General features: G+C 47.1%; 5 protein-coding genes and 1 pseudogene across 6 annotated transcripts; 4 read left to right on the top strand and 2 right to left on the bottom strand.

Moving 5' to 3' along the window:
* Positions 1-665: 665 nt before the first annotated feature.
* On the bottom strand, positions 666-7417 carry ZKSCAN4 (zinc finger with KRAB and SCAN domains 4). Its single transcript, XM_037033050.1, has 3 exons — positions 6677-7417; positions 5050-5173; positions 666-4183 (listed from the first exon to the last, which is right to left on the bottom strand). The coding sequence occupies exons 1-3, from the start codon at positions 7055-7057 to the stop codon at positions 3321-3323; spliced, it is 1368 nt and encodes a 455-aa protein (XP_036888945.1). The 5' UTR covers positions 7058-7417; the 3' UTR covers positions 666-3320.
* Positions 7418-10811: 3394 nt separating this feature from the next.
* NKAPL (NFKB activating protein like) lies at positions 10812-12512 on the top strand. Its single transcript, XM_037033054.1, has one exon. The coding sequence runs from the start codon at positions 11087-11089 to the stop codon at positions 12254-12256; it is 1170 nt and encodes a 389-aa protein (XP_036888949.1). The 5' UTR covers positions 10812-11086; the 3' UTR covers positions 12257-12512.
* A 10630-nt stretch (positions 12513-23142) lies between these two features.
* Positions 23143-33344, top strand: ZSCAN26 (zinc finger and SCAN domain containing 26). Of its 2 annotated transcripts, none has more exons than XM_037033048.1 (5): positions 23143-23350; positions 27288-27477; positions 29051-29543; positions 29816-29933; positions 31668-33344. In XM_037033048.1, exons 3-5 carry the CDS (start codon positions 29118-29120, stop codon positions 32552-32554), a joined length of 1431 nt encoding a protein of 476 aa, XP_036888943.1. In that variant the 5' UTR covers positions 23143-23350; positions 27288-27477; positions 29051-29117; the 3' UTR covers positions 32555-33344. The 2 variants fall into 2 exon arrangements, with proteins under 2 accessions (XP_036888943.1, XP_036888944.1); XM_037033049.1 differs by lacking the exon at positions 27288-27477 and having other exon boundaries at positions 23186-23268; positions 23303-23350.
* LOC118977927 (protein BEX2-like) lies at positions 26308-27685 on the bottom strand (annotated as a pseudogene).
* Positions 33345-36783: 3439 nt separating the features above from the next.
* PGBD1 (piggyBac transposable element derived 1) lies at positions 36784-47024 on the top strand. Its single transcript, XM_037033096.1, has 7 exons — positions 36784-36935; positions 37093-37541; positions 38463-38631; positions 41276-41364; positions 42913-43039; positions 43667-43763; positions 44897-47024. The coding sequence occupies exons 2-7, from the start codon at positions 37143-37145 to the stop codon at positions 46458-46460; spliced, it is 2445 nt and encodes an 814-aa protein (XP_036888991.1). The 5' UTR covers positions 36784-36935; positions 37093-37142; the 3' UTR covers positions 46461-47024.
* Positions 47025-48603: 1579 nt separating this feature from the next.
* LOC118977926 (zinc finger protein with KRAB and SCAN domains 4-like) lies at positions 48604-50917 on the top strand. The gene is made up of 3 exons (XM_037033104.1): positions 48604-48878; positions 48938-49029; positions 49895-50917. Exons 1-3 carry the CDS (start codon positions 48604-48606, stop codon positions 50755-50757), a joined length of 1230 nt encoding a protein of 409 aa, XP_036888999.1. The 3' UTR covers positions 50758-50917.
* The last annotated feature ends 18031 nt before the right edge of the window (positions 50918-68948 follow it).

Raw genomic sequence — 68948 nt, 5'->3', positions numbered from 1 at the left:
CATGTGACCCCCTGCACTGTGAACCTTTCCAGACACCTGATAGAACGGCATCGGCGGAAATGGTTCCACTCCTAAGCCTTGGAGAGTGCAGGGTCCATGGGACAACAGACAGACCCACAACTGGTTGTGGGGAACCTTTCCCGCCCACCCACCTGGAGCAAGAAATCAGAGGCATAAAAAAATGCATGTTGTATACAGAAATTAGAAAAACACAAGAAACTAACACAAGTGATTATCTGTGGAGGAGGCCAATTGAAGGGGGATCAAACAAGAAACAAGACATTCATCTATGTCTTCATAAAGTGTTTTGACTTTTTAATTAAAAACATGGACAAATTTTTAAATAAAAACTTTGGTTTCTGGACACTGATCAAAAATGAAAGTATATTTCTACAATTGTCAACCAAAAAAGTTCCTAGGAAAATAGTCATTATAAAACATTTCTGTAGTAGCAACTCCACTTAAAATGTATGAAATAGCTACTATATGTACAAAGCTGACTGAGAAATTTTCCTTCAGAGACGAATTCAGCTGTCATGAGTGAAAACAAAAGACTAAAAGGAGTGTAGAGACAAGTAGATAAGTTGAGTTTACATAGTGGGTATAGTTCTCATTATGAACAATCAAGAGGGAACCACACACGATTTGGGATTTCATCACACTGTCAACACTGTCAGATACAGGACACTTGGTAAACGTGGTCTTTATTATTAAACAGTTGTCACCCCAACATGTCGGAATTTTGACTAACAGTCATCTCTGTTCCTCAACAGTGTCGACATTTTCAGGTTACTTACATGGCACATACATGTCTAAGCAGATCCTCAAACCCCGTGAGCTACACTGTCATGCCTTCTATTTTTTTCCACTAAAATTCCTAAAAATCTTAAAATGCATGAAAAGTGGGATTTTATTCCACTTGATATACTGCTTATATCTCAACTGAGCAGCTTGTTTTACTGGATCTAATTTCATCTGAAAAAAAATAATATATATATATATATTTGCCCTCCTTTTAAATAGACTGGCGTTAAACTCATTTTAGAATTCACTTATTAATAAACATAACTTTGTTTTACCCACAAGGGGCATGTCTAGCAGCAAATTAATTATTTTATTTGAAATTACACAATACTGACAGTTTTTTAGATAACATTTTCATCGTAAAATGTCAGGGTGCTTACCGAATAAAATTTAAACTCCTTGCTCTGGCACTGAAGGGTTCTACAATGTACCTACCTCTTCAGATTTGCCTTATTGACTAAATTTGAGAAATTCCTTCAGTCTTTTCAGCTAACATGTCACCTGTCCATGGAATAAACACAGATCAGAGCCAGAAGTGACCTTTCCTCCTCTGAACTTCCACAGCTCTCCTGCCATTGTTTACCACTCACATTTGTCCCGACACTGCCTCACTTATGTGCCTGTCTTAGCACCGCGATCGTACAGAAAGCCTAAGCTCCAGAGTGAGTGTGCATGTGTGTGCCCTTTACCCCTTTCATTGTCAGGAAAGCTGGCACTCAAAGTTTTTCTACAACACTTCCCTTCTGTACAGAGAAGTGGTTTGTGCGCAGAAGGGGCAGAAAGAGTAAAGTGAGACACAGTGGTCCTTTATTAACCTCAGTAAGTTATACTTGTATATTCCTTTCTGGTTTGTAAAAGGCTTTCACATATATCTTCACCTGATAGAAGAAACAAACACCAAAGAAAAATGAACAGTGTTTAAGATCAAGGCCACTAGCAAATATTTAGGAAAAATAAGGAGTTAAAAGGAAATGACTACTTTCTGGAGGTAACAAAAAAAGGTTAATTTAAAAGACTGGGAATGAATAAATGGAGAAAATCTATCGGGCTGTGAGAGGTAAAGCTTCAAGTTGGACCGCAGGAGGGGACTGAAGGCAAAGGTGGCGGGACTGACAAAGAGAGAGCCCTGTGGTTTGCAAAGTCCCTGGTCAGCCTGTGTTCTGGCAGAGCAGGAATCCAGGAAGGCAACCAAACAAGACATGGTCAGGGTTTCGTCAGGAGCTGAATCTGTACTTGGCAGAGCCTGTTGTAGCTGGAAGCAAGTGATAGGCACTCAGGCACCTAGGAGAAGATATCAGTCTTTGAAGAACTCACAGAAGGTGATTTGGGTGAAAACAGGGATATCACAAAATTCTTACTATGAGTCATAGTCTTGACTTCACACATTGGCACCTGGATCTTGTGGAATTGATTTGAGCAGCCACGGTTCCTGGTGTGCTTCTCTGCTGCCCACAGTCAGGTCCTGCCATTGTCTGTCTCCTGATCCACCTTCCTGTCTTCAACCACAGGACAGTTTTGAAAACATGAATGATACTGCTTGTAAATAATTTGGTGTGAATCCTCTGACCTGGAGGAAGCTTAAGTTCAGCTGGCACAAGCTGTCGCATACCGATGGCTCCTATTTGGGAGGGAAGGATACAGATGGTGTCCTGACACTTGGTTATGCCCAAGAAAAGCAAAGGCTGAGGAACACACTGTTGAACATCATAGTTTGTGTCTAATTCATAGTCATTTTGCCCTGACTTGATAGATAGATCATTATTTACCTGATTGTGAACAGTTGCCCCCTAAAGAGCAACAAAATTAATGTGAACTAAGGTGACTGACATTGACTATAGAATGGAGTTCTGTGGATGAACCGTCTCACAATGTCTTAATGATAAAGAAGCTCTCTAAGACATTCTTAACTCTAAGTGAAGAATATGCTGGTGAAGGAACATGGATTCCTCCTACCCAACTCTGATGGTCCTAAGCACTTGGAAATAAATACACTAGATTGACCTCCAAATCTAGAACCTCAGAGAAGTTGACATAAACACAGATGGCCGTAGTCAGCAATTCTAGACATCACACTTCCAGAGAAGTGAAGGTCTTTTCACATGTAGCACCTACAGGCAAGGCACCCTGGGGGGACAGGACGTCACTGACCCAACCCAGTGCTGAAGGAGTCAACATGGGCAGAATGAGTAGTCAGAGCCCCTCAATCAGAACCACTGACCCAGGGAAGGTGGTGGCCGAGGGGATGAGCCAGTCTGGAAGCCCCAGAGTCCAACGGGTGGGAACGAATGTGTGTCAGGTCCCATGTCTCCCAAACAACAATCCAGAGCCTCCTTTCAAATGAGGTTATTGAAAAAAAACCAAAAAACCTGTCACCCTCTAGAAAGTGGAAGGGTCTGACACCTGCCTGAGGGTGTGTGGTAAACAATGCCCCGGCCCACAGTTTCTGTGGTCAGAAGGGGCTCCAGGGAGGTTTCATTCAACAAGGAAGGAGCAGACTTGAGCACCCAAGACACGGGTCACCGGGACACAAGCTTTTTCGCAATGTGACTTCTCTGATGTTGAACAAGGTATGAAGTTCGGGTGAAGCCTTTTCCACATGCATCACACTCGTGGGGTTTCTCACCAGTGTGGATTTTCTGGTGCTCAATAAGGCTTCTGTTCCTAGTGAAACTTCTCTCGCACTCACAACATTTATAAGACACAGGAGTCTGGACATCCCCCTCCTGGTTCACCATCTTCCTATGACTCTCCCAAATCTCTCTCTGCTCAGGAGCCTGGACATTGCCATCGCCATGGACCCTCTGATGTCTCAGGAGATGGGAATTCCGCCTAAAGGCTTTGCCACATATGCCGCACTGGTATGGCTTCTCCCCGGTGTGGATTCTGTGATGCTCAAGGAGGCTGCAGCTCTGGCTGAAGGTCTTCCTGCAGTCCTGACACTCATAGGGCTTCTCCCCAGTGTGTGTTCTCTGGTGCTTGATAAGGTTTGAGCTGTGACTGAACACCTTGCCACATTCTTCACATGCATAGGGTTTCTCCCCAGTGTGGACTCTCTGGTGAATGACGAGGGCCGAGCTGCCAACGAAGGACTTGCCACAGTCTTCACACGCATATGGTTTCTCCCCAGTGTGGATTCTCCTGTGCTTAGTCAGGCCTGAACTCTGGGCAAAGCTCTTTCCACACTCATGGCAAACGTGCCGCCTCCTCCCACTGGTGTTTTGATGCTTTCTCAGTGACTTGTCCTCCTGTTCACCGGCCTCTGCGTGTGGGGGTGTCTGGGCAATGGCTTCACCCAGGTGGCACCGCATCTTCCCTGGCCCCCGTTCCACCTGCTCCTCGGCTACAGGCAAGTCTCTGGTCTTTGTCTGTATGTCACCACCTGCAATAACAAAGGGCCAGCAACTGTCAGTCATGCCCTGCCACAGAGGAAAGCTCCCTGCTAGTCCCAGGGAGGCAAGAACGCCAGCGGTCTGGCTCTGATGTGGACGAGGGTTTAGGTACAAGAATCGGGGTGGAGGCGCAGAGGGAGAACAGGAGTGCTGGGGGGAGGAGACCTGAGCACAGGAACAGGTCCATTGGAGAAGGGTACAAACTGGGAGTGGAGGAAGGGGTGAGGCCTGTGCTGGTCCCTAAGTTCTGGGGATGGTCAGGCAGGGCCTGGCACCCCAGACAGGAGAAGAAATGGTTGGGCAGGTTCATATGCAAGACAAGTGAAGGGACTTCAGAGCATTCGGTACAGATCAGAGTGAGGAGCTCAGGAAAGCACAGTCCCGTCTGCTCATCCCAGGTAGAGTTGGCCTCCCCACACACCACCGGCCTCTGCACTGGGGAGTGCGGGTTGGAGCCCCATGGGAACTCAGACAGGCCCAGCCTCCTGTGAGCCCCTGCGCCCTCATTTCCGAGTCAGGCTCCTGGCCGTGGCTAAGTGGCTTCCACCTGTCTGCTCTGGTGCCCATGGCCTGTTTCCTGAAGAGACCCCTCAGGTCTCCCTTCTCTGGGCTAAGCCACTGGAAAGGAGTCAGCTTGGACTGAGTGTTGGCTCCAAGCCAGACCTGTGCCTCCTCTTCACCCTACTTCACCCAACTAGGACAGAAGATGATTAAGGGCTGGTGGGTGACAAGGGTTAGACACCATGATTCTGAACTCAAACACAATGGGTCCCAGTGGTTTCTAACAGCCTGGTTGGTTCTAAGACACCAAGGGAGCCAGGAAATCTCGTGAGCCACCAGTGCCCATCCGTCTTACCCAAGGAGGTCAGAGCGCCACAGGCCTCCTGCCTGTCATCTCTGCGCACGTTCGCCTGTGGTGACTCCAGCTCTGCCCATGCCGGGGAGACCATCAGAGCCACATCTTCCATTTTCAGCAGCCCCTGAAACAACAGGTAACCCTTTCCTAGCTCCTCTGCCCAGGACCATCCCAGACTTTGGCACATGCAGGAATGCACATTCCTCTTTTACCAACTTAATCCTCACTCTCATTGCCTGTTTATCAAGGAAACAACCACTAAAGGAGGAAATATCTCGCATTAAGGGAAGTGCTTTCCTTTATTCCTAAACAGTTCAGGATGTGAAGAGGTCCAAAAAGGGCCAGCGCGGTGAAAGCAGCGAAGCTTTATCCAGACCTTTACAGCTACAGGGTTTGGGGACCAAAAATACACAGTATGTGAAATCACCTCACACAGGCCCCTGCATGTGGCATATCCCTATGGAAGTCGGGCTTCCGTCCAGACATTTATATTAAGTTAGTTTCCAAGTTACCTTCTCAGGCGCATCTCAGGTTTACCCACATCCACCACTGCCCTCCCCCGCTCATCTGCAGAGCAACTGCTCGTTGGTGCTCACCTGGGGGAAAGTGCAGTTCAAAAATGGGAGAGCCCAGGAGCTGTTCCTAGTTCAGTGTCACTTTTTTGGCCAGAGGGGAGCAAGGAGCCGCCCAGTGACCGCAATGCACTGCGGGCTCGTGGGCTGGCTGGACGTTTTGTCGTGCTTCAATGAAGGTGCCGTTTTAAATTTTGTTGTATGTCTTTTTTTTTTAATATGAACTTAAGCTGTGTAATTTACACCTGGAATGTTAGGATCTGCGCAGCCAGCGTCCGGCCAGCCTGCCTGGTGGGGCTGACCCGTTGTCTTTTCAACTAGTTTTTTAAAATATTTTATCTATCTATCTATCTATCTATCTATCTATCTATTTTTAGAGGGAGAAGGGAAACATCAATGTGTGGTTGCTTCTGGAGCGCCCCCTACTGGGGACCTTGCCCCGCAATGTGCCCTGATCGAGTAATTTTTATATTTAAAAAAAAGAAAGGAAAAAAAAACTCATTAAAAAGAAAAAGAATGAAGAGCCTGAAGATGAGCGACTTGAAATTATTTCACTGTTAGAGCGCTGGGGAGCACTCCCTCTCAAATATTCTAACAGTTAAATGGGGGGCGGGGGAGTATTTATATATTTTTTACTAGCCTCTAAGAGAGATTTAGCATTTCCTTCCTTTATAAATGGAGGTAACAAAGCCTAGTGGCATAAGCGCACCGGGTATTTGCGAGAGAAATTGCCGGTGTTTTCGCCGTCACTCAGGCTTGTAACCCTTTGAAATGACCAGTGACTAGGCCCGTCCCTGGATCTTTCTATTCAGTGAATTCATTTAGAGAAGCGCATACATAGCTTTGTCACACATTTATATGTGCTCTGCAACTGCATTTCCACGTAATTGAGCTCTTCTGTGATCCTTAATATGTTTAAAGATTTTATTGTGGGAAGGGGCCCGGGGCTTCACCTGACTGCCAAGGAAGCTCCGCGCATAGACTGCGGCTCCAGCGGGAACTCCCCCGCTCCGCGCGCCAGTGTCCAGCTCTCAGTCCCCACGCCCGCCCTCTACCTGGGGCTCGGACTCCGCCAGCGGTTCCTGCAGGTCCTCCAGCAGCGCCACGGCCTCCTCGCTGCTCTGCGGGCGCCGCTCACGCACCCGGGCGCGCAGCCTCGCGGGCAGGATGCGCAGGAACTGCTCGAGGACCAGCAGCTCCAGCATCTGCTCTTTGCTGTGAGCCTCGGGCCTCAGCCACAGCCGGCAGAGCTCGCGAAGCCGGCGCAGCGCGCGGCGGGGACCCCCGGCCTCGGGGTAGCGGAAGCCTCGGAAGCGCTGGCGCGAGCGCTCGGAGCCCGGGGCCTCCTCGTCCTCCGCCTTCACGGCCAGGATCCCCGCCGTGTCCTCGGCCGCCTGGGCGTCCAGGGCAGCGTTCTCCCCCGACTCTCTGGCCATCCTGGGCCCGGGCCGCACTCGGGCCTCCCCGCACCGCAGCTGTTACAGCAGATTCCCAGCAGTGCGAGGTAGTCTTCCGCCTGTCACACGGCAGGGACACCCCTGGGCGCAGCTTCACCGGTTCTCCCGCAGCCGCGCCTTTGCAGCGCCGTCCTCTGCGCCACACCCCGAATCCCGAGGATGCGTGCTGCAGATGGAGCAACATGCGGGGAGATCGCCTTCCCGGGCTCTCTAGGAAAAGCCTCTCTGTGGCTGTTCCTCGATTAACCCCTTTGCTTCGAGGCCTCATCTCCACTCTGGGAGGAAGTAGTGGGAGATAAAGAGTGACAAGTTCTGTATCACGAGAAATCCTCTGTAAGGATCCTGCTGGGTCCCCGGTGCTCAGACCTAGCGTGAGTAAAGAGCTGGCACAAACTCGGGACAAATTCAGAAGAAAGCGGCGCTTCCTTGGAGCTCCTGGCGTTCTGGGCCGGAGGACCTTCCTTCTCCCGGGAAAGCGCACTGGGCAGTTGCTGTGAGGGAGTAGTCGCAGGCCCTGGGCCTTGCCCCTCCAGCTGCCTTTTTCTCTCCTCCCCTTGGATGCCAAACTGCTTGAAAGAAAGCGCACTCACCTGACTGTAGTCCTCACCTTGCACGTACCCTTAACACGCTGTAGGCCACAAACTGCCCACAAAGCCATTGCCACTACTCCCTCAGAAGTAACTGTAGCTCCCTCCACCCCCCACCCCCAGGCCGCGACCAGCTACCACCTTCTATTTCCCGTGCTTCCTCACAGCCTTCCCATTTTTCGAAGCTCTACTTACTCCCTGGCTTCAAGGACCGATTTTCCTGCCCCCTTTCTTCTGGTTTTTCCCAGACCTCATTCACAGTCTAGCATTGCGGTTAGATCCAAAGACTCTCAAGCCAAGTTACCTCGGTACATAAACCTAGTTTTACCACGTTCTAGCTGGGCGACCTTAGTAAATTACTTAACTTCTTTCTGCCTGATTTTCTCAACCTATAGTAAAAGGGAGTAGATAAAGATGTGAGCAGCAGGTCGTTTTTTTTTTTTTTAAATGTAAAGTGATTAGAACAATGGCTGGCCTATAAATGAGGCCTACCCTAAAATGGAAGGAAGCCGAGATTCCTTTGAACCAGATGGGACGAGATTTTAAGCCACAAGTGACTCCAGTTATTTTGCTGGATGAGATATCAGTAAGTCACCTTTCCACCCTATGAAATGCAGGTTTGATAGAAGTTTTAAGTGGAAGAATAGAATACCATGCTGACAAGTTCCTGAGTTTTTAAATTTTATTTTTCAATTATAGTTGCCATTCAATATTGTATCAGTTTCAGGTGTACAGCAGAGTGGTTAGACAATCATATATAATAATTTTCAAACTGTTCCCCCCAATATTTTTAGTGCCCACTTGGCACCATAGTTATTACAATATTATTGACAATATTCCCTATGCTGTATTTTACATCTCCGTGACTGATTCGTAATTACCAATCTGTACTGCTTAATCTTTTCACCCTTTTTCTACCAGTCCCCCAACACCCCTCCCCTCCGGCAAACACCAGTCTGTTCTCTGGGTCTATGAGTCTGTTTCTGTTTGGTTGGTTCATTTGTTTTGTTCTTTAGATTCCACATATAAGTAATATCATATGATACAAAATTTGTCTTTCTGACTCTGCTGAGCATTATACCCTCTAGGTTGGATACACACTCCACGTTGTAGGAAATGGTAAGATTTTGGTTTTTTATTGCTAAATAATATTCCATTGTATATACATACCACAGCCTCTTTATACAATCATCTATTGATGGGCACTTGGGTTGCTTCCATCCTTTGGTTGTTACAATGCTGCAATGATTCCTGAGTTTTTATTCCTCAGTCTATCCCTTTGCAGTTCAAAGAATAACAAGGGATAGAACTTAAGAAAATGAAAGGTCACAAAGGCTATCACAGATGAAAACTATTAGAAAATATTTTTCTCTTGATGAGCTGCCACAGGAGGTAGCAGGACACTGCCCTGATGTATTGTTGGCATAATAAGAGAACATAAATCTAGTTCAGTTTCTAGATGCTAATGCCTGTGTATTGGTGACATACAGAAGCAAATTAGCAGTTTATAATTCTTGCAGCACATAAGAATCATTGGGGAGGTTTTTAAAACATCCTGAGCCCTGGCTGGTTTGTTTCATTGAGCTGGACATTATCCTACAAACCAGAAGGTTACTGGTTCAATTACCGGTCAGCCCATGTCTGGGTTGTGGCCCAGGCCTTCAGTTGCAAGAGGCAACTGATCAACTCTTCTCTTCCTCTATATCTTCCTCTCCACTCCTATCTCTAAAAATAAGTAATTTTAAAAAAGCCATCCTGCTATGTTGGCTACAACCAAGATCAATTAAATCAGAATGTCAGAAGGTAGGTGGGACTCACATGTGAATAACTTTAAAATTCCCTGGGTGATTTCAATATGCAGGTGAATTTGAGGATTAATGATTTAAATGATACTCAAAAGAAGTAATCGACCAAATCCAAAATGTGAGGTATTTTATAGGACAGAAGAGCCAGGTTCCTCATCAAATAAATGACATCTTTTTAAAAGGCAGCAGAGAAAGGTGAACTATAATAAATTAAAAGAGACTGAATAGCTACATCAAACAAATGCAACAGTAAACCTTGCTTGTACCTGATCAGAACAAAGCAACTATAAAAAAGATGTATTTGAAATGACTGGAAAAATAGAACACAATGACATTAAATAATTACTGTGAATGTGGTTACCCTATGATAATATGGTTAAGACAAAAGTCTTTATTTGTTAGAAATTCATAATGAAGTTTTTGAGGGTGAAATGACATAATTTCTGGATTTGCTTTGAAGTACTCTAAAAGAACTAGAGACACAAAAGAAATGGTACTAAAATAATTGTTTAAGTTGGATGAGAGGCATGGTGAGTTCATTGTAATATTCACTTTACGCCTGTTTATGTTTGAAATTTTCCATACTAATTGTTTAATTAAATTAAAAAATCGCCTTCCATTCTGAATGGAAGGCTTCAGTCCCAAAGCCTTCAGATAGAGCTAGAGGAAATGGGAGAGGAGGCAGCAGCCCAGCCCAGAGTGAGTTTGGAGCCCAAGTGGAATGAGAGTGTGTTCACAGGTACAGGAGGGATGCTGCTGCGGCAGGAAAACCCACACTGAGACATCAGCATCACGTACTCCACAGACCCCACTGAAGTGTCGCCAGCCTTTCATTTGAGATGTAAGCCCACCTGAGCCCAGCCTTTTACCTGAGGTCTGAGCAAGAAGACATACAAGAAGGATCCATGAAATAGGTAAATATACTTAACATATTAGGAACCACAGTAGTGAACACAGTGTGTAGAGAAAGTTTTCCAAAAGTGCAATGTTTCTGAAAAAATTAGCTAGACATGGAGCCATCTACGAGACTGAGTTGGATGCTTCCCTGTTTCTGGGTAGAAAGTCTGCGAATTTAAGAATAAAATCATAACTCTGGCCCTCACTTAGCTAAGAGGTTGAGTTCAAACTCTGATTCCAAAGGAAGTCCGGGCTCTTCTCCCAAGAGGAACGAGCGGGGTCCAAAGTCGTTAATGGACCTATTTCCACCGCCAAGCTGGTGCGTAGGCTCCTCTCTGTGCACGCCTGAGGCGAAGGGCCCAAGTGGGGAGGCGAGGATCGAAGGGTAGGTTACGAGAGGAGAGAGGACGACGATCTAAGAGGAATGTTTCCACACGGAGGGGTTCATCGGTGCGAATTCGTCCTCTTGTGTTCCCCTGCGGCTCGGGTTGGGCGACGTAAACCCCAAACCCAGGCGCAGCCGTGCCCGTGACCCACCCGGGGGGAAAAAGCCTCCGATCGCCTCAGCCCACATGCGGTCCGGGCTTCGCCTGGAAAGCGGCCGGAAGCGGAAGCGGAACTGCGGCTGGCGCGCCTGCGCGAGCGGGAGTCGTCGCCCGCCACGTTCCTTCTGGTAACGGTCCGCGTTGACCGGCTGGTCACCTGTTAAAGCGCGGCCCATGGCGCCAGTATCCCGGTCCCGCTCTCCCGAGGACACCCCGGGCTCCCGGAGACGGCTGCGCAGCTCGCCGGGGAGCAGCCGTTCCCGCTCTCAGACCCGCGGCCGTGAGGGCCTTGAGCCTCTGTGGGGTCGGTCCGCCGGCGCTCCTTACCTCCGCGGTGGCCCCGGGTCTGGAGAGTTCACTGGGGCCCACAACTACGCCTTCTCGTCCCCTTCCCCCACGTACTGCGGAGGACACCGGTACCATTATCGCAACTACGCGGGCGACCGGCAGTGGGCGGAGCACTACGACGAGAAGGAGAGCTACCGACAAAGGAGGCTGAAAGAGAGGGAAAGGATCGGAGAGCTGGGAGCTCCTGAGGTGTGGGGCCTGTCTCCCAAGTGCCCGGAGCCAGATTCTGACGAACACAGCCCAGTTGAAGGTGAAGAGGTGAAAGCTCAGATCAGCAGCAGTTCAGATTCCAGCTCTGAAGAAAAAAGGAAAAAGAAGACCAGTCATTCAAAAAATAAGAAAAGAAAGAAAAAGTCCAAAAGAAAATATAAGAAATATGGTAATAGTGACAGTAATTCAGACCCTGACACTCACTGTGGCTCTGCTGAGGGGAAAAAGAGAGCCAAAAAAGCCAAGAACAAAGAGAAGAAAAAGAAACACAGCGGCAGACATAGCAAGAAAAAGAAGAGTAAAAAGACTAGAAAAGAACCGAATGACGCAAGTTACAAGAATTGTGAAGGGGAGTTGCCAGAAGATAATTGTATTGAGCACTCAGACTTTACAGATACCATGGATCTCATCGGTCCTGAAGCACCTGCAATTCACACCTCTCCAGATGAGAAACCTTTAAACTATGGCCATGCTCTACTCCCAGGTGAAGGTGCAGCCATGGCAGAGTATGTGAAAGCTGGAAAGCGTATCCCACGAAGAGGTGAAATTGGGCTGACAAGTGAAGAAATTGCTTCATTTGAATGCTCAGGCTATGTCATGAGCGGCAGCAGGCATCGCAGAATGGAGGCTGTGCGACTGCGTAAAGAGAACCAGATCTACAGTGCCGATGAGAAGAGAGCCCTGGCATCCTTTAACCAAGAAGAGAGGAGGAAGAGAGAGAATAATATTCTGGCCAGTTTCAGAGAGATGGTGTACAGAAAGACAAAAGGGAAAGACGACAAATAAGGACTTTTGTTCCACAGCAAGACTTCGAACAACAATTTTCTATGACCAAAGTAGTTTTTAAAGGCTTTATGGTGCCACCGTGCCTATGTTAGTAAGTTGTTGAAGACAAACAACTTGCTTTTTGAGATCTCTTTAGCAATTTTTTACTTTCAACTTAAAAAGTAATATGTGACCATGGTTTTAAAGATACTCAAACACTACAGGAGAGTCAGTAAAATGTGAGTCTTTACTGAAGTCCCTGATTCTTCTCCCCAAAGAAGTCAACATCTATCTGTCTATCTATCTATCTATCTATCTATCTCTATTTCTCTATATCTGTCCATGAGTTCTTTGTACATACAAGCATTATGTTGCAGAATAAATGTTGGAGCTGTTGACTCAGAGGGGTTTTATTTCTCTTCTTGCCCTGACTGCTCTCTGTGAAGGCTTCATTTATTTGCCCCAAGGGGAACCAAAAAAACTCCACAAAGTATACAATTTGCTGATTGTATACTTTTAGTTGCATTTAACAGACTGAGTTTTAAAAAATAGAAGTTTACTGACATATAACCAAAGTGCAGCAGGAGGACAGTTTTCCTGTGTGGCTTTAATAGGGTATTGGCTTCTTTACTCCTTGTTCTCTATGAATCATTTCCCTGTTCAGGTTGGTTTCTTTCAAATAAAAAAAGGTCAGCAAAAGCTCTGAGTTAGGTTATATATTTCCTGGTCCACCCCTAAAAAGATAAAACATTTTTTATCTTGGCATTGCAAACAATGCTGAGATTCATCCTAACTGGATTAGGTTAGGTCACATGCCCATCACAAAAAGATGTTGCTGCCAGGGAAATAGAATAGCTTACTCCTGGAGCTGTTGGTTTCATTTGTTTATGGGCTATGTGGGGAAGGAAAGAGTTCCGAAATGAAAATCAGGATAACATTGGGAGTGAGAATAGGCAATCAAGTGCCCACTACAATTTTGAATGATTTCTAAATATATTTTATTGATTATGCTATTATAGTCCCATTTTTTATCTCCTTTGTCACTCTCCACCCTGCATCCCCCCTCCCACCAGCATTTCCTCCCCTTAGTTCATGTCCATGGATCATACATATAAGTTCTTTGGCTTCTCCATTTCCTATACTACTAGTTTTAAAATATATTTTTTATTGATTATGCTATTACAATTGTCCCGATTTTTTTCTACCCTTTATTCTCCTTGGCCTTGCACCCTCTGTCCCACCAGCATCCCCCCCCCATTAGTTCATGTTTATGGGTCATACAAACAAGTTCTTTGGCTTCTCCACTTCCCATGCTATTCTTAACATCCCCTGCTTATTTTGTACCTACCATTTATGCTTCTTATTCTCTTTACCTTTGCCCCATTCTCCCCTTCTGATAACCTTCCATGTGCTCTCCATTTCTGTGATTCTATTGTTTGCTTAGTTACTTTTTGATTTTGTGTTTAGTTTCAGTTGTTGATAGTTGTTAGTTTGTTGTCATTTTACTGTTCATAATTTTGATCATCTCCTTTTTCTTAGATAAGTCCCTTTAACATTTAATATAATAAGGGCTTGGTGATTATGAACTTCTTTAACTTGACCTTATCTGGGAAGCACTTTATCTGCCCTCTCATTCTACATGATGGCTTTTCTGGATAGAGTAATCTTGGATGTAGGTCCTTGCCTTTCATGACTTTGAGTACTTTCCAGCTGTTTCTTGCCTGTAAGGTTTCTTTTGAGAAATCAGCTGGTAGTCTTATGAGAACTCCTTTGTAGGTAACTGTCTCCAACTCTCTTGCTGCTTTTAATTCTCTCCTTGTCTTTAATCTTTGATAACTTAATGATGATGTGCCTTGGTGTGTGCTTCCTTGGGTCCAACTTCTTTGGAACTCTGAGCTTCCTGGACTTCCTGCAAGTCTATTTCCTTTGCCAGATAAGGGAAGTTCTCCTTCACTATTTTTTTAATATTTTATTTATTTATCTTTAGAGGGAAAGGGAAGTAGAGAGGAAGGAAACATCAATGTATGGTTGGTTCTCGTGCATCCTCTGCAGGGAACTGGCTCCTGCCGGAAACTGGCCTGCAACCCAAGCATGTGCCCTGACTGGGAATCGAACCACAATCGTCTGGTTCGCAGGCCCGCACTCAATCCACTGAGCTACACCAGCCAGGGCCTCTCCTTCACTATTTTTTCAAATAAGTTTTCAATTTCTTGTTCTTCCTCTTCTCCTTCAGGCACCCCTCTGATTCGGATATTGGAATATTTAAAGTTGCCCCAGAATTTCCTAAGCCTCTCCTCATTTTTTAAAATTCTTGTTTCTTCGTTCTGTTCTGGTTGCATGTTTATTTCTTCCTTCTCTTCCAAAGTGTTGATTCGAGTTCCAGTTTTCTTCATGTCAACTGTTGGTTCCCTGTGCATTTTCCTTTATTTCATTTTGCATAGCCTTCATTTCGTCCTCCATTTTGAAACCATACTCAACCATTTCTGTGAACATTCTGATTACCAGTGCGTTGAACTGTGCATCTGATAGGTTGTCTATCTCTTCATTGCCTAGTTTTGGAGCTTTGATTTATTCTTTCATTTGGGCGATATTTCTTTGTTTTGGCAAAGAAATTGTCATTGTAAGGGGCATAGCCTTAGGTATTTGCCACGTCAGGGCAACCCACCTTAATGCATTTTGGTGGGGAGGGGTTCCAAAGGGAACAATGCCACTTGCTCAGCTCTCCGCTGGCTTTCAGTCACTTCTCTTCTACCTACAAGCAAATTGGGCCTTTCTGGTGCTGATTTGCAGGTGGGTAGATGGGTTTGTGTATATTCTAGGACCCTGTGGGTCTCTCCAATGAACTTTCCTATGAGGCTGGGAGTTTCTCCTGCTGCTGCAACCACCAGAGATTTTTTCAGTCAGAGGTTTTGAGGCTTTATTCCTCTCACTGGAACCCTGGGTTGCTTGGTCAGTTTCACTTCCCAGTTGTCTCTCCTGGTTTATCCACACACAAATGTGGGGATAAACTCCACCAGTCACCACCTCACCCGGTCTGCCAGGTCCACCCCAGTCCTCCAGCTGCCACCTTGCCACAAGTCCTCTCTATCCTGGCTGCCTCTCTCTGCCTCTCCTACCAATCTGGATGAATGTTTCTTCTTAACTCCTTGGTTTTCAGAATTTCATACAGTTTGATTTTCTGGTAGTTCTGGTTGTTTTTTATTTTTAAATTTGTTGTTGTCCTTCTTTTGGTTGTGTGAGGAGGCAAAGTATATGTACTTATGCCTCAATCTTGGCCAGCAGTTCTGAATGATTTTTTTAAAACATAGAATACAGTACATGTGCTGAATGCCAAAATTTTCTTGCTGATTTGCTATGACTATTAGAAGCCAGATAACATGATTGAAGGGGGCAAAGGGTTTGTCCATAAAAATAGATATGTAAGAGGCCCTGACTGGTGTAGCTCAGTGGATTGAGTGTGGGCCTGTGAACCAAAGGATTGCGATTCAATTCCCAGTCAGGGCACATGCCTGGGTTGCAGGCCAGTTCCCAGCAGGGGACGCATGAGAGGCAATCATACATTGGTGTTTCTCTCCCTCTCTCCTCCCCTTCTCTTCTAAAGATAGCTAAATAAAATATGAAAGAGATAACATGGAGAATTAGAGTGTTTGAGTCTTCCAATGAGTAGATTAGATGCCACCTAAACTAGGAAAAGAAAGAAAAAAGAGAGATGGTATTGCTGTAGCTGGTGTGGCTCAATGGACTGAGCACCAGCCTGCAAACCAAGGTCGATGGTTCAATTCCCAGTTAGGGAACATGCCTAGGTTGCAGGCCAGATCATCAGTTGGGGGCATTCAAGAGGCAACTGTGTGAGAGGCAACCAGCAGTGTATCTTGCACATCAAAGTTTCTCTCCCTCTCTTTCTCCCTCCCTTCCTCTCTCTTTAAAAATAAATAAAATCTCAGAAGGCAGTTGGTAGAGCTCATGAAAAGGGGACCAGATTTTGAGGGACCACATGAATAAGACAGGTTTGAGATGCTGGCTCACACTAGTGCTAGGGAAGAGTTTGGAATGAGCTTCACTTATAATCAATGATAAGGTCTTTGTTGTCACCCAGTGATATTTGCCTTAACACTTGAGATTTGATTTGAATAATCAATTTTGCAAGGCTGGAGATCCTAGCAAACCCCATAGAGCTGAAGGTGATGGGGGTGGTGTTCTAGAATCTGTCAGGGCAGAACTATGTGGAAAGGCACCTTTACCCCAGAATGTGACTTAATTTACCTGTGACCACACTAGCTTCAGATTTCCCCCAAATATCACTGGGGAACACTGGTGAAAGCCACCTTGTTACATACGTATATTTCCATTTTTTAGAAACAAACTATACCACACTAGACACATGAATATGCACTTTGTTTTTTTCACTGAACAATACGTCTTGGCGATGTTTTATATCAATGCATATAAATGTACTTTGTTCTTTGTAGTGACTTTATCATAGTCTATAGTATGGAAGGATCATATTTGGTTTTCTATATTTTGCTATTACACAATAGTGTATTGAAAATCCCTGTTTGTGTATAAGTGTAGTATCTATAGTATATTCATCTAGAAATGGAATTATTGGGTCAGAATGAATTGTTTGAGTATCTAATAATGGCCACCTAAAAGTACAATTATGGAATCAAAAGGAAGATATTTCTATGGGCTAAGAACTAGGGCAGGTATTGAAGAGAAACCAAGGAACAACTTAGACTTGATTCCTGCTGTTATAGGATTTTACATATACCTTAAAAAGTGAGCAGACGAATATAAACTGTAGTATATTATGAAGAAAGTAAGGAGTTAAAGACAGTAATAGGGGACATTTTTTGATAGGGTTATCAGGAAAGTGTAGGAATGTCACAATCCACCTCTGTGTGCTTTTACTTTTTTTTATTTTTATTTTTGACAGAATTGGGACTGAAAGGCAGGTCTCTCTGCCTCCAGTCATTTCTTTTTTAAAATATATTGTATTGATTATGCCATTACAGTTGTCCCATTCCCCTCCTTCACTCCCCTCTACCCTGCACACCCCCCCACCATTCCCCCCTGTTCATGTCCATGTGTCACAAGTTCTTTAGATTCTGTATTTCCCATAGTATTCCTGCCCTCCCCCCTGTCTATTTTCTACCTACCATCTATGCTACTTATTCTCTGTACCTTCTCCCCCCTTCTCCTCCTCCCACTCCTTTGTTGCTAACCCTCCATGTGATCTCCATTTCTATGTTTCCACTCCAGATCTAGCTGTCCTCTTAGTTTGCTTTTGTTTTAGGTGTGGTTGTTAATAACTGAGTTTGCTGTCCTTTCACTGTTCATATTTTTATCTTCTTTTTCTTAGGTAGTTCCCTTTAACATTTCATATAATAAATAAGGGCTTGGTGATGATGAACTCCTTGAATTTGACCTTATCTGAGAAGCACTTTACCTGCCCTTCCATTCTAAATGAAAGCTTTGCTGGATAGAGCAATCTTGGTTGTAGGTCTTTGGATTTCATGACTTGGAATACTTCCTTCCAGCCCCTTCTTGCCTGTAAGGTCTCTTTTGAGAAATCAGCTGACAGTCTGATGGGCACTTCTTTGTAGGTGACAGTCCCCTTATCTCTTGCTGCTTCTAGAATTCTCTCCTTCATTTTAATCTTGGCTAATGTAATTATGATGTGCCTTGGTGTGTTCCTTCTTGGGTCCAACTTCTTTGGGACTCTCTGAGCTTCCTGGATTTCCTGAAAGTCTATTTCCTTTGCCAGATTGGGAAAGTTCTCCTTTATTATTTGTTCAAATAAGTTTTCCACTCGTGGCTGTTCCTCTTCTCCTTCTGGTACCCCTATAATTTGGATGTTGGAACGTTTAAAGATGTCCTAGAGGTTCCTAAGCCTCTCCTCATTTTTTTTGAATTCTTGTTTCTTCCTTCTTTTCTGTTTGGTTGTTCCTTTCTTCCTTCTGGCCCACTCCCTTGATTTGAGTCCCAGTTTCTTTTCCATCACTATTGGTTTCCTGTGCATTTCCCTTCATTTCAATCAGTTTAGCCTTCATATGTTCCTCCAATTTGTGGCTAAAAATCAACCAATTCTGTGAACCAGTATTTTGAACTGTGCATCTGAAAGGTTGGCTATTTCTTGGTCACTTAGAATTATAGGCTCTGGGGCTTTGAGTTCTTCTTGAGCCATCATGTTTTGGTCTGTTTGCGCCTGTTATGTATGAGGGGTGGAGCCCTAGGTGTTCACCAGGGCAGGGCAACTCAGTTGCTGGGTTGTGATGCTGTATGTGGGGGTAGGGTCAGAGAGGGAAAAAAATGGCGTTCCGCTTTCTCTCAGATTTCTGTCTCCTCTGTGGCTTCCCACAGGCAAATTGGGCCCCTCTGGTGCTGGTTCCTGGGTGTGTGGGCCCGTGTACTCTCTAGGACCCTGTGGGTCTCTCCAATGAACTCTCTGTGAGCCTGGGAGACTCTCTTGGCCCCTCAACCCCGAGAAAGTCTTTCCAGTTGGTGCTTTCAGGCTCTAACTCCTGTCGCTGGGGCCCTAGCCCGAGCAGTCTGTCTCACTGTTTGCCCCTTTGCTTGGTTTATCTGCGCACAAATGTGTGATCGCAGTCAACCAGCTGCCCTGTACCCTCACTGGGTCCACCTGTCCCCACCCTACGCCTGGGATCCACCAACCACCTCCACCTCTGCTCCTGGGTCAGTCAGACTGAACGATCTTTCCAGCCGGACCGCTCCGCCACTGACTCCACCACTCTTACCAGTCTGGCTGAGTGGTTTGTTGTTGTTGTCGGACTTCCCGTACAGTTCAATTTTCACTGTTTTGGCTGCGTTTTTGTTTCTAAAACTTTGCTGTCTTTAAATTTAGTTGTGGGAGGGGGCACAGTGTTTCCACCTATGCTTCCATCTTGGCCAGAAGTCTGCTTTTACATTTTAATAGATCTATTAAAGTCAGCTTGTCACATTGCCTTCCAAATAAGATGCTTCCAGTTTATTTGCCTACAAAAATTGTTCTTCTAAAACCTTTTGATATCTGCCAATCTGATAGGTGAAAATGGCATTTCATTTTTAATTTAATTTCTTTAATTAGGAGTAAAGTTGATATATGAACATTTTGTAATTCTTTTTTGTGTATATGTAAACTACCCTCATTATAACCTTTGTCCATTTTCTTACTGGGTGGTTGATCTCTTCTTACTGGTCCTAAGAACTTTACACATAATAAGTACATTAGCCCTTTATCACAGATCATGCATATATTCCCTCTCCTGTTTGACTTTTGAATTGCTTTTTCTGGAAGACACTTGATCATACTGCTCTTTAAGGCCTAAAAATATTCCCTAACACTAGCCATACAGTTAAATATATTTGTCTTTCTCACTTGGGAAAAAGCTGTAGCTAAGTCAGCCAAGTTAAGTTTGGCAGGTTTCTTTTTCAAAAAGACAGAAGTTCTCATGGCAACATTCTGTGCTGTCATGATGCTTATTTTGCTGTTCAATGTTGCTATTAGGACACTGGCCAGTAAATCTGCCTTAAGAGAGATGTGAAAGTTGGAATTTGTGGATCACTTCGTCTCAAGAGAGCTAATAAGAGTTAGAACTACTTTTGTTTTTTTTAAAGTAGTTTTGCCTGGAGTATGTAGCTATATGAGTTGTGGACTATAAAATAGCACGACAAAAATTTTGTGTTATGTTAGGTTTCAGGAAAACCATCAGAATCACTTTTTACTAAATTCTGCTCAAGGAGGAAATTGAAAAGATCAAATAGTTTTTCTTAACCATGAGAGTTACACTGATCTTTAGTAAGTGCTGAGAAACAGCCCAAGAAAGCAAACTATTGAGGCTACTGCTAATTAATTTAAAATTGAAAAATTTTATAAAACACTATTAAATACTTATTTCATGACTTTATGGAGTCATCTTTAATAGTATTTCACAAAGTATAAAACTCCCCCACTGGTGTAAGGGATCCAATGGGCATTTTCATGAACTTTTTTAAAAGTTCTGTAACACAAGGAAGGTATTTCTTATAACTCTTAGGGAGTGAGCAGCTTAAGGAGTGAGAAATATATTTGGCAATATTGCTGTCATTTTTTTAAACAAATTCAGCTGGATTTTTATAAGAATACTTGTAAGAATTTCACCATCAAGTGTGAGGGAGGCTCTTGGTTTCAGATGTATTTATTTCTTTTCTGCCATATAAAGGGAGTATCCATCTATTTCTATTTTATTAGGAGTTTCCCCCTTATTAATCAGAAATGCATGTTGAATTTTATCAAATGACTTTTAGCATTTGTGGAAATAATATGATTTTTATTAGCCTACTAATATGATGATTTAAGGTACAGATTTCTTAATATTAAACTATGGTTTAAGTTTATTAGATTCATTTGTGGCTTTTGATTATTTAGAATAATCACTGGTCACATCATTTTTTATTTCAAAAATCGGAATAATGTATAAGGTCTTCCTGTATGAACAGAATTGGAGAGAATGGCAGAAAGCACCATTACAAAAAGATAACTAACTCTACATAACCACAGGGTAGTGTGAATTGCATTGCAGTAATGCCTCTACTTAAATAGAGAAAAGAAAGCCTATGTTTTGAGTATCACCATTTTGTTTATTAAAAATGAGAATACTCCTAAAATATGAAAACCTCCAGTTTGAAAATTGATTTGTATTAGTAGTAACATTATTGTCCTGGCAAAAATGGTAATTTGATCTTTTCTCATTTTATCTAACCCTATCCCTTCCAAAAGACACAGACAATTTAAATTAAATTTGCACATTTTGAATTGTTTTTTAAAAACTCTTTGTTAAGCTGTATTAAGTGTTTTTATTTTCATGGGATACCCAACGCAATACAAATAAATCAAAGCCTTCATAATATGAATGACATTTAAGACATCAGCCATGGCACAGACTTTGAAAGGGGAAATAAATAAATTAGGATATATTTACTTCCTTTTTAAATTAAATTTTATGTTTATCTCATGTATTTGGGGAGGGGAGAATGTTCTTCTTTAGAAAGAAAATCAGACATTTTCCCCTTCAAGACAGAATATTAACTTCTAAAATATTTGTGTTGACTTGGATTTGTTAGTCTAAGGAAAAGTTTTAAAGTAAATATACTTAACTTTTACTTTTAAAATATATTTTCAAGCTTTAGTCAAAATAAAAAAGATAACTCTCCTTATGATGACAAAATATTAATTATGTTATTGGGGGGGCGCACCCCACCCCCTGCCCCCAGCTCCCAGCTGCCATGGATGAGAATAAGTCTACCAAGACATGACCTGCCTAGGGAGGAAAGGTGGCCCAGTTCTCAAAGGAGAAGGGCCAGAAGCCTGTTCTTTAATGGGCTTTTATTGGGTTCAATTTGCACAGGAATACAGGTAAAGCTCATCAATCATTGTCAGGCAGTAAGGAGCAAACAATAGATAACATGCAAAGAACTATGAGAGCTTATTCTGAGTCAGGGTCAGTTAGCTAAAGGGCCATAAAACTTTGGGAAACAAACTCATTTCATGTTTGGATCCTTATCAGAAAATTGAGGGCATTCTTAGCAAAGCAGGTTTCGCAGGATTTTATGCATTCTTTCTTAGGCCTGATCTCTGAGAAACTGCCTGTTCCTGCTCAAGGCTGCACTACCCTCCGCCCTCCATCATTGTTTCAGGCTTAAGTCAGTGGGGGGTGGGGGGGGGAAGGAATGCAGCCAAGAGATTAGGAGACTTCTTGTAGACACAAAGAGGACTTAGGCTATGTAGAAGCTGAGGGGTGAGGGTCCATCACCCCCTTTTTCTATAGCCCCCCCAAGTCCTTCCCTGAGGGCCCTTTCTCAACCATATCTGTCTTAGGTTGTCCCTCCCTTGAGGAATCTTACTTGTCACTGGCTAAGCAGTCAGCTGTCCTGGGCCAAGCAGAGTGAAGTAAAAGGGGGCAGAGGTGGTGCCCCAGCCAGGAAGATAAGCTTTGTCTCCTTAGTGGCTTATGGTCCCAAGGTTCTTCACTCAGCCTTAGCCATGGGGGAACATTGGCTAAGGCTGAGTAAATGATCCTGAGCCTTAGTAATGGTTCTGAGGCTGAGTAAATGGTTCTTACAGCTTCTGAAACTAGGCAGGGCGATTCCAACATATTATCATTTCAATGTTTGAAATACTGAGTAAATTACATCATAAAATGGTTACTATGATATTTAATGAGGTTTCAAAACTCAAAGTTTGTTCATATTTTTAAAGGATTTATTCTGTTCAAAGACTATAAAAAATAGTTTGTCATAAGGTAGGCAAAAGAAGAAATATTTGTTTTCTTCTTTAAAATTTATTTTGGCAAAGTGATTATTTGATGCTTATCCTCCCTCCTTCAAGCTACACTCATTGCAAAGTATTGATTATTCTCTCCCACAGTAATGTTATTACCTTAAATTTTTCAGTACAAATGTATGCTCATTATTCAATATAATCTTCAAAATACTTTGACAGTTATTTTTGCCATTGGGTTTGATGGCTTTTTAAACTGGTGAGAAATGGTAAGCCATATGTCTGTTTTTTAATAATATGAGTAAACAAAGTGGAAATGCCAGGCTGTTTGTGGTAACAGTAAAGTAGTTGGCTTGATTTTGCATAAATAAAGTAAATTTCGGCTTGAAAATGAAAACTCACCTAAGGCCGCGTCTACACGCGCGTTCCAACCTCACCGCCTTCCCGCCTGGTCCGCCTCCACCCCCCCACCCTCGCCCCTACCCCCAGCACCCCCAGTGCCCCCAGCTCCTGCAGCTCCTGCGGCGCTGGCCGAAGCAGGACGCCACTGAGCCACGGTCCTCCCGCATTCCTAGAGCGGCGTTCCTGGGAGCCGCGGTCCTTCGGCAGTTCCGAGAACTCTGACGTCAGTGGAGCGCAGAGGTCTGGTTGAGTGTTCGACTCCTCCACGGGTCGCTGCCGGGTAGCAGGCGGGGAGGTTCCTCCAGGCTGGGGAGGAACCGCGGCCAGCGCGTGTGAGCACCCCGTTCCCTACGGGCACCGAGAAGCCTTCGTGGTGGAGCTGTGGCTGTTGTTCAGTGGACACCGTGGTCGGCGGCAGCTTTCCGGAAGCTGAGTGCGATTTCACACGTGTTAAGGTTAGTCATAGAAGGTAATATTGGAGCAGAAACCTGTGGGGGCTGAGAAGACCTACGTGGCTCTTGGGGGTCGCAGCTTTCTAGGCAGAGGGAACGACCAGTGCTAAGGCTCCACAGCGGCAGCCTGGTTGACACATTCGAGGAAGAGCAGGGAGACCGGAGTGAGCAGGGCGAGGTTTGCGGAGGATGGATACAGAGATCGGGAGTGCGGGGAGGCATGGTATTGGTCATTTCTTGGTGTGAAAAGGGAAAATTCTGAGCAGAGGAGAAACGCCTGATTTATGTTTTAAAGCCTCTATCGCTGGACAAGAGTGGAATCAGGGGAACTGGAAAGTTAGGAGACTACTGCAAGTAATGGAGGTGGGAGAAAAAGGTGTCCTGGACTAGTATTGTGCTAGAAGCGGTTAGAAGTGCTCAGAGGAGTGATCTACTTTGAAGGTAGAGCCAACAGGGTTTGCTTTTGGATCAGATGTGGGTCGTGTGGTTAGGACAGAAGACAGAGGTAATTTCAGGTTTTCAGCCTGTGGCTGCAAGTGCTCCTGGAGGAAAGATATGAGGTTCAGCTTTGAGACCTCGAATATGTCATTTAACTCTCTTTAACTCTTCTTAACTCTCAATGTCTGGGTTTCCTTCTCTCTACAGTGAAGGTAGTAATAGTGTCTTCGTGACAGGGTTGCATTAACGCATGTAAAGCACATTTACAGTTGTGCTGGCTTATTGTTTTACTATGCTGAGACATGAAGAGTGAAGGGGCACTAATGAGAAAAAAAATTGGAGGGTTGGAGATGTTCAAGGCAGAGGAGTGAGAGTGGAAAGGACCCAAGAACAGGAAAGGGTATTGCAAGTTTGAAAGTTCATTACATCATGAGGAAATTTTAATCCTATTGGATGTTTTGAACTTGATCCTGAGAGTAATGATGAGCCATTAAATGTAATATGCATGGCAAAGACCTAATGATATTTTCTCCTTGGGAAGATCACTGACTGCAGTGAGAAAGCCATTTGCAGTAGTCAGGTAAGAAAAGATGGTGGCAGAGGATGAAGAGGAGTGGGTGGTTTGGGAGATATTTAGGTAGACTCAGTAGAACTTGATTGACCCGATATATGAGATGAAAGGGGGCTGGAAAGGTCAGTTTTCAAATCGTCTATTATACATTATGTTAGATACATGTAATCACATCATAGAAACAAGCCACCACTAATTCACTATTCTACACTGCATATATCTGTTACCCAAGTTCTCTAGAGAAGCAGAACCAGTAGCGATATATAGATACAGAAATACACATAGAAGAAGATTTATTATACGAGATTGGCTCACACAGTGATAGAGGCTGGCAGGTTCCAAGATCTGCAAAGCGAGTCGGCAAGCTGCAGACTCAGGAGAGCTGATTAAGTTCCTGGCTGAGTCCAAAGGCCTGAGAACCAGGAGATTCAATGATGTAGTTACAGTTCAAAGGCCAGCAGATTCAAGACCCAGGAACAGCTGATGTTTCTAGTCGAGTTCAAGGGCAGAAAGAAAGCTGATGTCCCAGTTTGAAGCTTGTCAGGCAGGAAGAAATCTCTCTTACTTGGGGGAGAGTCTGCTGGGTTTTTTCCTTTTTTTTTTTCATTCAGACCTTCAACTGGTTAGATTGAGGCTACCCACATTAGGGAGGGTATCTACTTCAGTCAGTTGACTAATTTAAATATTAATCTCATTCAGAAACACCCAGAAAAATGCCTGGACCGTGTGGCCCAGTCAATTTGTTAGATAAAAGTAACCATCACAGCCTGGCTGGTGTAGCTCAGTGGATTGAGCGCGGGCCTTCGAACCAGACGATCGCAGTTCGATTCCCAGTCAGAGCACATGCCTGGGTTGCAGGCCAGTTCCTGGCAAGCAACCCACAAGAGGCAACCACACATTGATATTTCTCTCCCTCTCTCCTTCCCTTCTTCTCTAAAGATAAATAAATAAAGTCTTTAAAAAAAAAGTAACCATCACAATATAAAACTTTTATTTCTGGCCAATAACCACCACTCATCACTTTCTTGGACTTTTTCACTTTCATTTAGAATAGTAGTATTTTTGAGGGGGGGGAGAATAGTAGGATTTTGCTTTTTAAATTTTAAGTCCATTTTTGACACAGAAAAGTATATACCAACTAGGAGTGTTCATATGTGCACATCCAGGAGTGTGCAACCGCAAGCTGTATTCGGAGCTTAGCCAGGCACAGCCACTAACCGAGTGAGCCCCCATGCATGCTGGTTCAAAGGCGAGTGTCAGCTGCCAGCACTTGCAACTCCACGGATCCTTCCAGTCACTTTAGGAGAACTCCAGATCAAGAATGCAAAGACCCCATACACCAACGGCCCGCTCCAAAGGACAATGGTGACACGTTGGGTTTGAGAGGCTTCTACAACGTATCCAGGTGCCAGGTGACTAGAAGGAAATTCAGATGTGGCACTCTTGAGTTGTCTGGGTTGGACAGCAAGGAAATCTTTGGATAAAGATAGTAATCATGTTACAAACACGCCTGTCCTCTACGTTCCCCCTTCCTAGCTTCTGCCCTATTTTATCCTTCCATAAAATGTCTTATTTTTTGAAAAAGCAATTTTTGCCCATTGTTTTCATGTTCCCATTTTCCTGTGGCAGACTCACTGCTCAGCCTAACCCACAACCTAAATTGCCCTCGCAGAAGTCAGTGACGTCTGTTTTTGTTGTTGTTTGTGCTTTGTTTTTTAAAACTGCTTTTTTAACTTCATAATATGTAATGAGCATCTTTCCATGCAATAGGTAAAACTCACCTTCTGATAGAAACTTACAAATCGGTCCAGACTCAGTATTTAGTTAGAAGCTGGTAGTGGGAGACTCAGAGGAAACAAGTAACACCAGAGGGTTTACAAGGCACACCGTGAACACGTCAAGTTTAGGGAGCAGGTGTGTCTCCCTGTTAACTTTAGGGAAACATCTGGATTCAAGGCGTAAGGTGGAACTTGTGATGGTCGTGGTGAGGGGGATCAGTGCTGACTGCCCGTGGACTCTGACTGCACTGCTCCCTCGTCTTTCCAGCCCGCACCCTTACCACTCTCTTGTCTCATCCTTGCCTGTGGCTGCCTAACGTGGAACCACCTATGAAGACCTCCAGGCTCACAACATTCACTGGCTACCAAACAGAGGGACAAGGGTTCTCCTTCATTAGCATCTGGCTCCTTTTCATCCATTTTCCCCCCTGGTTGGCATCTTCCATGTTGAGATTTTTTACTGCTTGCTCCTCTTTGGGCGCAATTGCTCCTGGCCCTGTCCTTGCTGTCTGCTCCTCCTGATTCTCACCACGACTGCACTGCCACGATACTTGGACCTGAAGATCCACTCCCTTTTCACCTTCTCCACCTACTGTTGGGCCACCACCCCCTACTCAGGGCCACCAGGAACTGAGAAGGATGTGAGTGACTGTTGGGTCTGACTTGTGTTTTTTAATTGATTGCATGTGTCAGGTCCTAGACTCATCCACCTTCCTGTGACATTTCACACTCCTGAGCACTGCGTTTTCATATAACCCCAGTTACAAATCAGTGAATTTGTGTTCTTTACAATTATTATCTCATTCACCTTAAAACATCTCTGTGAACCAGGTGTTACCTTCATCTTTCAGGTGAGTAAACTAAGTCTCCAGGAGGATAAGGAACTTGCCCCAGGTCACTGCTGACAAGTGACAGGGCTGGATTGGAACATGTACAGAAATGGCTGCTCCCAGCCGTCCGGACGCTGTTCCTTCTCACCTCTCTTCCGTATGGTTGGAGTTTCCTGGGTTCCAGCCACCACTAACTGCTGCGCTGCCCTGAATCTGCCAGGCTTGCTTTCCCCAACAGCTCTGTGCTCAGCCTTGGCTCTGACTGAAAAGCCCTTTCTCTGTTTTCTTGTCTGCTTCGCTTTCACTTGTCTTTTGGAACTCAGAGGGACCTGCGTCCAGGAAGGAGCCTCACCACCATGCCCCGCTGACACTCTGTGTGTCTCTCTGCTGTAGCCCTGCACGTGCTGCACTGCGACCTCTTGAGAAGCAGAGAGCAGTGGAGGCCGGGAGCTGTGTCCCTCTGTGTTCCTGGCAACTGAGGGTCTAGCACATAGTAGACAGTCAGCAAGGGAGGTGGGCTGTGAGGACCATATTCTTGTAGTTAATCCTGATATTGGCTTAAAGAACATGTAGGCAGTTTTGTCTTGTGTCTTTTGTCCCTTAACGTTTGAGACTTTTCAAATCTACAGAACAGTGTGAGAACAGCACAGTTGGTACTGCAGCCCGTCGTGCGGCAGCCATGGTTGACTCCCCGCTGTGTGTGCTCGCTGTCTGTGCGCATGAACATACACTGTCCTCCTGAAACACCTGAAGGTTCGTTTCAGCATCATCTGAGAATAAGGATACATGACCATGAAAGGTTCATCTCACCTGAGCAAATTCTCAGTCCGCATCTATAAACTTTGTCTGTAAAGGGCCCGTCAGTAAATGTTTTCAGCGTTGCAGTTGAGATGATCTCTGTGGAGGCCACTCAGTCCTGCTAGTGTTGCTGGGCCTCAGGCCCAACCAATGACAGGCTTTGGGCTCCATTCAGTTCTTTGAGCTGTAGTTTGCTTATTTAAGTTTCTGAATTCTTCAAACCATAATGTTTGTATTTTTTTAAAACTCCAGCCAATTTTACACATTGTGTTTTGCTATGTTGCTTTAATCTAGACCAGGGGTGTCAAACTGATTTTCACCGAGGGCCACATCAGCTTCACGATTGCCTTCAAAGGGCTGAATGTAACTTTGGGACTGTATACACGTAACTACTCCTTAACCAGGGGCAAGGAGCTCAGCACTGCTGCGGGGTGGAAATAAGGTGGAGGTGTTTTCCATCTGTGATCTAGACCCATACCTTCCCTACACCTTGTTATTTTCGTGAAATTGATTGTTTAGAAGAGCCAGTGCCTATTATAGATGAACTACATTGTGGATTCATCTGAAAGTTTACTCATTATTAGATTCACGTAAACATTTTCAGTGATGATGCTCTGTAGGTGGGAAGGCACAAGTCAGTTGTCTCACGTTGGAGCTGCTAGATTCTATCACTACCTTAAGTGTATGACATTGCCATTTTTCCTTTTGTCATTAATAAGTGGTGAGCGTCACTGAGGGTTATTGAGCCTGAGAATGTCCCCTGCGGCCTCCCCTGCTTTCACCCAGTGGCTCTGCCCATTTGTAGTCCTTGATTGAATCAATGATTTCACAAAAAGCTACAAGAAGAATTTTCAAATGTATTTTTCCTATGTCAGCTGGCAGTCGTGTGTAAAACAGAGTTTTCTCATTTTGTATGTGTTCCTTCTTTAGGAATTAAAATTTTTTTCAAGATTTTAAAATGTATTTTTAGAGAGAGGGGAAGGGAGGGAGAAAGACAGGGAGATAAACATCAATGTGTGGTTACCTCTCAAGTGCCCCCTGCTGGGGACCTGGCCTGCACCCCAGGCATGTGCCCTGGCCGGGAATCAATAGGCCACCCTTTGGTTTGCAGGCCCACACTCAGTCCACTGAGCCACACCAGCCAAGGCTAGGGATTTTTTTCCAGAGGGAACAAAATAGATAGTAATTGTTGAAAATGTACCTGCCCAACACAGGGGTATTGCTATTGATCTTGTTATCGTTGCTACTGCTATTACTATTTCTGTGATTCTTGTTATTAAATTTCCAGGAGTGTTCCCGAGGAGATAGTCCAAAAGAAAGTTCTCCAAGACAGAGAGAGCAGTCTGAAGCCGGAGATGGCATCAGCATTGGTCAGTGCTCCTTCCCCGGCTCCTCTGAATCTGAAGAAGGATTCAGGAAGGCCAGTGAGAGACGGTCACCACACTGCTAGGGATCAGGGATTCAGACATCCAGGAAATGGCACTGGCCTTGAACGGGAGCCGCTGTGCAGACAGTTCAGACAGTTGCGGTATGAGGAGACCGCAGGACCTCGAGAGGCGCTGCGCCGGCTCCACGAGCTCTGCCGGCTGTGGCTGCGGCCCGAGACGCACAGCAAAGAGCAGATGCTGGAGCTGCTGGTGCTGGAGCAGTTCCTGCGCATCCTGCCCGCGGGGCTGCGCGCCCGGGTGCGGGAGCGGCGTCCGCAGAGCGGCGAGGAGGCCGTGGTTGTACTGGAGGATCTGCATCCAGAGCTGCAAGAAACTGGACAGCAGGTGGAAGAGGTAAGAGGTGTGCTCTCTTTCAGGGAGGCGGGGTTGGAGACCCGCTGGAGAGGTGGAAAGGAGCTGAGTGGTGGCAAGAGAATTGCCGAGTTCTCTTTCCGGTTTCCTGTCAATTTGGCTGTTCCTTGCTGTGGGTTTCACCTTTCTCTGCTGGGAGGAAGCATGCTTTTCGTCACCCCTGTGCGGTTTCTCTTTGCTCTCTTTTCTAATGTTAGAGCCTTCTTCTGAACAGCAGCTCTCTCCTGTACCCACGTGTACCCAATTGTTCCTAGGGCCTAGGACAGGCAGAGAAACAGCCCGTGAGTGTGGAAGAGACAGCGGCTCTGAGTGCTGCGCAGGCCCAGCAGGTCACACCTGAGCGAGCAGATCCGAAGCCTGAAACAGAACAAGGTAAGAAACAGACAGTCTTCCCGGGCGTGAGAAGCCTGCACAGCACCCCTGGCATTTTGTTCTTTGTTTTTGTTTGGAGTCAGATTTACTGAGGTGTAGTGTACACACTGCAAACCCACTCTTGGTGAGTGTACAGTTCAGTGAGTTTCACAAACAGAAAGTAATTGCAGTTGTCTAATCACCACCATAATGAAGATGTAAAGATTCCATCACCCCAGACCTTTCACTCCGTTCAGTGAAAGCTGAAGCCTCCGGTGAGAGGGCTGCCCCCTCCCCGAGGCACAGAACTCCAGCTCCTGCTGCAGCGCCTGTGTCTTCTCACTGCCTTCCTGTCGCTGCGAGAGGCTTCTGTCTTTGGTTTCTAAATGTCACCTGGATTGGGTTTTTTGTTGTTGTTTTACTGTGCTGTGTTTTCTTTGATTCTGAAATAGATCTTTCTAATTTCTATCCCTTTCCTTTCCTTTTCTTCTTACCAGTCTGATACAAGCCCTGCTTGTTATCTTGGTGCCTCTGTGGAAGCACCGTCTGCCATTTCAACACATTCATTAATGTTGCTCCCTCCTTAAATCCCTTCAGTTAGTGCATGATGTTATTCTTTTAGTCTTTTTTGTGTGTTTGAAAAATTCTATAATGAAGAGTAAAAAACAAGAAAAAAATACCACTTTCAGTGTCTTCCAGTGGCTGTTAATGAAGGCCTGATACACATATGCCGGCATCTGCTAACCACAGCCAAGTCATGTTAACCAGCGACCAACATGCTCCACTCTGCTGGGCCTCGAGCACTGACTGTTCTGTGTTCTGGGAAAACCCCTGGCCCCAAGCAGATTGGGACAGTGAGTCACCCCCTGTCCCATCCTGCCCAGCTGCATTTGTTTCTCTCTGAGTCTTCCATCCGGAATAGCTGTTCCTCACTCTCCCTAAGCCCTACCCACCATCAGGACCAAGCCAAGATGCCACTTTCCTGGTCATTTCCTAAGTTTTCTGAATCTGGGTGAGGCTCCCCACCGGCTGTTCTCCTACTGCAGAATTGACCCCAGTAGAGTGTACTTGCTGGTTAGCATCTCCTTTTTTTCTGCCAGAAAAATCTGCAGGGACTTTGTTTCATTTCCTGAGCTGGTTGCGGTTCCTGGCTTAGAGCTGGCAGTCAGTGTCTCCTTGTTGAATGATTGGTGTCGATTCTAAAGCCCTTCTTGACCCACTGACCCTCTTTCAGTTTTGGATGTTGCTGCAGAGGCTTCTTCTGGAAAGTTGGAGGCTTAATTTACATTTCTGCATTTACACAGCGAAGTCAACATTAAAATCAGCACCACGCCCAGCACCAGCACCCAGCACCACCATCACCACCACCTTTCCTTCATTTTCTGTTAAAGGGCCATCGCTTTCTTATTGGCCCAGGTCCTCAGTGGACCTTTGTTTTCCATTTTCCATGTGACAAGCCATTTTCAAGAATACAGCCATTCCCTTTGAGACAGTCTGCTAGCGTGTGCGTGTGTGTGTATATGTGTGTGATACAAAGTAGGCCACGTCCCACCACCACCCACTTCCTTCCCCAAAGGCAGCCACTGCTAACAGTTTGTTGTGTATCATTCCACGTGTGATCTATATAAGCACAAATAGCCACAGTATTTCCACTTCGCACACATGGCTGGATTTAAAATTTTTCCTACTAATTACAGATTTCTTTCCCCAAGCACCAAAAAACAAGTCATTGTTGGCGTATATTTGATATTTCAGGTGAAGAGACAATGACTGAGAATAAGACGCCAGCTGTAGAGACAGACCCTTGTGGAGGATCGGAATCGACTGGGAAAGTATCTGAGCCTGGAGAGCCACACTGTGAGGGCTCTCGCTTGGAAAGGCAGCAGGCCAAGCCCAGGGAGAAGACCGACTGTAACCGGTCAGCCAGTGGGGAGGGATTCCTCCAGCACTCAGACCTGGTTGGGCACGAAGGTATGCACAGTGCGGGAAAGCTTTGTGAATCCAGTCCTTCTGGGCGTCAGAAAACCGGCTCTAGAGAGAAAAGCCATCAGTGTCATGAGTGCGGGAAAGCCTTTCAGAGAAGCTCACACCTTGTCAGACATCAGAAAATCCATCTTGGTGAGAAGCCTTATCAGTGCAAGGAGTGTGGGAAGGTGTTTAGCCAGAACGCAGGCCTCTTGGAGCATCTCAGAATCCATACTGGAGAGAAACCTTTTCTGTGTATCCACTGTGGGAAGAACTTCAGGCGCAGCTCTCACCTGAACCGGCACCAGAGGATTCACAGTCAGGAGGAGCCCTGTGAGTGCAGGGAGTGTGGGAAGACCTTTAGCCAGGCCCTGCTTCTCACCCACCATCAGAGAACCCATAGCCACGCCAGGGGCCACCAGTGTCACGCATGCGGGAAGGCCTTCAGCTTAACCTCAGACCTTATTCGACATCACAGGATTCACACTGGAGAAAAACCTTTCACCTGCAACGTATGCCAGAAAGCCTTCCGACTCAACTCCCACCTCGCTCAGCACATGCGGATCCACAATGAAGAAAAGCCCTATGAGTGCAGTGAGTGCGGAGAAGCCTTCAGGCAGAGGTCAGGTCTTTCTCAGCATCGGAGATACCACCACAAAGACAGGCCGGCTCACTGAAGGGCCCTCCCCCCATGGGACGCTGGAGACAGACATGAACAAGCAAGCCAAATTTTAGGAGAATTCCCTCTAGCCAACCCTGGCATCAGAGGATCTTTGGGGTTGAGGGGGTGGACTTGGAGGCTCTCTGCCCCCATTCCTCCTTTGGTTTCCTTGAAGTCAGCTTTGTACTACGGTAACTGACCAAGATGGCACTGGGGCATCAGAGTTGAACAGCATCCTTGACGCAGGAGTTCTCAGAGCCTTTGACTTGGTGCAGACATGGTGATGCGTCTCCAGGTAGCAGAGAACATCGTGACTGAGTGAGGGCTTGGAAGCCGTCAGCAAGTCAGGTATCCACAGATGTACAGGCTGAAGCAGAACCAGAGCAGGTGGATATTTTTTTTTCCATATGCTACAGCAAGAGACTGCTATAAAATAAAACAGGTGTCTTACAGTGCCGGTTAATGGTGACTGTTCCCCCCAGTGGCTTTACTAACCTCCACTCCTCCTACCCCCAACCAGCAGAGGCATTTTGGAAAGCCAAGATCCCCTAATTTTACCATTGCCCACCCCCATCCCTGCCATGAGATCTCTTTGATTCAAGTTAGAAATTAAACTGGAGAAAAGATTCCTAAGGGATCTGAATGAACCATGCTGAATTCATGTAGCTGCCGTCACTCTTCATAACTCCAGTGCGGGGTAGTGACTGCCGCCTAGACAGCTGAGTGAATGTCTGATGCAGTTTTTAAATGCTGCTTGTTCTGGAATTCTTTGAAAGTCAAGTAATAAAAAGTCAGCTTGGAGATTATGGGCTCTATGTTGTGAACACAACAATGTCATCATGATGAAGAGTATTAAGTGTAGGGGACTCCACTTCCAGACACATTACTTGTTGAGTAATAGCAGCTGCCTAGGCTCTGCTGTCTGGAAAAGGCTTCACATTCTGCCACGGAGTGGGAAGGTTGGTTAAGCATCATGGTTTTCTAAGGATTTGGTGCTGCATATGGTTGAAAGACAAAGAGTAGGAGTGAGCCCTGGCTGGTGTGGCTCAGTGGACTGGGTGCTGGCCTGCGAAGTGGGGGTCACTGGTTCGGTCCCTGGTCAGGGCACAGCCTGGGTTGTGGGCTGGGTCCCCAGTGGGGGGCAACACATTGGTGTTTTTCTCTCTCCCTTTCTCCCTCCCTTCCCCTCTAAAAATGAATAAATAAAATCTTTTTTAAAAAGTAGGAGTGACTTAATCAAAGTCTGTTTTTCTCCTAAATAAGAGAGGCCGGCGGCGACGAGCAGTCCAGGACTGGTAAGGCGATTCAGTGATGTTACTGGGGCCGCTGGCCTCTGCTTTCCTGCACCACCACCCTGGTGCATGCTGTGGGTCCCTACGGTCATCGCATAACCCTTGGTGGCTGCTCCAGTCCCAGCCATCACATACAAAACATGGACACAAGGAAGAAGGACAGAAAGAAGCGCCTCCAAAATCTGCCAGCTCCCTGTGAGCAGCCTTCCCACAGATACTGCCTCACTGTGTCATAGGCCAAAACGTGGGACAGGGAGGCTGGGGAAGTGTGTGCACAGCTGAAAAGTGGGCTTCTGTCACGGTTAGGGGGATACATGCTGGAACAAGCACTGAGCGGTCTGACCCCACTCCTGTTCCTTCCCGGGTCGGACTGGTAAGAGCTGCCAGGCAACCACAGTGGCATTGGACCGAATCTGTAGGAGAAGCAGCTGTAACTGAGAAATTGAAGGAATTGCATAGAAAGTCAGCCACATTCCACCTCTTGGAGAATCATAAAGCTGTGTAGTTTTCATCCTGCCTTTATGAGTAAATGAAGTTGATACCAGGCCCCCCCCCCACACTCAAGTGTTTGGAGGCCTGTGCTGTGGTCAGCACCCAAACATGTAGCTGTGCCTCATAGTTTAAACCTGATTCTGTTCAGTTGAAGAAAGAACATGGAATATCTTCCTTCTCAGTAAAAACCAAAGACATGGCTCCTGTCAGTGTGGCTCAGCTGTTGGGCATTGTCCTGGCTGGGTTGTCGGTTCTGTCCCTGGTTGGGGCGCATAAGGAAGGCAATTGAGGGCTCTTTCCCTCTCTCCCTCCTGTGTCCAAAATTTTTTAAAAAAGCAAAGCAATGACAAAAGATTCCAAGTGGGAAGAATTAAAAGGATATATCCCTAAATGTCCAGAAAATTGATCATGGCTTTCTCTCATGATTCTATAATACAGGTATTGTAAGAATTCTAAATTCATTGACACCTCAATACCCTGAGGGCAGACTCATAAGCACTGGGCAAAAATGTTGGATACAGGCATATGGAAAAGAACATGTTTTTCCTATACCCATAAATCATAAAAAAACTGAACGAAGGGCAGATGTCATACAAGATCTGTTAACAGTTTTGCTTGCATGTGAGAAGGCATGGACACCCTAAAAGGTGAGTTACAAGTCTATTAAGGCAGAAACCGGGACAGGATGAACTATTGCAACAATACCTTCTGTGAGCAGGTATTGCAACAATACCCCCCCCCCCCAGAGCAGGGTTCCATGTGGGGTCACAAAATGTGAACGCTGCCTGAGAGTGAGCCACTCCGCTTCACAGTCTGTGCAGCTTGAGTTCCTGCGTATGCATATTCTGTACGTTTCAGTTAAAGAAAACGCACTGTTTGCTGTATTGTAATAGTTCACCCATTTGTTGTCCCACCCCTCAACCACAGCAGCCTGTGAAGACCCTAAAGACAGACTCAGTTTTACTCTCTCCCTTTTTGGTTTCAAATGCAACGGTTTACACAACTGAGGGCCCTGCGGGGTCTGGGCGGGTGAGGGTCCTCCCGACGCACCAGAGAGACGCGCTGCCCCGTCCTAGAGAGGCCCGGCACCGGTGCGCAGGCGGCCCCATCCCGCCCAGCGCCCCCTGCCCTGCGGCCCCATCACCCAGCCCGGCGGGCTCCGCAGCGCTCCCCGAACCTTTCAGAGTCTGGTCCAGGCCGTCTTTGTAGCTCGAGGTCGCCTCGCCTTCCGCCCACTGGCGCGCCAGAGCCCATCGCTGGCCACGGGCCACCGCAGGGAGGGCGCAGTGGCCGGCGCTCCCTGTCCGCTCCAGCTCACCGAGCCCTCCAGGTGCGCCAGGGGNGCGGGGGGGGGGGGGGGGGGGGGGGGGGGGGGGGGGGGTGGTCTGGATCCACCGGGACACCGCCTCCCTTTGTGGCTCAGAGGACAGACGTTTCTGTCTGTCCGCAGAGTTTGGGGCGGCATCGGCTCCGTGCCTTGGACAGTGACTGGGCTGCAGGGGTCCCAGCCTGAGAGACCGGGTGCGGGGAGAGGTTTGAGCGGTGGGACGCGAGCGGCACCAGCTTTCTCGGAGGTCGGGACTGTGGGTTGTGTTCCTTCATGGTTAGTGCGGTACCCCCCAAATACTGCCGTGCCCAGTAAATGCCAGTTGAGTAACAAACGCACCAGTAAAACTCAGCAGAATCGGATCCGGCGGGGTTTGGATGTAGTTCAAGGAGTAGAGATTGAAACCCGGTGTTTGGTGGGGGGGTGCAGGGGAGCGTGTGGAATCTGGGCCGGGTTGTGCTGAAGGGAATAATGTGGGGCGGGGAGAGTAGCGGAGAAATGGTCGTAGCGCTTGCTGGTGTTAAGTGGTGATGACGGAGGGATGGTGCCGGGGACCCGCAGAGGCGCAGGGACAGCGAGCGCGGCTCTCAAGCGGCTCTGAGCAGCTCTGAGCGGCTCTGGCGCCGGCTGGGGCCGCGGGGTGACGGTGCCGGCGGGCGGCCTGGAGGCCTCCAGTGCAGGGTCTGTGTCTGCAACGGGAAAGGCAGGTTCCCGCGTGTTCCTGGGATGGAGACACATTGTAATTTCGAAGAATGAGATCACAGAAGGAAGAGGAAGAGGGACAAAAAGAACTTGAAGCTTGTCTACTGTTTCGGTGATCTATTGCTACATTTAAAAATTGAATGAAAAATCTCAGCTTTAGTGGGAAAACCTCCGCTGATGCTTGCTGTGGTTGTGTGGGCTGACTGTGCGGTCCTGCCAGCCTGGCCCGAGTGACTCTGGCCTGAGTGGCCCGGGTGGCAGCACCAGCCGAGCCTCCCTGGGCTTTGGCGCCTTGTGGTCATCGCCTCACCTGCCGGCTCAGGCCCCGCAGGGCAACGCAGCCCCCGGCTGCCCAGAGCCGCAGAATCCCTCCCTCTTATCGTCCTTCTAACGTGTTCTGCCCTTCAAAGCTAACCCCCTCCCTCTGGGCGCAGGTCACCGGTACCAAGGACAAGCTGCCCCTGCAGTGAGGACAGACATGCAAGTGTGGTCGGTGGCATCCTGCCACGCCTGGCGCTTTCGCGTTACAATCGATGCCTGAAGCGTCCATCACAGCTAAGTGAACCTGTTCCTAGCCTCCTTTGGTATGTCATGTGTATTATATACTACGTTCTTAAATAAAGTAAGCTAGAGAAAAGAAATGTTAACAAAAGCATAAGGAAGAGAAAATAAATTTATGGTATCTACTGAAAAAAATCTGCGTGTAAATTAAAATGCACCTTTCAAACCGTGTTGTTCAGGGGTTCGCTGCCCATGACACCTTCCTGGAAATCCTAGCACTGAAGCTCAACATGGACGAAGCTTTGTGGGGCCCGGATCCTGAAAACAGGGACAGTCCTGTAAAAGTCAAGGTGGAAGATTCCGCGTGGGAGCAGGTGTGCAGCAGACAGCAGCACGGCTCTCACACTCAGGAGATTTGCCGCCTGCGCTTCCGGTGCTTCAGCTACCAGGAGGTGACTGGACCCCAGGAGGCTCTGTCCCGGCTCCACGAGCTCTGCCGGCTGTGGCTGCGGCCCGAGACGCACAGCAAAGAGCAGATGCTGGAGCTGCTGGTGCTGGAGCAGTTCCTGCGCATCCTGCCCGCGGGGCTGCGCGCCCGGGTGCGGGAGCGGTGCCCGCAGAGCAGCGAGGAGGCCGTGGCAGTGCTGCAGGATGCAGAGCCCGCAGCCACAGGAGACACGGCCCAGCAGGTGGGAAGACAACACTTTCATTATTATGTTGAAGTTATTCACAACCTAGATAAGTATTGGGAGAGTAGGACGGAGGACCCCTCCCTCCTCCCCGACACTTCCCTGCCGCCAGCACCTGGGGGCATCTGTGTTTGTGTGGGTGCAGCGTTGAGATCGGTTGTGGATATTATGCCCCTTTACCTCTAACGCTTCAGTCTGTATTTCTGAAGAACAAGGACTTGTCTCGTTTAAACAGAAATGATACTCTCACCCTAAAGCAAGTGTTTGTTCAGGTTTTGCCACATTATCCCAGTCATGTTCTTTATGGCTGTTTCCCCTCAGTTCAGGGAACAGTGCAGCATCCCAGGTTGCGTTTAGTCCCCATGTCCCCTTAGTTCCCTTGAATGTGGGGATGTGGCTCGGCCTTTGCTATGACGTTGACAGCTGGGTTTGTCTTGTGCTTCTCATGATAAGTCCGGGTTGTGCGTTTTGGCCGGAATGCCGCAGCAGTGATGCATGTCCCCAGTGTGCTCCCTCAGGTGGCACAAGGGCTGTCTCCTTACCGGTGATGTCAAGGTGGCCTCTGTCAGACTCCTCGCTAGGGAAGTACTGCTGGCCCCTGCGTAATAAGTAGCCTGTGGGAGACGCTCTCCGAATGCGCCTCCCACATTCCTCATGAAGCTTCCACCCACTGGTTTAGGCATTCCTCGGGGGGTTTGTGTTTTGCTTAGTTTTTCTTTGCAGAAATGTCTTGTCTCTCTCACTTGCCACAGGCATGCATCCACCTGTGCTGAAGGAATGTCTCTGTCTTGTTCCCTGTCTTACCTGCTGCTCTAGCAGATTGAATAGGTCTCGTCTTGTGTCCCCTGGAGGCTATCCCTTGCTGCCGCTTGGTCCAGTTCCCACCAGGATGCCTTCTCATGGCGACTCTTTTGTTTCCAGGCCTCCGTCTGCACTCAGGCACAGGACACGCACCTCCTGGTGACAGACTGTCAAGGGGCTACTTTGGAGTGTCAGAGCCTCCACCCCCTGCCTGGGGCGACCACTGTGAAGTGGGAGCCTCCAGAGCTTCCCAACGAGAACGTCCGAGCCGTGAGCCTGAGTGCCAGGGGTGAGTTCGGGTCACCAGCGGGTGTGTGGTCCTTTTGGTAAAAACTTGTGTATCTGTATCCTTGAGTTTTGTTTTTGTCTAACTCTGTAATTAAGCAAGCTTTTTAAATCACTTGAAATTGTAAAACATTACAATCCTAAAACCTTGTCCAACAGCTTCAGTTAATCATTAGGACGGCCAACGCTTGGGCTTTAAATGACTTGCCCAGGATGGGCGGAGGCAGAGGAGCATCTACAATTGAAGTCACCTGATTTTCGGCAAGAATTCTCTCTTTACCACACGTCTCGTCTCTACACTCATGGCATTTAAATACTTACTCGGTGGCTTTCCACAAATGTGTCTTTCCCCGTGATAACATTTTCTTAAATATCCTCCCAGCCTGATCTGACCTTTCAGTCATTTTAAATGCAGCTTTAGGCTCACACAGTTTGTCTGCTTTTCTACTTGGAGCTTGCCCTACTGTGTGTGGGGCTCTCTCGCTTTCCGAATCCAGGCTCCACCCCTGGGGACCCTGTCCCAGCTCTCCCCTACTGGTCAGCTTTGGGCAGTGCTCTGTCGTGGGACAGGCCATGCCCCCAAATGCCAAGGGATTGAGGAGAATAGGCAGAAGCCCCCAGACAGTTCAAAAAGGAGACCGCAAAGCAGAGGATCACTGGTTCGATTCCTGGTCAGGGCACATGCCTGGGTTGTGTGTTCAGTCCCCAGTTGGGGTGCATAGGAAAGGCAACTGATCAATGTTTTTCTCCCTCCTTCTCTTCTCTCTAACATTAAATAAATAAAACCATTTTTAAAAAAGAGGAGATCTTACAACCGCGTAGTTTATTAACTTTCATGGTGAGGGTGTTACCACTCCCTGGAATTGGTTGAAAATTATTAACTCTCCTCCCTACAGAACCATGTACCAATCACCCCTTAGCTGAGGTTTCAATTATTCCCAGTCAATTGCAGTCCAAAAATATTGAAGGGGGGATTCCAGAAATAATTGATTTTTCTTTTCCAGTTACAGTTTACTTTCAACAATTCATGAGTTTTACAAAGCAAGCTGTTCTGAGTAGTGTGATAAAGTCCTGTGCCTTCCTGCTCCATCCCACACAGGACATGAGTCCTTTCTTTGTCTGGCGTGGCCACTGCTCCCTGCTCAGTCCCTGAGGAGTCAGCTCAGAGGTGACCGTCCTGGTGTCTCAGTGTGACCCTTATTGTACATAATCAGGGCCCCAAAGCGCAAGAGCAGTGATGCTGGCAATTCAGACATGCCAGAGAGAAGCGAATAGGTGAGTGTGTGCAGGAAAAACACAGTGCGCACAGGGTTCAGCACCATCTGTGGTTTCAGGCACCTATGGGGGGGTTTGGAATGTGCCCCCTGCAGTCGGTGGGGGCTGCTACTGTCCAGACACAATTATGCACGGGAGTTCAGAGGGCTCGAGATCTACCCCATCCTTGTTTACCAATCACTACATCAGCAATCTGTGAATATCAGTGTTCTGACAGTACGTGCAGAGCAGATGGTCCTGTGATGAATGGTAAGAGAACGTTAAAGGGAGGCGAAATGTGCAGGACTCAGACTGCAAGTGATGTTTGCCCATTGTGGCACAAATAGGACTTGCTATTTCCCTACTTCTTTGTCTGATGGTTCTATCACATTTCTTCCATTAGGGAAAACCACTACCACATGAAGCCTTAGACGTTTTGTTTTGGTGCAGAAATTTAGAGGAGGGAGGGAGCCCTACGGTCCTGGGGGCTGGGGAAGGTTTCCGGGGTGGGGGAGCCTGTGTGGAGACTGGAAGGGTGAGAGAGTTTGCAGTGGCACAGAGACAGGCGGGGGTGGGGCGGCCAGTGCGGGGAGCTGTCCCATCTACCTGTGAAGTGAGGAGCACATCTGCTTGCCCTGATTTCGATTCCTTTAGATGGCAGGGTGGGGGGCGGGGGGTGAAGAATGGAGGTGAGTCGATAGAGTGGTGAAAGCTGACAGTAGCTGCAGCCATAAGATTCTTTAACCTCAACGGAGGCTTGAAGAACTGCCTGCGGCATCTCGGAGAGCTGGACCCCAGCACAGCCTGCTGGGCCCTCTAAGCACCACCAGAGACCTGCTGCTGGGGTATGTGGATGGGATGGGGGTGCTCTCTTGTCCTTCTTTTCAAGGGCTGCTTCTGTCCTCTTAGCCCCGCCCTAATATTGTGGCAACTGCCTGCTAGTTACAACCCAGCACCTTCCCTGGGTTTCCTGAGCCAGGTGAACTAGAGATCCTTTTCCAGCCTGTCTGCTTTCACCCCTTGTGCTGGTATTTTCCAGCTCAGGGCTATTATCGCTTCTCTCCACGTCTGTGTGTTTGGCTTTATTTTTGCAGAACAGGTTCAGGTTCACAGCACAGTTGAAAGGAAGGTACAGAGGTTTCCCATAGACCCCCTAACCCCACACATGCACAGCTTTCCCCGTTAGCCACTCCGTTTTTTTATATCTTTACTTCCTCTCTTTTCTGCCTTCTGGTTTCCTCTTTGCCTCGTCTCTCCATTTTCCACTTCTTCCGTTTCTGTGTCTGACAGAATGAAACAGTAGTGCTGCTACGTGCAGCAAATGTAAGAAGATCTGTGGGACTGGGTCCCCCCAAGGGCATTTGTCATACTCACTCTCGCCTCCCCCTTCACAGGGCCTGCTCCCCAGGCACCAGCTCCTCTCCAGGAAAAAGCCCCCAGAGACAAGGCACCAGTACCCGAATTCAAGTCAGCCACACCCCAGGTGAGCCGGGGGGGCCCTCGTGGGAACCTGCATAGCAGTCCCTCTAGGCCTGGGCCCAACCCCCACCCCCTCTTGACCCCAACTTGTCACCCCTGGGCCCTCCCCTCATCCCAGAATGTCAGGCCACAGCCTCCTCCGAGGAGCGGGTTGTGATTGCACGCTAGTGCCCCACTCAGCACCACGTGTAGGAAGCACATCCAGGTGTCAGGCGTGGGAGTGAAGGGGGCGTCAGAAAGTGCCGCCAGGCATCGGCGCCTAGTGGCTGGTGTTTTAGCCTCTGCGGGTCTCTGGTCGCTGTCCAAGCCTGAGAACTGAACTGCTCCTCACGGTGCTCCACAGTCCGGTGTTGCACTCACCCAGTTGATACGTGGTGACGGAACTGGGACTTCTGTGTATGCAAGACACAGCCTCATGTCTTGGGTCTTTTGTTTTTGCTTTTTCTTTAAATTCTCTCAGTGGTTCAGTGAATTTCCTAGCCACGTAGTTAAAAAATAATCTCCCATTGAAGCCCTCTGCTGGTCCATCAGTTTTCTCAGGAGGTGGTCTGCGGGGGGTCTCCTCCTCGCTCAGTCCTTTTCTGTGTTTGTAACTGGTTCTTCATCCTGTCTGACCTGGTGCCCCCAGTTTTTAACAAATACTTTACCCTCTTATAAAGAAATGGCAGAAACTAAAACTTACTTGGGGGTCTTTGTAACCAGGGTAGTTGTCTTCAGTGTAACATCCTAGAGAAACAAAGAAGAAGTCATTTATTTAAGCAGTACCATGTGCTTCAAAATGATGATGGACAAGATTACACCAGAACAGAGTAACTAAATGTTTGCTCTGGTCTATAATCAATGTTTGAATTAGGGAGAAATAAGTTAATAGGAAAGTGAACCCTGGCTGGTGCAGCTCAGTGGATTGAGTGCGGGCCTGCGAACCAAAGGGTCGTGGTTCAATTCCCAGTCAGGGCACATGCGTAGGTTGCAGGCCAGGTCCCAGCAGGGGACTCACGAGAGGCAGCCATACATTGATATTTCTCTCCCTCTCTCCTTCCCTTCCCCTCTGAAGATAAATACATAAAATCTTTAAAAAGAAAAAAAAATGAAACAACAGAGTTGGGTGGACAGATTTGGGTGGACAATAGAATAGAAACAAATGTTGGGTCAAACCGTGAAAGACCAGACAGAAACAGAGAAGCAGTCTCACTAGAGGCTGGGCGGAGGTGGTGTGGGCTGGGCTGCCCAGACCAGTGGGCCCTGACCTTGGGAGCCTGTGGGTGGGATCTGGCGTGGGCATAGACTCGGCAGACATCACGAAGTTAGGTTGAGGTCGTGTTGGATTGGAGTGAGCCCCAAATCCAGTGCTTGGTGTCTTCTGAGACAGCCGTGTAACAGCAGCGGCCAGGGTGGGAGTGAAGTGCCTATGAGCCAAGGAAACCTGCGGGAGAGCGAGGCCCCGTGGAGGGGTTGGTGCTGCAGGTGTACAGCGTGGAGTGTGACACCCTTCACAACTGAATCGCTCACACTCAGCACGGTGAAAGCTGAGAGGCTGTTCTTGTCTTTGTAGACATGGGTGAAGACCAAGGACAAAGCAGCCCAGGCCCTTGTCCCCGAGGAGTGGCCACATCTGCATCTGGCTCAGAGGAACCTCTGTGGGGACTCAGCTCCGGAGGTGACAGACCTCAGTCTGAGGAGTAAGGGCAGGCTTCTGGCTGGTCCCCCTCTGTGCTCACTTTTGCCTGTCACTTACCCAAACCTGGGCCTGGTGAGCCCACATTTCCTGAGACCCTGACCCTCCCCGGGGACCTCTGTCATCAGCCTTCTCTCACCCCCATCCTCCTGCGCCATTGGGTCTTATCTTCCTCTGCTGTCGCTGATCACTGGCTCAGTCTGGTTCCTGTCTTCTCCGGTCCTCCCTCCGCCTCCCCTGATTCCCTCCACAACCCCTGTGCCTCCCCTTCTCTTCCTAATCAAGGGTCCCAGGTGCTTTCTCATTTTCAGACGCCCCTTCCTGGGGGGAAGATCCCTGAACTCCTGCTCACTCTTCTTTGCCTCAGGAAGCTCTCATCACTGAGAGCACTGTGGTCCCTGTGTCATTTTCTCCAGCTTTGCTTTGCCTGTGAGACCCTCTCCCTGGCTAAGTGACCTTTCTTAGCATCTTCCTGTATAGGACACATTTTGTGGGTTTTCAGTCCATACTTCTGGGACACCTGTCAACTTCCGGTTTGTTTTAATTTGAGACACTCTGTTCCTTCCCTGAAGGCTGTTTTTTCTAAATTCAAACAACACATGCCATTTAATTTATGACTGTATTGTTTTAGCTGTAGAAGCTGTAACTAAAGATGAATTGTTTAATGCTAAGCAAGAAGCATCTGAAGAGATGGACCACGGTGCCGAGGCCTCAGGAACACTCAAAAGGTGAGTGTCCGTGGCTCTGTATACCAAACCCTACAAATAGAAGAAGAAATTTGAAGGGAACCAGAGAAACCAGTTGTCAAAATCTTGCTTTCCTGAATAATACAGGAAACAATGTTGGCAGGAAGGTCACAGAGTCTGCTGCTGTCACAGGGCTGAGCATTAGGGACCTGAAACTTCCTCTGGACATCACAGGCTCAGGTGAGCTAGGCAGAGGGCGGGATCGAGAATTTGGTTTGGAGAATCGAGTGATAAGCTGATAAGGAGCCGGGCCCAGGAGGTGGTCTTCCTTCCTTCCTCTCACAACAAGCATTCTGTCAGCCCTGGGTAGTTGTAGGTGGACCCCTGCCCCCAGTAAGGGGTACAGCAGGCGGGAAACAGCTGCCACGCCCTGGGCTCTGGGAGAACATGCGGGCGAAGCGCCCAGCTGAAAGTGGGAGGGTTGGAGAAGGTGTCCCAGCAGAGGTGACATTTAAAACGTGACTTGATGAGCAAACAGAAACGTGTTAGATGAAGAGGTGTTGAAAGGGAAGGAGGCAGAAATAGAGATGCAAATGCACAGAGAGGGGAGGAAAGAGCTCCGAGGACAGTGTCTGTGGAAGGGACCGTTTCAAAGAGCCAGTTTCGGCTAGAAAAGTTCTGGTCTCTGGTGTAGAATAAGGGGATGTGTCTGAAGATACGAGGAACTGGGCACAAGACTGGAAAAGACTGGTGAAGATTTGAAATACGTGCTGTGGGGAACTGGGAAGGAAGGACGAGAGGAAGTGGGAAGGCTTTGGGGGCAGTACGGCATATCTGACTGAATTTGGAGACCGTCATTTTTAGTGGGTGTCTGCCTGGCTGTGCGAGGGCCTGGCTGTGCGAGGGCCTGATAGAGCCTGGGGCAACAAGGAGCATGTCCTGTCTGCCCCTGTCTGTCCTGTCTGCACCAGCCACTGCAGAAGAAGATTGCCCAGCTCCTCCCAGATTCAACAGTTGAGGAGTGAGTGGGGTGGGGAGGTCTGGCCAAAGTCGTCCTCACAGAGATGTGAGTAAGAAGTAGGTGAGCCTCACTGAAGAGGACCATGGTGCCCATGTGGCTGTGCACTGGTGAAGGACACCGAGTCTCAGAGCGTGCATTCTTTTTCCTTCCCCAGAGATTGTGTGCCCCAGGTCACGTGTGGCACTCCTGTCACTGATGCGAGGCCAGCTGCACATTTGAACACTGTGAAGCATCGTTACCCGGGCGACCTGTGGGCCCGCACACACATCTCATCCCTGGAATACGCTGCAGGCGACATCACCCGGAAAGGGAGGAAAAAAGACAAAGCTCGAGTGAGTGAACTGCTCCAAGGCCTTGCATTTTCTGGTGACTCAGATGTGGAAGAAAACAATGAGCCAGAGGCCCAGCCGGCTCCCAAAAAGCTGAAGTCTTCAAGTGTGCCAGAGAGGACTTGGGCCCAAAGAGACATTAAACCCAGCTTTCCGAGCTGGTCAGTGCTGGATTCTGGCCTGTTGAATCTCAAGAGTGAAAAGCTGAGCCCAGTAGAGCTCTTTGAATTATTTTTTGATGATGAAACTTTCAACCTGATTGTCAGTGAGACCAATAAGTATGCCTCCCAGAAAGATGTCAGCTTGGAAGCCACAGTTCAGGAAATGAGGAGTGTGTTTGGGGTCCTCCTTTGGAGTGGAATTGTGAGACGACCCAGAAGGGGAATGTACTGGGAGATCTCGGATGCTGGTCAGAGCCAGGTCCAAGAGTCCATCACAAGAGACAGATTTGAACTGATTTTCTCACACCTACATTTTGCAGATAATAGTCGCCTAGATCCAAAGGACAAGTTTACAAAATTGAGGCCTCTCATAAAGCAAATGAATAAAAACTTCCTCCTGTACGCACCACTGCAAGAATACTATTGTTTTGACAAGACAATGTGTGAATGCTTTGACAGTGGCCCGTCCCTGCACGGGAGGCCGGTGAGGATTGGCTATAAAATGTGGTGCGGCACAACCACGCAGGGCTATCTGGTTTGGTTTGAGCCCCATCAGGAAGAGTCCGTGATGACAGCAGATAAGAATCTTGATCTTGGTTTGGGGGGAAACCTAGTGATGCGTTTCGCTGATGCTCTTTTAGAGAGAGGTCAGCACCCGTACCACCTGTGTTTCAATGGCTTCTGCACAAGTGTCAAGTTAGTGTCAGCCTTGAAGAAGAAGGGTGTGAGGGCAACGGGAACAGTCCGTGAGAACGGGATGGAAAAATGTCCCCTTATGAATGCAGCGCATATGAAGACAATGAAGAAGGGTTATTTCGATTTCCGAGTGGAAGAAAACGAGGAGGTAATCTTGTGCCGTTGGCATGGCGACGGCGTTTCCACCCTGTGCTCCAGTGCTGTTGGCATCGAGCCCGTCGGCGAGGTCAGCTGCTTCGTGGATGACGAGATCTCTCAGATAAGCCGCCCATCCATAGTGAGACTGTACGATGAATGCAGGGAAGGTGTAGCTAACATGGATCAAATCATTTCGAAATACAGGGTGAGAATAAAAAGCAAGAAATGGTACTCGGCTTTGGTGAGCTTCATGGTTGATGTAGCCATGAACAACGCCTGGCAGCTACACCGAGCCTGTAACCCAGGCGCCTCTCTGGACCCCTCGGACTTTTGGAGACGAGTTGCGCGTGCCTACCTGGAGCCCAGCGCTAGTCTGTCGGATCAAGGCAGATGAAAGAAACACTGGCTGGACAGCAATAAGACAGAAGAATCGCAAGCACACATCAGTTTGTACTTTCCTAAAGCAAATCTGATGTAGGTAGTGAAATTATGTAACTAATATTTTAAAACTCAGAAATTCGTACAGATTTCCAAAGACTTATAACAAGTAATGTATCTTTTAAAGTGTTGAACTCCAGTGGTACCTTTTTCTGTGTCTAATTTTGGTGTCAGATGTGTGGGAACATATTTACTTGTTGAATTATTTTGCGCGTTGAAGGAATGGAGTACTGCCCTTGTGCAGTAATTTTCTCTGGAGAATGTCATTTTTTCCATGCAGGTAATGCCATAGGAACCATGGAATGGCACTGAATCCATAGCTGAAAATTGAGACGGAACCCATGAGAGAAGGATGGTCTAAACCAAGCAGGGCTGGTGAGCAGCTGAAGACTCGGTGCAGGTGTGTGGCCAGTTCCCACTGTGTGTAGGCCTGAGCTGGTGAAGGAGAAATGGGAGATGTGTCCTATTAGGGTCAGGGTCAGGGTTAGATGTGTCCCGCTGTGATGGTGGAAGTCAGCCGCAGAAGCCAAGACTGAAAAAAACTGAGGAAATAGGGAGCAACTCAGAGTAACAATAGATTCGTCGTGAGAAGAAAGGAGCGGATAGCAGTCGTCTTGACAGGCAGCCCGTGTTGAAATCAACCAAGGTGATAAGTGAGTCCAGGATGAAAGCTGTCAGGATGGAGAACCCGAGGAGCAGCACTTGAGGACAGCGCCTGGTGTGACCTGTGACTCCTCGGTTTTCAAGTCTAGGGTTGGTGAGTCAGTCCAGAGCGTGAAGACGGAACACGCCTCGAGTCCGTGGGTCACAGCCACATGTCCATGTGTTCCTTTCACATCCTAACAGCCCCCATCCCATTGCACGGTGCAGGGTAGACAGCATTCCCAAAGTTCCTTGCGATCCGAACCGAGAGAGTGACTGCTTTTGTTTGTCCTGCTCACCATTGTACAGAACACCACCAGTGCCTCTGTCCACCCACTTCGGTGGTGCCTGCAGGTTAGCTCTCTCTGTTAAGGTCATACCCTTCACTAACCAGTCAGCGTCTAAAGAGTCTCTTTTGTAACCAAAGCAGGACCTGAAATTACTCTATTTGCTGTACCATTCTGGATCCTGAGGACGTACTGCAGCTGGGTGGGGAAAGGTAGCTGTCCTGTAAAGTGTACGTCAGCGCAGTGGAGTATGACAGCAACCTGGGTGGGAAAACAGTACAGAGTGATTAGGGCTGGACTCCCAGGGGCACCAAGCTGAAGTTCAGTATGCGTGGCAGGCAGCACCTGGTGGAGAACACCTCAGCTGCCAGCCTGTCTGTGTCCCAAGGGGCTCAGAGAACCCAGAGAGGAACTGGGCGTGGGCTGGCGGAACTGTGGGGCTCAGAACACGGACCAGGCCTGTTCCCTTCACCCTGGAGCTCACGGCAGGAGGGAGGGCAGAAGCTCGGACACAGTTGCTCTTTCCTAACGCAGACATTTGCAATTTGAGACGTCTTTGGTAAAGATTTGGCTGAATTTGTTGGGCCAGAGCAGCGGACACGGCCCACCGGACCATGGGCCCCAGGCACTCCCAGCAGCTCTCACCTCCAAGCCTGGGCAGGACCAGGTCCAGGGCATCTGTGGCCATGACCTGTGCTAGGAGGCGTGTGCGGGTCTGCACTACCTTCTCCCCTGCCTCCTCCTGGCACAGTAATTCCTCACCTAACACTGTCATACTCAGTCATCCTTTCACGTGACAACAACCAGCTTACTCTGTGTTTGCAGGTGTTAGGCCCCAGGAACACAAAAATGACTTCGCTAAGGACAGCTGTTTTCAGGACACTCGTCCAGCAGGGCAGAGAACCAGTGCACAAGCACGTTTTTAGTTTTCAGTATGAAGTTTGTGGAGCACTGTCAGAGCACCCGTTCTGGAAGCTCTCTTGTTTATTTTGTAAGGAGGATAGGAAGCGTCATTCGGCCTAAGGGGGGTGACAAAGGCTGTCCAGAGGAGGGGATGTTTATCCGGACTGCTGTTTGCCCTGCAGAGTCAGGGAGGCCCAGGGCCCTGAACTTGGGGAGGGAATCCACGTTGCTCCTCCCGGGTAACATCCTTGGGCCCTGAGTGCACTGATGGGCAGCTGGCTGAGTGACCTAGTGACAGGTGGACGGCGACCTCCCACCACCAGGAATTGGTGGAAACAGCTGCGGCGCAGGGAGGCCAGAGAGTCGGGGGAGAACGTGGCCCTGGATGCCCAGGTGGCCGAGGACACTGCAGGGATCCGGGCTGTGAAGGCGGAGGACGAGGAGGCCCCGGGCCTCAAGCATTTGCGCCAGCACTTCCACGACTTCCGCTACCCTGAAGCCGGGGTCCCCGCCGCTGCGCCGCTTCGAGAGCTCTGCCGGCTGTGGCTGCAGCCTGACTCACAGGAAAGAGCAGATGCTGGAGCTGCTGGTGCTGGAGCAGTTCCTGCGCATCCTGCCCGCGGGGCTGCGCGCCCCGGTGCGGGAGCGGCGCCCGAAGAGGAGCGCAGAGGCTGGAAGCTCTGACCTCGCTGGGTAAGACGGACGGGCACTGGTGGCTCAGGAGGTTTCCTGGCTCCCTTGGTGTCTTAGAACCAACCAGGCTGTTAGAAACCACTGGGACCCATTGTGTTTGAGTTCAGAATCATGGTGTCTAACCCTTGTCACCCACCAGCCCTTAATCATCTTCTGTCCTAGTTGGGTGAAGTGGGGTGAAGAGGAGGCACAGGTCTGGCTTGGAGCCGCCACTCAGTCCAAGCTGATTCCTTTCCAGTGGCTTAGCCCAGAGAAGGGAGACCTGAGGGGTCTCTTCAGGAAACAGGCCATGGGCACCAGAGCAGACAGGTGGAAGCCACTTAGCCACGACCAGGAGCCTGACTCGGAAATGAGGGCGCAGGGGCTCACAGGAGGCTGGGCCTGTCTGAGTTCCCATGGGGCTCCAACCCGCACTCCCCAGTGCAGAGGACGGTGGTGTGTGGGGAGGCCAACTCTACCTGGGATGAGCAGACGGGACTGTGCTTTCCTGAGCTCCTCACTCTGATCTGTACCGAATGCTCTGAAGTCCCTTCACTTGCCTTGCATATGATCCTGCCCAGCCGTTTCTTCTCCTGTCTGGAGTGCCAGGCCCTGCCTGACCATCCCCAGAACTTAGGGCCCAGCACAGGCCTCACCCTTCCTCCACTCCCAGTTTGTACCCTTCTCCAATGGACCCGTTCCTGTGCTCAGGTCTCCTCCCCCCAGCACTCCTGTTCTCCCTCTGCGCCTCCACCCCGATTCTTGTACCTAAACCCTCGTCCACATCAGAGCCAGACCGCTGGCGTTCTTGCCTCCCTGGGACTAGCAGGGAGCTTTCCTCTGTGGCAGGGCATGACTGACAGTTGCTGGCCCTTTGTTATTGCAGGTGGTGACATACAGACAAAGACCAGAGACTTGCCTGTAGCCGAGGAGCAGGTGGAACGGGGGCCAGGGAAGATGCGGTGCCACCTGGGTGAAGCCATTGCCCAGACACCCCCACACGCAGAGGCCGGTGAACAGGAGGACAAGTCACTGAGAAAGCATCAAAACACCAGTGGGAGGAGGCGGCACGTTTGCCATGAGTGTGGAAAGAGCTTTGCCCAGAGTTCAGGCCTGACTAAGCACAGGAGAATCCACACTGGGGAGAAACCATATGCGTGTGAAGACTGTGGCAAGTCCTTCGTTGGCAGCTCGGCCCTCGTCATTCACCAGAGAGTCCACACTGGGGAGAAACCCTATGCATGTGAAGAATGTGGCAAGGTGTTCAGTCACAGCTCAAACCTTATCAAGCACCAGAGAACACACACTGGGGAGAAGCCCTATGAGTGTCAGGACTGCGGGAAGACCTTCAGCCAGAGCTGCAGCCTCCTTGAGCATCACAGAATCCACACGGGGGAGAAGCCATACCAGTGCGGCATATGTGGCAAAGCCTTTAGGCGGAATTCCCATCTCCTGAGACATCAGAGGGTCCATGGCGATGGAAATGTCCAGGCTCCTGAGCAGAGAGAGATTTGGGAGAGTCATAGGAAGATGGTGAACCAGGAGGGGGATGTCCAGGCTCCTGTGTCTTATAAATGTTGTGAGTGCGAGAGAAGTTTCACTAGGAACAGAAGCCTTATTGAGCACCAGAAAATCCACACTGGTGAGAAACCCCACGAGTGTGATGCATGTGGAAAAGGCTTCACCCGAACTTCATACCTTGTTCAACATCAGAGAAGTCACATTGCAAAAAAACTTGTGTCCCGGTGACCAGTGTCTTGGGTGCTCAAGTCTGCTCCTTCCTTGTTGAATGAAACCTCCCTGGAGCCCCTTCTGACCACAGAAACTGTGGGCCGGGGCATTGTTTACCACACACCCTCAGGCAGGTGTCAGACCTACTTTCTAGAGGGTGACAGGTTTTTGTTTTTTGTTTTTCAAAAACCTCATTTTAAAGGAGGCTCTGGAGTGTTGTTTGGGAGACGTGGGACCTGACACACATTCATTCCCACCCATTGGACTCTGGGGCTTCCAGACTGGCTCATCCCCTCGGCCACCACCTTCCCTGGGTCAGTGGTTCTGATCCAGGGGCAGCTGCTCTGACTACTTATTCTGCCCACGTTGACTCCTTCAGCACTGGGTTGGGTCAGTGACGTCCTGTCCCCCCAGGGTGCCTTGCCTGTAGGTGCTACATGTGAAATGACCTTCACTTCTTGGGAGTGTGATGTCTAGAATTCTGAGGAATTGCTAACTATGGCCATCTGTGTTTGTGTTGACTTGTCTGAGGTTCTAGATTTCTTGTCCATGTAATCCATTTTTCGTTAAGCCCTTGGTGTTCGAAGAATGAGGGTCAGGACTGCATACTGTGATATAAAGAAACCAAATTTGTTTTTAAATGAGTAGGCTTTCCAGGGTGAATTCTATAAGCATCTTGTTTTATTCTTAGGTAATTGTAAGCATATGCCAACCATGGAATTTCATTCTTTTAAAAATGTTTTCATGACATTCATTTGCTACTCTTTGGGGACATAATATTATAATTCAGGTGGTATAAAAATCAGTCATGAAGTGAGAATAAAATACAGATAAATTAGGTAATGCTCAGCCTGTTGGTTCTCATCTTTTATTTCTTTTGGACAACCAGGTGCTCTTGAAAGCTGCACTGTCCTGCCCCGCCCCCCACCTGCAGCATACCAGGGGTGTCCAGCCTCTAGACCACATGCAGCCCAACACAAAATTGTAAATGTACTTAAAACATTATGATACTTTTTCAGATTTTGTGGTGCAGTGTATTTAATGTGTGGCCCAAGACAACTCAGTGTGGCCCAGAGATGCCAAAACATGGACACCCCCGGTAGATGGTGCACCGAGACTAACGCTCCGGGTCCGTGGATATTTAATTAGGTGCTGCCCGTGGCTTCAAAATCCATTATTAGTGTGTGACCATCTTGGCCTTCTTACGTGTTGATTTTCAAAGCAGCGTTTGGTGCTGTCTCCTCCATTAACCACGATGAGCACCACAGCCGTTCAGGTGGCTCCTCAGACCACCGCTTTCCCGTAAACATCTTTTGTGGACCATTTTTTTCTTCTTCATGTTACTCAGAATTTCAGTCTTGTGAATTCAGGTGAGAAAACTTTCTAGTCAGCAGTATGCAAGAAGTATTATATATATTTCAAATGCAGCTACTCCTACAAAAGCATGTCTGGGTAACTACTTCCTACGCTACCTTTGTCAGTGTATCACTTTTATTTATTATAAAATATGCTTTTGTTGTTTTACCTGCTCACACTCCTCACTTGATTTCTGGTACCAGCAGCCACTTCCCTATTTTCAATATCATTCTGAGACTCTGGAATTACTTAATAGCAAGGCTTTCCAGTCACTTTTCACAATTAATTAATTTGCATTGTGATATATTCTTTCCTGTTTATCCCAAAGCTTTTGCATGTATACCCAAATGCCTGTTTTTCTCTCAGTTTCCAAGCCTTGGTACTTAGAGTAAATTATTTGTTTTACACTAATAAACCATATGCTTATTTAAAGTGTTTGAGTGAATTCTTAACCTGATAAAAACACATTGCATAGTTCCCAAACTTTCTTCACATACATGTATTGGTCATGGCTCTTCAGAGAAACAGGAAGATTTAATACGAGGAGTTGGCTGACATGAGACATCTAAACATCCCCAGACAGTGAGCTGGAGTTGTGGGAGAGCTGGCAGGGCAGCTGCAGCTGCCTGGGATGGGCAGCTGCATCCCTAAAGTGTGTACTTTGACTGTGGTGGTCTATAAAGGTGTCTTTCAGTGATAATATTAGTCCTTTTATTCATGGGCAGATTCCATAGAATTCACAGATTCCACTTTCTGTTTGTTTATAGAGTCAAGTGCGCGCTCTCTCTCTCTCTCTCTCTCTGTCTCTCTGTCTTGCACTCACACACTGGACAACCTCCCTGGGGAAATGCTGGGGATGACGTTGAATTTGGCATGTCTTCTATCAGAATGTATGCTTTCTTGGTTCAGACTGCTTTCTCTACATCACTGAGAAGAGCAAGCTCATTTAAAAACCATTCTGTGGACTGAGTTATGAGTGATTTCTGTGATCTCTCAGAAATAACAGCCTCTTATGCATGGGAAGTGACAACTTAGACTCCCAACTTAGAAAGGTCAAGCTGGCCGCAGTGTGGAGGTTGGATTGTTTGAGCTGGGGACAGGAAACAGAGGGGGCAGTGAGAAGACTTGTGAGAGGTGGTGCTGGCCTGAGCTGAGGGGTCTGTGGGTTTGTGGAGCAGGGGTGTGGGAACCAGAGAGACACTGGTCAGTCCTGCCCTGAGGAGGAAGCCAGACCAGTGCAGGAGTGAGTGCCTACGGGGAGCCTGGCTCTCTGGAAACCAATCAGAGAGCTCATTCTGCTGAAAGGAGACTATTTGCTAGATTCTTGATGTATCCAAACCACAAAGAAAGGACACAGAAGGGAAGGGGGGGGAGAGTGAGGTTGATCGCACATAGGGCAGAAGCTAAAAGCCCCACCTCACCGAATCCTCCCAGCCACCCTGAGAAGGGCAGTTACCCCATTTGGCATAGGAGACTGAGTTTACATTCATTTGCCTGAAGTTACAAATCCAGTGAGTGGTGGAGCCAGAAGTCAGCTCTGCATTGGTCTGGGACTTAGGCTCTTTCCCCGTCCCCCGCGCCCTCCCCCCCCCGCCCCCCCCAGGAAACTGCCACCCTAGACTCCATTCTGGGCCTCTATAAGCTCATGCCAGGTGAGTCCTCAGTGGACGGGAACACAGGCAGAAGCAGACTGTGCTTTGCCCCCTCCCCTCTCCCCCACTCCTCTCTCTTTTTGTATTCTTGTTTCAGTGCAGAGCGGGCAGAGCACTTAAGCCCTGAAAATGTGGTCTTTAATGCCCTCGTGGGCATTTTGGAAATAATGCTTCAGTGATGTGACTGGGGAAAAAAACTATTCTCTGCTGCCCTCTCGTGTGCATCTTTAGAATAGCACCCGAATGGAAGGAAATCAGGAAACGCTCTCTTCTGCGGCTTGTGTGCACCTTGGCAATACGAGTGGAGTGGAGGCCACCAAGAAAAGCTCTGCTACTTCCTTTGCATCTTGAGAACAACACCCAAGAGCAAAGGTGCCAGAAAACGTTTTTCTCTGCTGCCATATAGTGTTTACCAGGGGATAACAACGGACCGTACGTCCTAACAGGTTGCTCTCTACTGCCATCTAGGGTGCACCTTGGGAGTAACACCTGTGTGTAGTTCACGGAGAAAAGTGCTTCTTGCCCCGCCGCATCCCGCGCAGCTGGAGAGTAACGACCGAGTGTGGGAAAGAACGCCCTCCGCAGCTCCTTTAAACAACACGTGCGCCGCCAATTTGCTCCGAAGGAGCGAGGCCGCCGGCCGGGTCCCGAAGCCCTTCTCGGATCGCAGCCTGTCCGCCGTTTGCCCGCGCGTCCTCTCTCTTCCCTCCCGGCGGCCGCAGGGCCCAGACGCGGCGCCGACGAACCCGCGTGGGCGAAGGTCTCGGGACCGGAGTGGGGGGGGGGGCGGGGGGCGGTAGATCGCCGTCCGGGAACTTCGAGGACTTGGAGGGAAGGGTTGTCAGGATGCTGCCCGGTGCAGGACGGAGGGGCCGAGGAGGGGGCGAAGCGTGGATCCGGGCTTTAAAAAGGGCCCAGGCGGGGGCCGGGAGGAGCGCTGCAGCGCGGAGGTGCAGGCGGGGTGCGATCCCGGAGGGTAGGGGTCGGGGTTCGGGGGCGAAGCCCGGGGAAGAAGGGGAGGGCGGGCAGAGTCGGGGACCCTGGTGCGCCAAGCGGTGGGTACCGGAGAGAGCTGGACCGGATACTCCTGGGAGAGGTTTGAACGGGTTACATTGGGGGCAGGAGGGGGACGGGCGCGCGCAGAATTTGGATGGACCCTGGAGAACTGAAGTTTTGACGGGGACCTGCGGGTGGGCGGAGGTGCCTGGTACCGTGAGAGACTCGAAGAGGGTTTGGGGAAAAGGGCCATGGGGTGGGAGACGGGACACGGGGCCGCGCGCTCACTCAGGTTTGAGGGCTCCCTCTCTCCGGTGGGAAGGAAAGGAGAGCGGAGTGGACCGGCCTCACTGCGAACGATGACGCGCACCTGGCCTCTGGCTCTCACAGGCGTGCGGGGCGCAAGGCGGTCCCGGTGTTCGCGGAACCGGCTGAGGGTTCGCCAAGATGCGCTCGCAAAGGCTGCCCAGCTCACCCTTCTCTTTCCTGGTTATGAAAAGAAGAAAAAACGGGAAAATCGGCGCTCGGGGAGTGTGGTCGAGGAGCGAAGGATTTTTCCCATTTTCCACGGTGCGAGAACAGGGGGAAGGTCTCTCTGCGCTGGACCCCAGGCGCTGTCGCAGAGGCTCCGGACGCCTGAGTCAGGCCCCCCCCGAGCGCGGGCTGCCTCTGGGCAGCAGGCTCATTACACGTGCGCTTTTCTCTCCAGACCTTTTTCCAGCTGTTTAGGTGCCAGTAGGGAGGGGCCAGCATTTATACATCAGAGATTTCCCCGGTGAGACAAGTGTCCCTGTCCGAGTGGATGCCGCCCCAGTGGACGTCTTGTGCTCACTGTGTGCTGGGCCAGGGGAAGGGCTGAGACAGAATTTGGGGACAGTTCTGGTCCCATAACTGACCTGATTGATAGAAAGGGTCTTTTTTGCTGTAGCCACTGTGACCAGTTGCCCCCAAAGACGTAACAATATTGTCACAAAATTAGGCGGGTCGCATATGGACTGGAGGAATCAGATAGAAAGTGTCAGAGGATAATTGCTCACCCCGCCCTCCGCTGCTAAACTTGGGACTTTTATTGCCATGAGTTACTGAGTCTGGAAGTCTACGGAGTTGGTGGTGTTCTGTGACTCGCTGAATAATTGAGACCACAGCGTTGGTGGCTTTCTTCCTTATTTTCCAGGGGTGAGTAACGTGGACACAAGAACGCTCCATTTCTTCTGGGGTCTATAGTTTCCCATCGTTTTGTAACTATTTTAGGAGAAGTTATGGAATATGTGGCCCCATTTCTGCTGGAATTTTCCATATGTAATGGATCTAAGCAGGACGGCTAGAAGGGGACCCCGAGGCTGGCCCTTGAGCTGTGAGGTGCGGGCTGCACCTCCCCTCTGCGGAAAGTGGCGGGGGCGGGGGGGGCAGCGCCGGAGCTGCCTCCGTGTCCCACTTGGGCGTGTGTATGGGGTGGCGGCATCTCACGGACGCCCAGGACAGCTCTGTCCGGTCGGGAAGCATGTCGTGGCTTCGTGTGGCGCCCTTTCCTTTCGCTGAGACGGTTTAAATGGCTTCAACAGCCCCGGGAGGGCGGTGTCTCCGGGGACCAGGAGGAACAGGTGAGGCGGAGCAAGCGTCGGTCAGCAGAGGACCAGCCGAGGTGGGCTCAGTGTGGAAAACTGCGGATTTTTAGGTTTTTGTGTGGTGTAAGGCAGTGAGAGTTTGGGTGAGGATTGGGTTGATGGAACTCAGGGTTATTTGTGTTTTGCTGCAAATTATGGCGAAACTAAGGATTATTTGATATTTTTAGTAAACATGTGGAATATTTAAAAAATTGTGCTGTGAATAAATATATCTCTGGAGGTGATTTAATTTGTTTGTAAATATCAATCTAAAGAATACTGGCATAACAAAATCCACAATATTTTACTCTTAGTTTTCACTAGAAATTAAGGCTTTGTTTTCAAGGTTAAGAATTCTAATTAAGGGTACAGAAAAAAAGCAATAGAGAACAGAACTCTGTATAAGAGAAAAACAAGATATGCGTTGATTGAATAAAAAGGTATGCGGTCCGGGCATGTATTTTTTAGAGAAAGGGAATTCATTTCGTCCTAACAGAGGCTGGCTGTTCTAGAGTGAGGCAGAGGAAAAGCAGGACAAAAGCTGAATGTAAAAAAGGAAATTAGTAGAAGATCTGTGAAGGAGAATGCAGAGACATGAAGTTTTATGTATAGTTCAGCTGAATCAGATGAGAATCAGGGGTGTCAAGCTCATTTTCACTGGGGGCCACATCAGCCTCGAGGTTGCCTTCACAGGACTGAATGTAACTTTGGGACTGTATAAATGTGACTACTCCTTAACTAGGGGCAAGGAGCTCGGCACTACAGCTGGGTAGAAACAAGGTGCTGGTCCAGATAAAACTAGCTGGAGGGCCAATTCGGCCTGCCACGCCTCATGTTTGCGACCTCTTTGCTGTCCAGTAAATGTAAGCAAGTAAATGAGTGTAAATGTGAAAAGTAAGCTGATGTAGAAGCACAGTTTGGTTCTATTTTACTTTGTTAAAGGGACCAAGTTTTTCCGCATTGCACAGCACCAGGTACCATAGTGTGAGACATTTTCTGCCCATACATCAAAGATACACTATTTCCTTAAAACGTGTTTCTGTTTTCTATTGTTTTAATCAGGTCTTTGATTACTCAAGAAGACAATCTTCTCAGTCCTAAGAACCAAAGACATGACAGCCACATCTGGACCCAGAGCTAATGGGGCTGGAGCCTGCTCTCCCAGGCGAGACCCCCTCCCGGCACTCACAGGACTTGGAGCAGCTATGACAGGACTCTCACACAGGACTTGGTGCCAACACACCAGCACCCCAATCTCTCAGGCTTGACTCCTCCACACAGTCCCATGACCCAGAGGTGACATCAAAGAACCCCATACTCCTTCAGGTGGGTCCACATTCCACACTAAATGGACCCAGAAGGGATGGGAAAGTATCCCCAATTCTAACATGAGGGAATTCGTCACCATCATCAGAGGATTCAAAGGTGACATGACAGACCCCCCTGCTCAGGTGGGTCCCCTCCCGTAATAACAGGGCCTAGATCTGATGATTCAAGAGAACCCAGAGGTGACAGGACCCTCTGTGCTGGCCGAGTGGACCCTGCCCGCTCTCAGATGCCCACTGCCCAGAAATGCTCTTCTCTTCTGTCATCTGGTGCGCATCCTGGGAATGACACCTGTGGACTCAGCAGCTGCTCTCACCGTTTTGCAAGGACACTTTGAAGCCCCAGGACCCTCACATCATTGCTGCCTCATTCATGCACCTCTACATGTGGGGTTTCTGACTCTCTCCTGTGAGTGAGATCTTCCTGCCTGTGTATGTCTGACATTTGGCTATTTCATTTGCTAATCTGTGTCATACCTGTTGGATTATTAGAGCAGCCCAAAGATTCTTGAGGTTCCAGGAAAGGTTGTTTCCCCACCGCATAAGCAAGCAGTCAGGTGTTAAATATAAGGTGAATTTGGGGAGTATATTTGTGTCAACATTTACTTAAGGAAGATTTAACAATTTAAGTAAAGTAACTGATTCTCAAAACTGAATGATCATGTCAGTGAAATGTGGAACAATGTACTCATGTAGCTTGTGGATATAAAACTTCTATGTAAAGTATCATGAGAGGGCCAGCATTTTGCAGTTGGCATGTTGATGTTAAACTGGCTGTTCAGAAAGGGAAGACTGAGAAATTCCTTACGATTGTCATCTCATTTCTTCCTAAGAGGTTTAGTTGCCACAATTTGGTTTAGGAAGAGAGCCTCAGCACAATCACCTCAGCTTCAGACGGTAAGACTCCTCGCAGGAGGTTGTGGACCCTCTTACCTTACTCCTGTACCTTGAAGTTGTGGGAGTTGCCCAACAGTTACCCAACAGAAAGGTATGCTGCTTTTTTTTTCTAGATTATGTGCATGTCCCCATTTCACCTGTAAAGTCTAAGACTCTGTTCTCCATGTCCCAAAATGTCCTAAATTCCCAATATCACCTCATTGTTTTTGGTATTCATTTTGACATGAATTCCCCTTGCCCTTGTATTAGATGTTGAATACCTCCTGTTAATCAGATGATGTTAATTGGGTTGTTATCCCAGCTATTAGAATTTAGAAGGTATGAAAAATAATTTTTATTTCTCCACAGTGTTGGTGAGCCAGCCACGTGACATTCATGGCCGGGACACCAACTTCTGGAAAGTGCAGCCTCTGAGAGATTATGGACTTCTCCCCACGAGAGTAAGCATTATTATTATTATTTTTTGTTCTGTCAGCCTTTTTGATCTATTTCTGCAGGGCTTGGTATAATTTAGTAGTGCCGGGAGTTATTTTCTTCTCTTGTACACTTACATTGGCATGAAAAACTATTTCTGAGCCAGCTGCTTGGACTTTGAGAGTCAGGAATGTTCTTTATCAAGCCCTAGGTCTGTTTACACTGTGAGGACTCGGTTCCCCTCCTGCAGGTGGCAACTGGGCTCCATTGTCCAGCTGCAGCTGTGGAGTCTGGCTGTGGGGTCCTGGTTCCAGATCTGGGTTCTGTCTCCTGGGTCTGTGGCCTGGGGTTGAATCTGTGTCTGTGTGTCTGGGATCTGGTGTCTCTTCAGGTGTGGCTTTGTATCCTGGGTGGGTGTGGGGGGTCCATGTGCAGCTCTGGCCCTAGGGTTTGATGTACGGAATCTGGTGTCCAGCGTTTGCCATCAGTCTCTGGGGTCTGGCACTCAGGGTCCATTGTCTTGCTTGGGTCATGGGGACAGTTTTGGAGTTGGAGCCAGGATCTGGGACTCAGTTTTTGGTTGTGGGTCTGCTCCAGGGTCCAGGTTCTGGACTGCAGTGTCTGTGTCTGTCTTTGGCATCTGGTGATGTGATGGTCATTGGCTCCAATTTAATGTCAACAGGAGTTCCAGATTTTGGGTGTAGGGAAGAAGGAAACTTTAGTAGTACAAATAGCTCCGTTTTCACACAGAATGGCTGTGAGTGCAGCATGGCTGCTAAGAAGCTCACTATTGTTCCAGGTGAATCATGAAGCAGCACCTGTGTGGGTCAGCCCAGTGCTGCTGCTGCTGCTCAGTTGTGAAGCGTCAAGGCTGTGAGGGGCCCCTGAAGTGAGGCAGCCCTGGAGCAAACGCACCCTCAGGCTGTGCCGCTCAGGGCTTCTCTGCCCATTCTGGTCTGGTCCTGTCATTTCCTGTCTGCTGGGCTGCATTTGCACACAAAGAAGCGCACTTTGGAAAAGGGGCCCCTCTGAGATCAGTCTGGGAGAGCAGAGAAAAGGCCTCTGGTGTTGTTACCACAGCAGTCTAGGGTGATTTTTATTCTCAAATTATGCCGTGTTTTCCTCTCATACTTTTTTTAAACCCAAACTGAGAATGTGTTTTTTGTTGTAGCTTACTTAAATTATACAGAAAAGTAAAAATTGATTGAAAATCCTACCCAAACAGGTAATAACTGCTGTTGTTTGAAGTGCATACCCTTCCAGACATCTCTACTTGCGTATTTCCATCTTCTACTTTCTTGGGATTCAATTTATTATTCTGGGCTTGTAATATGGATGCAAAACTTTTGAATTTTCAGCTGTCTCCCCCCAGTATGCAGATTTCTTACTACATTTTCTGATTGGTTTTTAATTTATTATTTTAATTATTATTCAGTTCCAATTATTTAAAATTCCAATTGTGATTCATTTGGGGGTTATTTAGAAGTGTATTTCATAACTTTTAAATGTAAAAACTTTCTAGTTACCTTTTACAACTGATTTATAGGTTAGCTACAATGAGAGCAAGAAACATACCTCATATCATTTCTATCCTTTGAATTTTTTTGAAACTTGCTTCACTATGATATTGTCAATGTAAAAAACGTTCCAAGGGTGCATCTCAGCTGCCATCTCGTGTTCATTTGGGGAATAAGACCTTAGTGCAGGTCAGCTGGAAAAGTGTATACTTGGTTATCTGTGAATGTTGAATCCAATTTGCTGCTCATGGTGTTCCTTACATCCTTACTGAGTTTTTTGAGGTGGTCTCTTGTTTCTGAAAGAGGTATGCTCTATCTCTGGTGAGAAATATTTGTTAAATCTATTATGATTATAAATTTTTGTGTGTCTCTGTTCTATATGATTGAAGTTTATGATACTAAGTATCTTGTGAATTTGGATCTTCCTGGTAAATTAAACTCATTGATATGAATTGCTCCTCATCTCTAGTCATGCTCTTTACTGTGAAGTCCACTGCATGTTACTATGTAATTTCTATGTGGCTTATGTTTCCATGATACAGGCTGGGGCAAAAGTATGTTTAGAATTCTGAAGACTAGAAACAAAGTTTATTGTTCTCTTATTATTTAATAATTATGATATTATTTTTCATTTGAACAACGGTAACGCTGCTTTTGCACCAACCTGTGTGACTTTTCCCATTCTTTCCCTTTCACTCATTTTTCACCGTGTTTTAGGTAATTCATATTTTCCCCCAGTCTGTGTCTTGTCCCTTTATGTTCTGAACAAGTTCTTTTTCAGAGTCATCTTTAATTTCATAAAGTATATATTATTTATGTATTTCTTCATTTAACTGCATGTCCACAAGTATACTTGATTCTTGGCTATTTTTGTTTAAATGGACCACTAAAAGTCAAACTTAAAGATGGGGCGTGGGGCCTAAGGTCAGAGGCCTGACTGGGCTGGTGAGGAGAGGGGAGCCAGACCACAGATGTGGGTGGGGCTGGGTGGGAGGCAAATTGAGGCTGGCAGGCCTGAGGGGCGGCCAGTTCTGGTGGGGAGATGAACAGCTACCCAGACTGGAGGTTAGGCGCTGTGGCCGCTGGTGTTTGTGGCTCACGAGGTGATGCTTACGGCCTAACGTGATTCAAGCAAAGCAGTCCAGGGACCACAGGTGAGCTGGGTGGGAGCTCTGAGGTGAGGGGATTGGGGGCAGATACAGCCACCCTGTGGGGAGCAGAAAAGGGGTGTCAGACTCTTTCTGGGATACATGTCTTGGGTCCCAATTTAAGTGACCACTTCCTGTGGGACTCCTTTTCTATGTTAATCTAGATTATATTACATTTATGGACAACTTTGGTAAATGGCTATACAATGATACCCATTTTTTAACCCAAGAACAAGATGCTATTTTTAATTTGTTAAAGTTTCTGTTATTGGGTAACAATTTTCAATTTTGTCCATACAAATCCTGTACATTGTTGTTAAGTTTATTCCCAGGTGTTTTTTTAACCTGTTTTATTGCTACTGAGTCTTTTTTAAAAAATTAGATCTTTAATTTACTCTTTCTACATATTTATTTCTGCATGTTACTTCCCTATCACTGCACTAAATTCTATTTGTGGGACTTTTCTGTTGATTCTCATGAGTTATCAAGATAAACCTGCTCTCATGCAATAATGATTAGTACATTTTGTAGCTGTATATGATGCAGAAACAGTTACCAGGAAGAAGTGAGGTAATGTGAGGAGCTAGACAAATTCTTCTTGTTAGTCATAACTATATTAATGACTAAAAAGAGTAGCATCATTCTTGGCATTTTAAATGAGTTTAGTGCCTAGAAGCATGATGTTCTAGAAATCTCAAGTGTTTTGTTACAGGAAATATGACCCCTGGTTGGGAATCTGAGGAACACACCATATAACAAATGGCCACATTTTTAAAAAAGACTTTTTATTTATTTATCTTTAAAGGAGAGAAATATCAATGTACAGTTGCCTCTCATGAGTCCCCCGCAGGGAACTGGCCTGCAACCTAGGTATGTGCCCTGACTGGGAATTGAACCGCGATCGTGTAGTTTGCAGACCCACACTCAATCCACTGAGCTACACCAGCCAGTGCCACAAATGTCCACATTTTTTAAGAAGAAAACTTTAAATGGTGAAATCTGGAATCTAAAAGAGTGAGGATTCTTTGTTCTAAGTAACATTATGAAATGACGATTGAAGTGACTTATTATAGGGAACCTATCTGCATGTCAGTGTCAAATATAGTCCAGCCCCTGATTTGGAAAACTGGTGGGGAGCGAGTCAGCACCCAGAACCCAGGCCCACGGATCAGTTTTCCCATGGGAAACCAGGCCTGCACTGTACCTAGGCTGCTTTGAGGCTTGCCTTTTGCTGAAACTCCCTCACAGGGAGCAAATGTTTACTGGATATCTTTAAAGTAACTTCCTGAAATCTGGCTAAACCTCCCAAGGATAGAGTGTAACCAGTTCGATCATTTTTTCCCTTTGCATTGTCAAACATCCTTTTCTTTGAAGTGATTAGCAACATTCTTTCATTTGTAATCTGTAAAAGGTGATCACCTGAAGCAAATCTGTACATAGTAAAGGAGGACCATCCTGGATGTAATGTGCCCAGAAAAGCAATGAAAGCCTGTCCAGGCAGGGATCTAGGCTCTTGCTCTTACTTAGAGAGTGACTATGCTGTCCCTTTTTCTCCACAGGACTTCTGTGGTCTGTGTGAATTTGTTCTTTGCAGCCACAACACAGGGATCCCGCTGGCCGGAGTCCACATCAACTTATGAGCAATGGAAAGAAGCAGGGATCTTCAGATGCCTATTCTGTTTTATTACAGTGTGATGCAGTCTCCTAAGCTGTCAGATCGTTCTTTGCCTCCTGACCTTTTTGGGGTGTCTTCTCAGCCTAGGACACTTTCCCCCAATATTTGAAAGATGGCTGGCATTTTTTGTTCTTTAAGTTTCAGCTTCCATGCAGTCTGTTCAAAGAAAGGCAGCATTTCAGGTCTAGGACGCAAAGCACATGCCGTTTGTATTCTAATGGGGTCTTTGTGATACAGAGGAGGGTTTCTCATTCTCAGCACTACGGACTTTTGGGGCCACATATTTCATTCTCCTGGGGGATTGTCCTCTGTACTGTAGGTGCTTATCAGCATCCAATACCTGTATTCACTGCCCAGGACTAACACCCTCCCTTCCCTTCCCCTCAGGACAACCTGAAATAGCTCAGTGTATTGCCTAGTATCCCCTTGAGGGCAAAAATCACCTTTTGGTTGAGAACCAATGAGTTTGAAGCTTTTATCATTTTTGGAACCAGAAAGATCTTGCTCTGATATGCAATGTTTTTATTATTTTTCTATGCTAATTATTTTCTACTCTGACTGTGATTTATTTTGGAAAGTTATTTAAAAGCTTATTTTAAAACATCTAAATTTAGGGACTTTCTAGTCACCTTGTAACTAGTTTACAGATTAATGGCAAAGAGAACAATAAACATAGTTTATGAAACATTTGTTTGAACATGCTTTATAGCTTAATATAGTCAGTTTTTTAAAAGTTCCAAGTGTGTTTGAAAAGGATTTGTAATTTACTTTGTTTGTTGCTGCTTAAGTGATGAGAAAAAAATTATTCAAAATTCTACAAGAAGAGTTAAAAAGAAACTGGTGTCATTTTATGTATGTACACTGGCAGGTGTGTGGACATGCACATTTCTGTCTACTTTCTCTGGACTGAATTTACTATTTTAGGTACTAATATGGGTACAAAACTTTTTAATTTTCAGCTTGTATTTCTGACAATGTGCACTTAAGGGTGAAGATGTTTTTCATAAGTTTTGGTATGTAATATCTTTATCACCATTTAGTTTAAATTATTTTGTAAATCAAATCGCATTTTATTTTTGAGGTTATTTAGAAGTGTGTTGCATAACTACCAAATACTAGGCCTTTCCTGTTACCCATTTTTTTTCTGTTACCCATTTTTAGTGAATTCTAGCTTACATTAGGTAGGAGCACTTGAGAAACATTGTGTATAATTTTAGTGCTGCGTTGCTTGTTGAAACTGGCTTTGTATTGTCTTGGCCAAAAGACAAAAACGGGAGGATGGAATTACAAAGACGCCTGACAGACTGAAGAATACATCTTTCAATAAAGTTATTGGTGAAAATGAAGAATGTGTCTTATATAGTGTCTTTACATAAAAACCGAATGAATCTTTTGGCCAAGCAAATAGTACAGCGTTCCAAGTGTTTGTCTGTTGCCATCTCGTGGCATTTTGGGAATATCACGTTAGTGCCAGGTCAGCAGGGAAAATGGTTGACTGTTGTAGAGCATCAATGAATGTTGATCGAAATGTTATTTAGATGTGTATTTAGTAACTTAAATACCAGGACTTACTAGTTACCCTTGGTTCCCAATTTCTATATTAACAGAAGTGACAGTCAGAAGCATACTGTATGTAATTTCAGTCCTTTGAAATTTGTTGCAACTTGCTGTAGCACAGGATGGCTGCTGTGAAAAATGTCCCAAGTGTGGCTCTCTGCTGCTATCTCGTGTGCAACTTGGGAATAACAGCTTCATGCAGGCCAGCAGGAAAAGTCATTGGCTATACTGAATTATCTACTAAGGATGAATGGAATATTATTTGAGAATTGTCTTTCATTACATTTAAATAAGAGGACTTTCTAGTTACCTTCTGTCCATGACATCTACATTAGCAGCCACGAGAGCGAGACATTATTTTCTATAGTTTCAGTCCTTTGAAGTTTGTTGAGAATGATTGATGGTACAATATGGTCATTTCCAAAATGTTCTAAGTGTTCATACTGCTGCCATCTCGTGGCCATTTTGGGGAATGACACCTTAATGCAGGCCCGCAGGAGAAGTGGTTGATTCCAGTGGAATATCAATGACTGTTCATGGCAATGGTATTTAGAAGTGTATTTCAAAACATCTAAATGTAAAGAATTTCTAGGTACCTCAAGACTGGTTTCCAGATTAATGGCCAAGGGAACAATAAATGTGGTTTAAGTGACATTTGTTGGAACAGGAAACATTTATAGTGTAATATATTCAGATTGTTAAAAGTTGCAGGTATGTTTCAAAATCGTTTTGTCATTAGCTTTGTCGCAGCTTCCTTAAATAACGCAGAGGTAAAATTTATTCATAATTTTGTACTAAGAGGTGAAAAATCTAAAATAAAATATAAGCACCATCATTGTATGTATTTGCCCTTCTGGACATGTCTATGGGCTCGTTTCGTCCACTTTGCCTGGACTTTACCATTTTAGGTTCCCCATATGAATGCAAAACTTGTACATTTCCAGCTTTTGTTTATAACTTGTGCATTCAAGGGGGAAGATTTCTTTCTCGGGTTTTGGTACATAGCATCTTTAGCATCATTCGGGTCAAGTTGCTTTGCAATTCAAATAGTAGTTCATTTTGGAGGTTCTGTAGGAGTCTATTTCAGAAGTTCTGTATGACAGAATTTTCTAGTTATCCATTCCCTGTAAATGCTGCTTAAGTGCTATGAGAGCGGAAAACATATTGTATAGGATTTAGAGGTTGCGATGCAGGTTGAGCCTTGCTTTATATTGAGCTGGTAAAAATGTTAGTGGAGCCCCCTACCATCCCCCATCGTCACACCCCCTCCCCATTACCTCACTCGGGTCATGCATACTTGCCCTTAATATCATTAATTGGAAATTGCTTTTGTTAGACTACATTGTGACAGCTGCCATACCTGCTTGCATTTAAAAAATCTGAACACAACTTGTGAATGAGTGTGTGGCCATTTTCACACTGAAGATGCATGAACATAAGTAATTTATCTGTCCCTTTAGGCTTTGTTATTTCAAGAAAGATACCAGCAGAGCTGTAAGACAAAGAAAGGTTTGTGGTGTGTATGGAGACGTTGCTGTGAGTGATGGAATATGTCAAAAGTGGATTGCAAAGTTTCATTCTGTGGATGTCTCATGTGCAGTTGCCCCACGGGTCTGGCAGATCAGTTGCAGTGGAGAGCTGTCAGTGGTAGATGTTAACTGAGGACTGTGGTGGATCCTGACTGGCAGGATCCGTGTATGTTGTGGCTGCTCCTGAACAAATACACATGGACTACAGGAATCCTGTGGGGGAAAAAAGGGATAGCAAGAGAGAGGGCCCCGCCCCCGGCCTGAACAGGCTTTTATTATTTTCCTGGGTACATTACATGGAGGGTAGTCCTCATTTACTACGCACAGGTTCACTGCAGGGGATTACCTTTTACAGATAACAAAGAAAAGAAAGTTGCTAATTACTTCAAAGAGAAGGCTGTTGCAGACCAATGGGAAAAGTGATTGATCTGGTCAGACTGCATACTTGGGAGGTTTAGCTCAGATTTTAGGAAGTTGCAGTAAGCCCTTGCTGCCTCAATTCAGGGTGAAGGAGTTTAGCAAAAACAAGCCTCCTAGCAGCCTAAGTACAACTCAGGGCCAGATTCCCCACGGGAAAAGCTATCTGCCGGTGTGGTCCTGTGTGCCGACACACCTCCCATTGGTTTTCCCCATGAGTGCTGAGCTACATTTCCACAGCATGTGAAACAGTTTCCCGCAGAGGACAGACCATGTTATGGCACACAGGAGACAGGCTACATACCCAAATTATCCTCAATAAGGATTGAAAATTATTTGCAGCAGCATGGTGATGTTAATTGCATTGACATTTGGGCTCCACAGCAGTGAAATGAGGTGCTGTGGGCACCCCTTTTTGACTAAATTTTCTCATGTGGTTCTCCACTGAAACATAAGGGAAATATTCCATTTCTAAGACAAATTGTGAGGGGGATGAACCGTTGATATTTCACAATATTGTGGAACAGGAGATAGTGAGGGAAGCAAAGGGACCACCAGCAGCCCCTCCAAAGGGCAGTCGTCATCCGAAGGAGGTGATGTTGTGGATGTGGTGGGTTCCTGAGGGAGTCCTTCCATAGGAGCTCCTTGTGGAAAGCCAGCGGATTACGCCCAGCAATCGCTGATCCCTGTTAGATCAACTGAAAGCCGCCCGAGAGAAAGCGTCCAGAATTTGTCAGCACAAGATGGGGAAGCTTCAGGATAAGGCAGGAGGTCACAGGCTTCTCTTTGGTGACCAGGGCAAAAACGGCTCCAACCTGGCTGCGCAGCCATGATTCATCCGCAGTGCTCACCAGAGCTTGCACCTTCTCGCGGACATTTAGGTCAGTCTTTCCAAATTTCTCTTAATGGAGAGAAATTCCCATTCCCTGGAAAACTGCAGAAGGCATATGGAAGAGTCTCTGTTCCAAAAGATAACAATGATGTGGGAAGATGGAATGGTGAAGTTGCTTGAAGGGTGGCAGAGGGCTGTGGAACAAAAAGGTGACAACGTTGTGCAGTCACGTTGTTGGAAAATGAAAAGTGTGCCTGTAATGGCATCTGACGTTAAAAAGCAAACAACCTTTCAGCCAAGCCAATAGTGTGATGTGTTCTTAGTGTCAGTCTCTGCTGCCATCTCTTGGCCATTTTGGGACATGACATGTTAGTACAGGTCAGCAAGAAAAATGGTTGATTCCAGGGGACTATCAATGACTTTGGATGACAGTGGTATTTACAAGTGCATTAGAAAACATCTAAATGACAAGGCTGTCCAGTTACCTTGTGACTGGTTTGCAGGTTAAGGGCAAAGGGAGCGATGAGCATGTTTATGTGATGTTTCTTAGAACCAGCTTTGTAATGTAGTAACATTAGTCTTTGACAAGTTGTAGGTGTTCTTGAAAATCGTTTGCTTTATTGCAGCTTTCTTAAACTACGTGGGGGTAAAATTTAGGCATAATTCTGTACCAAGAGGTACAGAAAAAAAACAAAGTAAAATAATACCGCTGAAAGTGTATGTACACTTGTTTCCTCTATTTTGCCTGTACTTCGCTTACCATTTTTGGTTCCTCACATGGGTGCAAACCTTGTACATTTCCAGATTTTGCTCTTAACCTGTGCATTCAAGGGTGGAGATGGCTTTTGCAAGAGTTGGTACCTAGAACCAACTAGCATCATTAATGTCAAGTGATTGTGTAATTTAAAGGGTGGTTCATTTCGGAGGTTCTACATGTAGGAGTCTACTTCAGAATTACCGAACAACAGAATTTTCTCCTCTTCCATTCTCTGTGAATGCTAGCGTAAATGCTATGAGTGCTAAAAAGATACTGTGATACTGGTTGAACATTGCCTTAAATAGAGTTGGCCAAAAAGTCCACTTGTCCAAAAAGTCTGTTTGTCCAGTAAGTCCCTTTGTTCTCCAACCCCATTTCCACCACCACTCCCCACCACCCCATCACCTGGCTCTGGCTGCTTATACTTGCCTTTAATGTCATTTTAAACCATTCTGTTAGACTGTGTCACGACACCTGTCATATCCACTTACATTAAAGAAACTCATCAAAACTAGTGAATATTTGTGTGGCTA

Source organism: Sturnira hondurensis, unplaced genomic scaffold (assembly GCF_014824575.4).
Source record: "Sturnira hondurensis isolate 20B ecotype Veracruz unplaced genomic scaffold, ASM1482457v3 Scaffold0021593, whole genome shotgun sequence".
NCBI lineage: Eukaryota > Metazoa > Chordata > Mammalia > Chiroptera > Phyllostomidae > Sturnira > Sturnira hondurensis.
Note: the sequence above shows the minus strand (reverse complement) of the source record. Positions and strands in the feature narration are given on the sequence as shown.

Coding starts and splice junctions, on each gene's coding strand:
- ZKSCAN4 (XM_037033050.1), bottom strand. CDS start 7,057: ATGGCCAGAGAGTCGGGGGAGAACGCTGCCCTGGACGCCCAGGCGGCC. Junction 5,174..6,676: donor TGGCGGAGTCCGAGCCCCAG/GTAGAGGGCGGG, acceptor CTGTTGTTTCAG/GGGCTGCTGAAAATGGAAGA. Junction 4,184..5,049: donor TGGCGCTCTGACCTCCTTGG/GTAAGACGGATG, acceptor TTGTTATTGCAG/GTGGTGACATACAGACAAAG.
- NKAPL (XM_037033054.1), top strand. CDS start 11,087: ATGGCGCCAGTATCCCGGTCCCGCTCTCCCGAGGACACCCCGGGCTCC.
- ZSCAN26 (XM_037033048.1), top strand. CDS start 29,118: ATGGCATCAGCATTGGTCAGTGCTCCTTCCCCGGCTCCTCTGAATCTG. Junction 29,544..29,815: donor CTGGACAGCAGGTGGAAGAG/GTAAGAGGTGTG, acceptor AATTGTTCCTAG/GGCCTAGGACAGGCAGAGAA. Junction 29,934..31,667: donor GAAGCCTGAAACAGAACAAG/GTAAGAAACAGA, acceptor TTGATATTTCAG/GTGAAGAGACAATGACTGAG.
- PGBD1 (XM_037033096.1), top strand. CDS start 37,143: ATGGACGAAGCTTTGTGGGGCCCGGATCCTGAAAACAGGGACAGTCCT. Junction 41,365..42,912: donor TCAAGTCAGCCACACCCCAG/GTGAGCCGGGGG, acceptor TTGTCTTTGTAG/ACATGGGTGAAGACCAAGGA. Junction 43,764..44,896: donor GCCTCAGGAACACTCAAAAG/GTGAGTGTCCGT, acceptor TTCCTTCCCCAG/AGATTGTGTGCCCCAGGTCA.
- LOC118977926 (XM_037033104.1), top strand. CDS start 48,604: ATGGGCAGCTGGCTGAGTGACCTAGTGACAGGTGGACGGCGACCTCCC. Junction 48,879..48,937: donor CTTCGAGAGCTCTGCCGGCT/GTGGCTGCAGCC, acceptor GTGCTGGAGCAG/TTCCTGCGCATCCTGCCCGC. Junction 49,030..49,894: donor GGAAGCTCTGACCTCGCTGG/GTAAGACGGACG, acceptor TTGTTATTGCAG/GTGGTGACATACAGACAAAG.